Source organism: Camelus dromedarius, chromosome 12 (assembly GCF_036321535.1).
Source record: "Camelus dromedarius isolate mCamDro1 chromosome 12, mCamDro1.pat, whole genome shotgun sequence".
Classification (NCBI taxonomy): domain Eukaryota; kingdom Metazoa; phylum Chordata; class Mammalia; order Artiodactyla; family Camelidae; genus Camelus; species Camelus dromedarius.
The window spans coordinates 69,436,238-69,508,155 of record NC_087447.1 but is presented as its reverse complement, the minus strand read 5'-3'; the positions used below and the strand labels follow the sequence as shown (position 1 = coordinate 69,508,155).

General features: G+C 43.6%; 2 protein-coding genes, 1 non-coding gene and 1 pseudogene across 3 annotated transcripts; all 4 read left to right on the top strand.

Annotated features, from left to right (window-relative positions):
* The first annotated feature begins 17,545 nt into the window (after positions 1–17,545).
* On the top strand, positions 17,546–28,912 carry MMP8 (matrix metallopeptidase 8). Its single transcript, XM_010977789.3, has 10 exons — positions 17,546–17,710; positions 19,464–19,708; positions 20,380–20,528; positions 20,616–20,741; positions 23,534–23,695; positions 25,028–25,145; positions 25,905–26,038; positions 26,602–26,755; positions 27,659–27,762; positions 27,960–28,912. Exons 1-10 carry the CDS (start codon positions 17,600–17,602, stop codon positions 28,067–28,069), a joined length of 1,413 nt encoding a protein of 470 aa, XP_010976091.1. The 5' UTR covers positions 17,546–17,599; the 3' UTR covers positions 28,070–28,912.
* A 5,081-nt stretch (positions 28,913–33,993) lies between these two features.
* MMP27 (matrix metallopeptidase 27) lies at positions 33,994–46,138 on the top strand. The gene is made up of 10 exons (XM_064492850.1): positions 33,994–34,107; positions 35,074–35,312; positions 36,569–36,717; positions 36,812–36,940; positions 41,176–41,337; positions 41,522–41,639; positions 42,916–43,046; positions 43,844–44,003; positions 44,547–44,650; positions 45,602–46,138. The coding sequence occupies exons 1-10, from the start codon at positions 34,009–34,011 to the stop codon at positions 45,829–45,831; spliced, it is 1,521 nt and encodes a 506-aa protein (XP_064348920.1). The 5' UTR covers positions 33,994–34,008; the 3' UTR covers positions 45,832–46,138.
* Positions 35,687–35,761, top strand: TRNAA-GGC (transfer RNA alanine (anticodon GGC)). Its single transcript has one exon. It is a non-coding gene; the product is annotated as a tRNA-Ala (tRNA).
* Positions 46,139–50,922: 4,784 nt separating the features above from the next.
* LOC116155266 (guanine nucleotide-binding protein subunit alpha-12-like) lies at positions 50,923–52,030 on the top strand (annotated as a pseudogene).
* Positions 52,031–71,918: the final 19,888 nt, after the last annotated feature.

Here is a 71,918-nt window from a genome sequence, read left to right as displayed (position 1 = left end):
TATTGCTACAAAACAACAACAAAAAGCCAAAACGTAGTGGCTTAAAGAGGCAGTCCATCATGGTTCTGTGGGCTGACGATTTACAGCTGTGCAGTTCCTGCTCAGGCTCTTATGTGGCTGTGGTCAGCTGGTTACAGGGCTGGAGTCACTGAAGGCTTCTTCACTCATACATCTGGCGCCTCGCTGGAACGATGGAAACGACTTCCCACCGCGCAGCCTCTCCATCTGGCTGACTTGGTCTTCCCAACAGCATGCAGCCTCAGCAAAGATCAATTTTCTACATGGCTCCCAAAGCAAGCATTTTTGGACAGAAAATGAAGGCTGCCCATCTCTTAAGGCACGATGCCATTTCAGCTTTATTCTAATGATCAAAGCAGTTAGAGAATTCACCCAGATTCAAGAGGAAAGGACACAGACCTGAACTTTCAAAGGCTGAGGAGTAGAATGCCAAAAATTTGAGGCCATTTTTAAAATCTGCTACAGAGGATTTGCACAAACCTGACCCCTGCAAGATCAGTTGGAAACACGGCTCTTTGAGAACAGTCATCCCTGGAGCTTGAACATGGCAGTGAGAGAGCAGCTGATCCCCACAAGTTGAACAGAAGTGGTTATATCAGTAGAGCTTTCCCAACAAGATTAATGCGGTGATATTGCATTGTCATTAGTGAAACCAAAAGTCTGGTTATGCAAGATACTCGACCTTCTGGCGCAATTTCTCCCTCTTGGAAACATGCCATTTTAGCAACTATTCTTAGAATCACGCATAATTCATGGTGGTGATGTTAGTGCAGGAACAACTGCTCACGTGGCTGTCTCTTGGGCAAGACTCATAAATTTATGGAGATGATGAAAGGTGTAGTTTATAATGTGAATTCAGCTGAAAATACTTTTTTTCTTTTTCTCTCATTGCAGAGAAACAATTTCCTCAAGAGTCAGATTTCCTTTAAGAAGTTGAAATCCACCTTGAACCCTCTCATCCTGTCCCTTGAACCATTTCCCAACAGTTTTGTCTCTAGGAAATAAAACAACTTAGCATTTCCCAATCGTCTTATCTCTCATGTGAGAAGATTTAATTAGATGATTTTGTAAAAGATCTCCTTTGACTCTAAGAAGGATCAGCACTCATTGAACAATGTGCTTCCACGTGACAAGCCTTGAACTACAAACACATCACACACGTTGTTTCATTCAACTCTCCTGAAAACCATTTTTGGAAGATATTATTATTATTATTCCCATTCTCCAGTCAAGAAGACCAATCTTCACAGAGAGATTAACCAACCAAGTTCTACGTGCCTACTCAGGAAGAGAGTTAGGATTCAAAATTCTATCTTCCTCTCAGCAAAACCTTAATCCTTTTACTTCAAAGTGCTCCCTTCCACTCAACAACCCATGAGCCTATGATTACGAAATTATTCAGCACTTGCAAGAAGTGGGGGTCAGTCATCAGGGGTTCTATCATACATGTTCTCTGTTTTTAGCACTTTCATTTCTTTTTATGCCAGAAAGATACCCTATGAACAACACATCCCCTTTATATGCTTGATCATAGGGAAAATCTACTAGGGAAATGATAATAATTATAGTTTTTATTAATACAACACACAAAGGATTCTTCAATACAATTATGCTTTAAATAACCTAGTGGATGAAACATTATAATTTTCTTTTCATAACTGAGCATCAGATAGATTAAGGAATTTCTTCATGCTTGCAAAGTTTATAAATGGTGGAGCTGGACCTCAAATCCAGACCCACTGACTCTAACCCTGTGATTTTTCAAACATGCTACTTGGAAAGTATAAAATGATCGCCTCTATCCTGACACATGCACAAGTCTCCTCAGACCCAAAGTCAATAATCTAGGGAACAAAGCCCCCAAACCAGAAGGAATGTTGACTTTGAAATCAGTTCATCCTGGGCTTAAAGCTCAGCTGTGCCACTTCTGTCCCACCTGGGGAAGATAATCAAAGTCCCAATTTTTTCTCACCTACCAAAGAGACCAAATGGTACCTCTCCTCTCGGTATCTCATGAGGAGCAGGCTGCCCTCAGCACGCCGCAGATGTCCTCCACAGATGAGCTTGGCTTCCCACGCATGGTTGCCGCTGAACTGGAAAGCGTAGCAGGATTCTCCAGACTGGAGGGGTGCCCCCTCCTCTGATGCTCCCTCCACAGCTTCTCCTCAACCCTTCCGCTGCGGGACGTGGAGGATCAGATCCTCAGGGGGTCTTGAGATTTCCAGGGAGCAGAGATGTGACACCTTGAAGGAAATTTACTTTCCACCCTGGAAGCCACTCTGAGTCTAAAGCTGACAAAGCACCTGGCTTCCTTCTTGACACATATAGGGAAAATTAGAAGGCAAAGGAATACAAATTAATATCTCAATAAATCATCCTGCTGTTATGCTTTTAAATTCATATATCTCCAGAAAACAAACAAACAAATAGACGCATGAATGTGTACATGTACACACACAGAGAGTTCCCACCTATACATTCATATACGTGTATAGGGAAATATAGAGATAGATGTGCAGACCCACAAATACGTAGCCATTAATACACACATATGCAGAAGCTGATCTCAGATGGGGCTTACAAAGCCAGGGAGAGCAGAAACCCGGTGATCAGGTTCATGGGGAGAGCCACCTAGGGGAGCTCAGCTGTGGCCTTGGAAGGGTTTTCTCTGAAAATGATTACGCCCTGTTCATTCTTCCTCTACATCTTCTGCTCCACAACGGAGTGCTCTCCCTTTTGAGGAGAGTTTAGTCTGGGACCTGCTCTTTGCCTGAGGTGAGAGCACTAATCTTTCTAGGGGTCCAATTTTACCCATAATGGTCTCTGATATTTTCAGATATAATTGTAGGTTTTAAGGCTATGTAAATTCTCTGTTCTCTGTTCTTTAGTTTACTAGGTGATTACCTGATAAATTAAAACTAATAATAATTTAAAAAATTAAGTCAAATAAAAGCAGATAAATAAAAAAATAATTTTAAAATATGAGCATGTATTATGTGACAAGCACCATCTTCAATTCCTTGCATGTAAATAATACTTATAGAAAATAATAATGTTACAAAACCAGTAATGAGAAACTGGTAAACATTCAGAGTTAGCTCCCTTTTCAGCTTAACTTGGAGACACAAATCACTCCATCGGGAACACAAAAGCCATATTTAACCCACTCCCTAAGAGAGCATGAATCTCTAAAAATTTCACACAGCGTGGGCTGTAGAACTAAAACTGCCTCTTGATGTTCCTTACCTTCTAGCTCTAATCCCAAACCATATTTATATTTAGTCAAGTTTCAGTGTTTGAATAAGTTCGAAGATTATTCAATGTTATTATTCCTCCCAGATCCCACAGAAGAATTAGTCAGACAGATTACAAGAACTACTAGGCAGCAAGTGGTATTTTCCAAAATCTAAAAATCTGGGTAAACATGCAACTCCTTTAGGTTTTTCTTTAGTTAAATCTACAAAGAGCGCCCCATGGAAAACTCATGTCCATTTTGCCAATGTCTGTTACTAGTAATAAGAAGCTAACTAGACGAGATAAAGTCCCCTAGAATGCGACGTGCTCAGGTGAGTAGAGATAATGGATTTACGGAAATTAGTACTATAACGTACTCCTGAGAAAATTTTCTGGGAAACACATTTGTTATGTCAGTCAGGGTCCAAACAGGAGACCAGAACTGCATAGTAATTTGAGCAGGGAAAGCTTAATACAGAGGCTTATAAACTGAAGTCATGAAAGATCGGCCAGTAAGAAATAAAGAGAACTGTACAGATTACAGGAATAACAAATGTAACCCATGCTGAGCTAGCGCTCCAAGTGACTTCTCCCGCTCAAAGACGTCCATCCAGACCCACTGGAGAGGGCATGGCTGCAGCTCACTGGATGGCAGAGAAATTGCTGAGATTATGTACCAGCGACTTTCTGGAACCTTCCAAGGACTGTCTAGAAAGCTGCCCAGGGGGTGCCATGGGGTGCTGTTTACAGGAAGGACACTTGGGAGGCATTCCCCTGCAAACCACCTGAAGGAATGTCCTGGGAAACGACTGGCCACTGGGTGCTGTTGGCTGTCATATCAGCAAGAGTCAGACTGTGGAGAATGCACACACTGCAGGAGCTGGGCCCTGGAAGGGACACACACACACACTGCAGAACCTGGAGGCAAAAGCACACCAGAACCAAGAAAAGAAACCTCTTCCACTTCCGGTGTCCCTGCAGAGCCCACTCCTGGCACGACTTACTACAATGCTAGCCAGCAGAAGAGAACGATTTACTGGGTCCATCTCCGTTATTGCACAACAAGCATGGATGGGTAGCACGTATCCAAGAAGCACTGGCTTGATAAACGGCTCATCCACGTCACTGGCTACACAGGTGCCGTATACACACACTCTTCTACACACGGTTGAACTCTCATGACAATGGAGCAACTTTTTAATTCCCACCTAATAAGGTGGACTTATCCTTCTTACAAGTGGAGAAGTACTCGCCCTCTTCCCCCAAATGAGGAACCACACAACCCCAACAGTAATCGTGTCCATTGCTGGCTGCACGTGTCACTCCTGGCACAGAAGAGTCTCTTACGTCAATAGTAAAGTTGACTTTCAACAATTTGTATTTAAAATAAAAATGGGAAGGAGGGGTAAGAAAAAACTCGTTCACGTATATAAATAAACACATGCAGACAAAAAGCGAAGAGAAAAAAAGGTGAAGCTGCTACAACCATCTATCTGCCCTTAACAACTCATTCAAAAGCCAAGACGTCCGCCTTGTTTCCCACTGTGCGCTCAGAGACTGGTTACTCGTTTTGTGCGCCAAAGACTTGAGTTCCATACCTTCCTCCACTATCTGCTAGCTGTGCAATCTCAGGCAAGTCTCTTAATTACCGTGAGGAGCTACAGTTCCTTCATCTATCAGATAGGACTGGTAATATCTGCCCACTGCCCTCTCGGGCTGTCACAGAGACAGGGCTTAAGATCATGTCTGTAAAAGGTATAAAGTCCCGCAGACTCTGAATATTGCTCCTTCCGTCTAGTGCACCAAGAGTTGGGTCATTGAAGAAAAACAATAGATCAAACCAGTTGGCATTATAATTTGATAGAACTGAGGAATGAAGAGCCTAGAAAAATAAAAATAGAATGCGTAAAAATCTTGTAGGTTTTTGTATTGTGTGGAAATTCCTCTTTGTCAAAAAAAAAAGAAAAAAAAAAAACAGAAGCAAATTTAGCAAAACAGAACTTAATCTGATTCATAATTTGAACCTGAGTCACAGAAAACAGATCAGAAAGCAGGAGATAAACATGTGTCAGAGACTCACAGACCAGCAAGGCATAGTCTGGTCGTTACATCAGGACTAAAGACCTCAGAGGCGGCCTAAGCATCCTGCTTACCTGCGGTGGGTGGGGCAACACAACTTGCTCCAGACAGTGAATTGTGAGCGGCAGTGACATGTGGCTTTTCTGGGCTGGAACATCTAATTGCCTGTGCAAAACCCTTCAGACATCGTTTTCCACCCAACACAACAACTGACAAAATTCAAGGTCATGGGTTCTCTGGAGCCCAGGAATCCAGCTCACGACCACGAGCAGAACCCCTCTGTCCAACCGTCATGGACGCACAGCATGAGCAAGACATAAACTTTGTTGCTTTAAGAAACATTAAAGGAGTCAGGGTTTATAATCACAGAATAATTTAGCCTAAACTCTCTGGGTAGGAACCACATACAAAACGATACGTTGAATAGATTTCAGATCTCTGTGTTAAAACTATAAAAGCAAGTGGGAAAAAAAAAAACTTTTAAGTTGGGGAGGAATATCTCACACAACACCAAGAAAGCATAAACCATAAGAGATAAACTGGTATATTTGACCATGTCAAAATCTTTAAATTATATTAAGTGAGGGATGTCGAAAACAAAGGCAAAGGAAAACTGAAATGTAGAGAAGATATTCGCAACATTTGAAACTCAAGAAGGACTAGTATGTGGCCCACACAAGGAATTTCTCCAATTCAACATGAAAAAAGATAAATAATTCAACAGAAACATAAGCCAAGGAAATAAGTTGGCAATTAACAGGAGGAGAGACTTGGGTAGCCAAGAACAGATGAAGAGATATTCAGTCTTAGTTTTCAATCACGGAGATACGAATGTAAACAAGATACAAAATTATACCCATCAAAATGGCAGAAATTATAAATTCCGATAATATTAAGTGCTGGTAAAAACCCGGAGAAAATAAACCTTTATTCACAGCTGGTAGGAGCGTTAATTGGTACCACGATTGCAAAGCAAAATTCAGTTGTATCGTAACCCCAGCAGTTCCACTCCTGGGTATCAGTTCTGACCGTGGTCCACAGGAGACTTGCAGAAGGATAATGATTAAGGATGCGTTTGAGGGCAAGGAGGTAGCAGCAGTTTAAGAACTGACAATTAGGTTATGAGCTGTCTGTATATCTGTATTTGTGTATATCAGAATACTATGCAGCAGTAAGAAACGGTACTCAAGAGTAACTTGAGAGCAGCATGGACTGACATGAAGGATGAAGTGTTAATCGAAAAAGTAAGAAACTCAATGAAATGTAAATTACAGTGCCACTTACAAAAAAAATTAAAGTCCACATACAAAACAACGCTATATATTTCTCGAGAATATATGCAGTTAATGAACATTTGGAAGGAAAACTAAAAGAATATGTATTAAATAGATATTTTCAGGCAGGGGAGGGTATTTGAGCTGTGGTTTGGGGTAAAGTGGAAAGCAGTGAGAAGAATAATAAAAGGGGTCTGTCCAGACTAATGAGGGTAACGTGTCCTGCACTGAGGGCTGTGTAACAAAATGGATGTGTGAGCTAAAAAAAATAAGAAAAAGATGGAAAATGGAAAAGGGAGGGGAAGGGAGAGAAAGGAAAGAGGAGAAAGGAAAATGAAAGAAGACTTGAAAAACACTAAACATTCCAAAAATAGAACACAAATCATCTGTTTTCTTACCACTCAAAGCTAATATTTGGGGCCATAATGAAAAAGAATGAAATCATGTCATTTGCAGCAATACGGATGGACCTAGAGATTATCACATTGAGTGAAGTAAGTCAGACAGAGAAAGACAAATATCATATGATATCACTTATACGTGGAATCTAAAAAAATGATACGAACTTTATTTATAAACCAAAAATAAACCCACGGACATAGAAAACAAACTATGGTTACCAGAGGGGAAAGGGCAGGGGAGGGATAGATTACAAGTTTGGGATTAACAGACACACACTGCTATGAATAAAATAAACAACAAGGACCTACTGCAGAGCACAGGGAACTCTATTCAATTTCTTGTAATAACAAATAGTGGAAAATTATCTGAAAAGGAAAACTATGTATGTGGTTATATGTAAAACCGAATCACATTGCTGTACACCTGAAACTAACATTGTAAATCAACCACACGTCAATAAAAAATAAAATTTTTAAAAATATTTGGGGCCAGAAACTTCTAACATTTTTAATGCTTATGTTTTTCTTTATAAATATGAAAATATAATGTATATACTTTTTTACAGCCTGGATTTCTTCACATAGTAAATTTTAAGATAATTACGTAGTCCTATGTATGTGTTAATGAAAACATACTTACTGATCTCCTACTATGTGGATGCTCTGCCTTAGGCATTTTGGATACATCAGTTCACAATGAGAGCTGTCTTCGTGGGGTTCAGGGAAGACAGATAATACATAGGAAATACAATTTTTTTTTAAGTCTATAGGAAGATGGCACATGTCATGGGGAAAAAAGAAAAAGTACACAGGAGGAGGGGAATGAAATGTTGAGGAAAGGGAGTCAACAGAGTGCTAATTAATAAGAACAGTCTGGCAGGTTGTCCCTTCAGAGAAGACCTCAAGGAAGAGCAGGCACTGGCCACATGAACACCCAAGGGAGTGTTCACGAAGAGGGAACAGCCAAGGCAAAGATATGATGGACACAATGGTTTCAGGAAAAGCAAGTGGTCAATGCAGCTCCAGCAGAGCGAGGGAAGCCAAGAGTAGGAATTGAGGTAAGAAATGGGCCAGATCAGAAAGGTCCCTGTAGTCCACCGTACGGACTTTCACTTACACTCTGAGTAAAATCAAAATCGGGGACCCCTTGCCGTGTTTTGAGCAAAGCAGCGTATGCTCACTGCATTGAGCGTACATTGCAGAGTAGCCAGAATAGAAACGAGAAGGCCTATTGTCCCGGCAAGAAATGGCGGTGGTTCAAACCAAGGTGGTAGCACAGGAGAGCCACAAGAGATCATTTCTGTTTCCTTCCATTCTCTGCATAAATTTCAATTTTCTTGCAGTTTCATCTGTACCTCATTCCTGTTGTTAGTAGGAAGTCATCAAGTCTTCAACTGTTATCTGGCAGACTTAAAAATTTTCCTTTTACCAAGCTCTAAAAGCAAATTGTGACATGTCTGGACTTTGGGGAGCACCCTTCTTTGCAATGAGATCCATCTCCACTCCATCATCTGCTGAATTTGCTGGCAAGTTGTTTGTAACTGAGAGAGCTTCACATGCTGTGTGCCATCTATCTTGCAACCTCACGGCCAGTCTCCAGCAGCTGTAGGACAAGTCGTGTCTGAACCATGCTCAAATAAGCTGTATGACAGTCACTGTGTGACCACAGATGACCCTGGCAGTGACCTTCTAAAGCTGCTACCACAACAGGACATTAAGGACATGTTCTGTGGATGGAGGGAGAACAAAACTGTGTTCTTAGGGACTTCATGGCCACGCTGTGGAGTTTCTCATTCTGTTTTCTCACCTACAGCAAACTATGCATTTTAATGAGCCTTGGCTGAGTCTCGAATGCTCAGTTCTCCAACTCACCTGCCTGTTTGAACCCTCACTATCACCCTCACTAAATGAGATCACGGCCATCAAGTTCCCATTTCTACTTCAGACTATTGACCTGATCCAGCAGCTCACTGCCGAAACGACTCTGGGCGCCGTCTAGCGGTGATATACGGACATGCCCACCACTAGCCTGGCTAAGAGTGACAGGTGTCTCTCCCACGACTTGATCTAGGTCTTGTTTACTTCTGTGCGCCAGCCCAGCCTCGGAGAATCTGACATCTTACACTTAGGACCCACTATAGTCCTGGAAATGTCTTCTACATCTTATAACAATCTGTAATTTTGGAATTAAGACGTAGAAAAAAGTCTGGATGGAGACATATCAAAATGTTAACAGCGGTCACCTCTAGAAGAGGGAAGTGAGGGGAGGTGGGGGGCTGCGGAACTTCACATTTATTTTTCTTCCACATTTATTTTCCATACTTCTGAGTGTTTGAAACTGTTTTCTTTTTTTCAACAAATGGGCACAGATTCCTGTGTTAGTAGAATATTTTTAAAGAAATGATTTCTAAGATAAAATAGATCTTTTGACTAGCCCTTTATAGTTTATAAACTGCTTTTCATCCATTCCCTCCTCAGAACCCCTGGCCATCCTGCGAGATACTTTCCTGCCCAGTTGTCAGAGAACCGCAGCTCTTATGCATTATTTTCACTCTGTGCTGGGTGTGTGCCAAACACTTTCCATGCACGTCTGTATTTCATCTTCACGGCATTCCTCCCACGTAGGTGCTATTACTACCATTTTACACATGAGGAAACTGAGGCTTAGGGATATGAAGTGAGTTGTTCAGGGTCCCACAGCTCTAAGTGGCCAATCAGGGATGTGAAATTGAGGCACAGAGATGAAGGAACCTGTCCAAGGTCAAGTAAATGGTAGAAAGGGGTCAACCCAGGTCTCCAGATTTCCACTCCATGTGCAGAAAATAAACTGGCTGCCTGTGAGGACCCTCGGGCTCCTCTGAAGTTCTGTCCTCATGTCCTAGGCAACCACACCAGCAGAATTTGGAGGAAGAAAGGGTCAGAATACTCCTATGGTGACCTTAGTGTAACATTTAAACTAAAGAAGCTATAAAGGTGAAAGGTGACTCCAGTCTATGACTTTACTGAGCTTTAACGGAAAGAGTTTGGAGTCAAGTAATGAAACCAAAACTGAATTCCCAAATCCACTTACATTACACACCTGCTAGCTGTGTGACCTTGGGTAATTCACTTAACCTCTCTGATCCTCAGTTTCTGTATTGCTTTTAAAATCCATACTTAAGAGATTTACATGAGTTGAAAACAGCAAGGAAACGGATTCTCTCTGGGAGCCTCCAGAAGGAAACGGAGCCCTGCTGTCACCCTGATTTTAGCCCAGTGAGACCCCTCTCAGCCTGCAGACTCCAGAACTATACGATATTACATTTGTCTTGTGTTAAGCCACTCAGCTTGTGGAATCTGTTACCTCACCCACAGGAAACTAGTATCCGCCGATTAGTCAGTCAAAGGGCAGGTGTGGGGTCTTTCTGATTATTTGAGATTTTAAAAGTTCAGTTGAGACCCACTGATCAAGACAGGCAAGAACAGCCTTTAGTGGGGACCCTAAAGACTTGAGACGGAGTTTATTCAGATGAGTTCTTGCCTCCAAGGATGTCAGGCAGGGTGGAGCTGGGCCAGGAGGGGACAAGGAGGAGGCGGGGTGAGGAAATGGCTCGCTGGACTCCAAGAAGTCTGCGTGTGAGGGGAAGGCAGTGAGGGCAGCAACTCAAGTGGTTGGAAGGGTGGGCGGAGGGAAGGCAAAGGGTGTGTTTTGTTTTGTTGTAATGGAGGAGCCTGATGGCATTTGTAGACAGAGGGGAAGGTGTCTGGGAGGGATAAAATGAATAGGTCCTGGGGCAGAAATACCGAGAGAGGTCCGCGGACATGACAGGGGGAAGCTATCAGGGATCTGGGATAGGGAAAGAAGACTTTCTGTGACAGAAATGAGGCAATTTGCCTAAAGGAGATGGCATCTCTTTGTAGAGCTGGGCATGAGGCTAGGCAATCAACAGTGGCGATTTGGAAAACACACCTCAAGAGGAATGAAAAAACGAGACACCCAGCCACAGAGCTGGACTGAACTTACTACCACAGCTTCTGTAGGTCACCTCCGACTGCTTCAAGTTCAAGCCCTGCCCCGGCTGCCACCTGCCTCCTCAAGATGACAACTCTTCTGTTATCCAGACAATGGATGCCATCCAGCGCAGGTTCCCCAGGGTACACCTGTCATGTGGATGGCTGTCCCAGAGATGTGGGGTGTGACGGTCCAGGGTCCCTCCTGTCTTCCTCGACCTCACTTCTTCACCATCCGTCCGCCCACAAAGAGAGATGTCTCTCCTCTTCAGGAAGGAAAATCTGTGGCCACCCCCAGGGCCAGGTCCTTTCACCACAACTCGTACCTTACCTTTTAATTGTTCTCTTTACTTACACCTTCTCCCCTCCGTAGTCTGTCCTAGACCCTGTGACCAGATCTGCTTCCTTAACACAGCTCAAACCATCACTCGGCTCAGAGACCAACAAAGACTGCTTGTTATTGTTTCTTTTATTTTTTATTGAAGTGCAGTCAGTTTACAATGTTGTGTCAATATCTGGTGTACAGCATATTTCAGTCTTATAGGTAGGGACACACATATATTCCTTTTCATATGCTTTTTCACTGTACGTTACTATAAGATATTGAATACAGTTCCCTGTACTGCATAGAAGAAACTTATTGTGTATCTATTTTATATATAGTTGTTAGTATCTGCAAATTGCAAACTCCCAGTTTACCCCTCCCACCCCCTCACCCGCCTGGTAACCATAAGTTTGTTGTCTATGTCTGTGATTCTGTTTTTGCTTTGTAAATAAGTTCATTTATGTCTTTTTCTTAGATTCCACATGAGTGATATCATAAGGTATTTGTCTTTCTCTTTCTGGCTTACTTCACTTAGAATGGTGATCTCCAGGTCCATCCATGGCATTATTTTATTCTTTTTTATGGCTGAGTAGTATTCCATTGTATAAATATACCACAACTCCTTTATCCAAGACTGCTTGTTATTGACCTTTGATGTTCAGTTCCTGCCCTTCCACCATCGGGTTCCAGCCTACCAGACCAACATGCTTCTCTTTATAAATTCTATTCCTTGTAACCCCCAGAACCTTGTTAATCCCCACACATAACCCAAGGTTTCTGTGATTTCTGAGAAATATGTAGTTGGTCATTCAGAGCCACATTTCCTGGCTCACAGCCCCTCAAACCCTTGGGATTTCCTAAGTGTTGAGAGTGATAAAGGTGTCTCTGTGAATGAGGTGACTTTTGTAAAGAGCTAAGATGAGGGTTGGTCACACAGGGCCCCAGCCATGGGGTTACCTGGTTAGCCATGAGTGTTGGAACTTTCAATCCTACCCCCGACCTCTGGGGAGGAGAGAGGGGCTGGCAGGTTGGAGGTGGAATCAGTTGCCAATGGCCAATGATCTAATCAATCAGGGCTGTGTGGTGGAGCCTCCATAAAAACCCAAAAGCACAGGGTTTGGAGAGCTCCCAGGCTGGTGATCACGAGGAGATGGGGGCCCCTTCCCACATACCTCATCCCATGTATCTCTTCCATCGGGCTCTCGCTGAGTTAGATCCTTTTATAATAAACTGGTGATCTAGTAAGTGAAATGTTTCTCTGAGTCCTGTGAGCTGTTCTAGCAAATTAATCAGACTCAAGGAGAAGGTGGTGAGAACCCCTGATTCACAGCCAGTCGGCCAGAAGGCAGTCACCTGGGCTTGTGACTGGTGTCTGGAGTCGGGGGTGGGGAAGGAGCAGCCTTGTAGAATGGAGCCCCTCACCTGTGGAATGGGATGCTGTCTCCAGGCAGTGTCAGAGCCGAGTTGAATTCCCCTGCTGGTGTCCAAGAATCGCTTGATGTGTGTGTGGGGTACCCTCCCAACGCACACATTGCAAGTGAGTCTCATGACACTAAAGGAGCTTCTCAGGTCTCTGCCTTTACTGTTTGTTTCTCCAAATTCCACCCTCATTCACCCCAGTCTCAATGCCAAATTGTTCAAAATTCATCTTGAGACCACCCCCTGCTGATCTGTCCTGTGGGTGTGAGTGTTCCTTCTCGTAAGTCCCTGAAGTGTGGATGGTCATGCTCTTGTATGTTCACTTGTCTCTCCCACAAAGGGGCTCTGAGCCCATTCTCAGAGTCACCTGGGGTGCTCCCTAAGATCGTACATGCCTGGGCCCCACCCCAGAGATCCTGGCTCAGGGGCAGGAGCCCACTGATCTGTATTTTTAATGCAGTTTCTGATGTAGAGTTGAGCCTGAGAATTAATGTCTTATTTTGAAACTTCCTCTCACTGAGAGAACAAAGGGGGGATTACCAGGAAGGACCAACGGAAAGGAACGTTTGGATCAGCTCTCTGAATCTCAGCTTCCTTGTCCTTAAAATGAGCATGATGACCCCTTCTTCCTTGGGTCATTGTGAACTTTAAGGGTGAAAATATGCAGCAAACATCAGGGAGCCTTACAGACTGCAGACACTCAACACACACGTGCCCCTCGCCTGGGAGTAAAGGCTGCCAGGTCGGCGCAGTGCTCCACACATGATGTCTGTGTGACTCCAGCTTTTCCACTTACCCTCCGTGTGAAGGGTGTGTAAGTCACACACATGTATGTCCCCTGGCTGCCCTGAGCCCTGGACCCTGAAGGAAGCTGTGTGGAAGTTACTTCATCACGCAGTGGCTTAACTTTGAAGCACTTCTCTTTCTGGAAACGAGGACCTTTTCAACACTGCTAACTCGGTTCACAGAATGGACACAAGGACTCTCACGGCCGTAACTTCATCCCATTCACACGACAAAGAGCTCAGCCCACAGGAGGGTTGACACAGAGCTGTCACACATACCGTCCCCTCTAATCCTCCTGAGGCCACACGAGGGGGCTGTTAATGTTCTGGTTTTATAGACCTGGAAGCTGGGGCTCAGAAGGCCTGGAGATGATTTGCTAAAAGTTACGTAAGTAAGCAGTGGCAGAACTACGACTCGGACCCAGTTAGCATCATTTCAAGTCCGATGCTCTTTACCTTCACCACAACTGACCCCAACGGTTATCCCGTTAACTTGACCCGGGTGTGTGGGCACCGTCCTGATCATCACAGTTCAAGATCGCACAACGCAGAGGGCCTTTATGAATCAAACATCCGTCCGCTTCGCTGGGTAGGCACCTGGGACTTAGCGCGTGCGCTTCCCCTGCTGGCTCACCCTCCCCACTGGCAAACTCCTCGCCACCTTTCAGGGCTCAGGCACGTGCATGAGCACCTCCAGGCAAGCTTTCCCCGCTACCCTCGCCCACCCCAGCCGGCTGGGCGCATTCTTCCTCTTTCTTTGTTTTAAACTAAAGAGGAGACAGCATCTATGCAATCAGTTCAATCTCTTCGGGCCTAAAAAGCAGGCCTGAGCTGTGAAAACACAACTTGCTGGGTCGGCTGTGGAAAAGCGCATCAGAGGGTCGGATGAGCTCGCTGTCCCCAGAGGGCGGCGTGAGGGAGACAGGACGGGCCTCGTTGCCTTTCATTGTCTCTGTCCGAAACGAAGTTTCCACCACCTTCTTTACGTGCTTGAAAACCTGCATTATAGGGAACAAAGGCTTCATTTACAAAAACTGGATACATTAAGAGTTTGGGATTAACAGATACACACTGCTATATACAAAATAGATAAACAACAAGGACCTGCTGTATGGCTCAGGGAACTGTATTCAATTTCTCTTTTTTATTGAGGTCAAGTCAGTTTACAATGTTGTGTCAATGTCTGGTGTATAGCATAATTTTTCAGTCATACATATACATGCATATATTCATTTTCATTGTAGGTTACTATAAGATATTGAATACAGTGCTCTACAGTGGAAACTTGTTTATCTGGTTTTGTGAGAATTCTCCTTGTATTTCCAACGTAAGAGATAGTTTGCTAAAGCTCAGTAGGTATTTTGTGCAAATTGTTCTGTATGGAGGCGTAGTTTTTGTCGTATATGTGTATTCCCCTATATTCAATTTCTTATAATAATATATAATGGAAAAGAATTTGAAAAAATATATATGCATGTATATATATAGCTGAATTGCTTTGCTGTACACCTGAAACTAACATTGTAAATCAACTACACTTCAATAAAAAATGAAATTAAAAAAAAATTTGTAAGCTTGTTTGTTTTTTTCCAGGAAGAAATTGGCTTAAAAGGCAAATTGCACCTAAGTTCACACTAGGGTGTAAATGACTTACAGCTTGTCTTTTCCCAGAAGCAGGTTTTCTGAGGGGAGAGGGCCTGAGAGAACTATGGGTTCCAGGCACCAGGACAAAGGAGGTGCAGACATCGTGTAGGTGACGGGTGGTCAGGCCTATGTAGAGAAAGGATTCAGAAAGCAGAAGCTGGAGGCCCTGAAAACAAACGTACCGCTGTACTGGGGCTGGACCTGACTTCAGGGATCCACACCCAGCAATTCTGGTTTTTAACACAACATTTACACAAACACTAGAGAACTGAGTTCACCAAAGTTGTAGATTCTCGTCTAAATCACTTTCCATTACGTTCAGAAGAAAGTACATTTATAAGCCCTGTAAATAAGTTGGTGCATCAAAATAATTCAACTTAGGGTAGGTCAACGTTAAAGCCATCTCACTTAGGACAAAAAGGTGTTTTTTTCACTAAAAATCGCATGTGGAGGAAGCCACATCATGACCAAGTTGTGTGCTCAGGGAGGGTGAAGCTGATCATACCTCAGAACAGCTTGAACAACTTGGGCAAAGCTAGCACATGAGGACAAGGAATGGGTCCCCACATCTCTGCACGTCCACGTTCTACTTTTCCTTCCAGAACTATTTCAAATTCTGCCTCCCTCAAGAAGCCTTCCTTGATTCTACCCACCCCACCATTGCACTTTCCTCCAGACTCCCACAGGATTTCATCTGAGCCACTATTAACTGTCTCCAATCATCTAATACCTGTCACAGCACCCAGCGTGTGGTAGGTGTCAGGGAGTGTTTGTTGAGTGAATGTAAGAATCTATATCATAAACATTCACCCGCTATCCAGATATGTTATCACCCAAGACATATTTCTTCTGACTGTTTAAAAAGCTCCAGAGAGACTTCAAGAGGGGCTGGAGCCATCTACCAGAGCATCTCAGATAAAGACATTGGTAACATATTAACACATGTAATGCACCACACATGTTGACATATTTACACACAAGAATGCCTGCCCTTGCAGAGTGCAGTTGACCCTTGAACAACATAGGTTTAAACTGCACGGGTCTGCTTATACTCAGATTTTTTTCAGTAGTTACTACTACGGTACTACACGGTATGCACTGGTTGAATTCGCCAATATGGAACCGCAGATACAAAGGAACTAAGTATGCAGAGGACTGACTATAAATTACATGCAGAATTTTAATTGTGCACGGAGGCAGCGCCCCTAGCCCTGCCCCTTGCTGGAGTCAACTGTACATATAAATATATGGAAGTGAATATATACAGACAGTATACGGGAACAATCCACACGCTCGTGGAGTCAGAATAAGTGGGACCAGGTGACGTGACTTGAAAAGCACGTCCGAGGACCTCTGACTAACACTACACAGCCATGTTGTCTGAAAATCCTCAGTCCTTCCCCGTGGGAGCGTAAGCCTCCTCATGTTCAGCCTCCCTCGTCTTCTCCATGAACACAAGCCAAGGTCCCCCCGCTGTTGCAGGCCTGGAGCTACTGCTCCATCGTGGGCCAGCCGGGCACTGGGGTGGGTGATGAGGGAACAGGGATTGATGTCGTGGCTGCCAGCTCAGGCTCTAAGCTTCTCCCCTGGGTTGGATTCTGGCTTCTCCACAAGTGCCTTGTACAAGCCATCTCACGTCTCTGGGTATGATTCCATCTGCAAAATGCAGGTAAGACTAGCACCTACCTCCCAGGGCCTGGTGAGGTTGGAGGGAGGTGATGTGCACGCAGCATGGACGTCTGGGACGTAACACATACCCAGCCAGTGACCATTACTATCATCATCACCAGCGTTTCCTTCGTCGTCTTCGCCCTGGGAAGTCCAGCTTGCAGACTGGGGGTTTTCTAATGCACTGATGCCAAAACCGCTTCCTCCAGGAACTGCTCTAGGACCCGCATACAAATCCAGCTTTGTCACACACGCACGCACGCACGCACGCTCTCCTCACCTCCAACCAGGGTGGGTAAGTGACAGGTTCTCGGCTTGGGCTCCTCGGCCCCGCGCTACCGCCCACTGACCCAGCGACATCCTGCTGCATCAATGCCGCAGCCTCGGCCCCTGACCGCCCAGAAAACGCCAGCCCGGAGGCGACTGCTGTTCGCTAACCGCAAGATTCGCCTCCTCTCCCTCTTCCTTGACCAATTTTGCAAAAGGGAATATCCAAAAACCCCAAAGGCAGAGTAGCAAGTTGGCCTTTTTTCCCTGTTGAAAGACTCCTCCGTTGGTGGGGCACGGGATCGCATTATAGCGTTACGAAACTGCGCGGGTGTAATTAACCTGGGTTGCGTCACGTTCCTGATGGGGCAATCGTTGAAGACACGCTTTATAAGGGACCAAAAGAAAGCAGTGAGTGACACAGGATGCTATGAACTTTGGGCTCCCGCGGGGGCAGCCGGAAGGTCAGGAGAGGTAGTTTTTGAAGAAAAGACCATGTTCAGTCTGAAGATGCTTCCGGTTCTGCTCGCTCTGCACGAGCAGCTTTCTGGGGCCTTTCCAGTACCTTCTGAATCTCCAGAAGAGAAAAATATAAAAATTGTTCAGGTAAATTCGTTCTCCTTTAGGTGGGTGGTTGATTTGCTGGTCATTAGGAAACTGTGTGGGTTGTTTTCTTTAGTTAGAAGACCCTGAAAGAATTATGTGAATGATTTATTTAAGGCTGGACGTCAAATGTTTTCATGACTCGGAGGGTTCCAGCTGGGCCCTCTGAAAACTGGAAATGCAAACAAAGTGGGCTCTTCAACCCTTGGAAACCACTGCTTTCAAGCTGCTCCAGCTGGGGAAAACTTTTAGAAGGAGTGGTTTTAATTACAAAACTAAATGACATTCTTTCTCACTCATCTAAGATCTTCCCTTCCAGCATATCTGCAATCCAGTTACTACATGACTGGTGCTTTCTAAATGGACTTGTCTTTGCAGCCAAAAATCTCAGGTGTACAAGAAAGCGTGAGGATTGGGAAACTGGAAGGAACTAGAAATCAGCTCCTAATGTAATCGGATTTCCAAAAACCAGATTATGGGGCTGTTTATAAACGCTCGGGCACACTATGAAAGCAAAACCAATAGCTTTTTTTCCCGTTGTTTCACGGTATGAAAGTCAGGCCAGAATTTTAAGAAACATGAGGCAGTGCTGTCAGAAATTTGTCAGGCACAATTTTCTTAGCATTACAGTTTTAGAAAGTCATTTTTCTTACTGATTTTTTGCTTCTCTTTCACTTAAATATATATATGTGTGTGTGTGTATATATATATGTATATATATATATATGTATGTATATGTATATATATATATGTTTCTTACAACAGTAAGAGTCACCATGGGCTAATAGCTAGAATTAATTAAGTACTTACTCTGAACAAGGCACTCTGTTCAGCATTTCACAAACATTGTCTCATTTCATCCTGTGAAGGTGTATTGGTGTATTGTTATTTCCACTTGAGAGACAGAAGTGAATCTTAAGTCATCTAAGTGACGTGTCCAAGAACACACAGTCTGCGGCAGAGCTAAGATCTGAACGTAAGCCCACCTGATCCTAAAGCCTGGGCGCACACAAAAGGGCTCTGTCCTGTGTCCCTTGCAAAGTGCCACTGGAGGCTGCTTAGGGCGACAGAAAGAAGCCTCCTGATTGGCTTGTGAACACCCCTCGGAACCTTTCCCTAATGAGCGCTGGCCCCTCCCAGGGAGTCACCGTGGTGGATAAAATGCTAATGACAGTCGTGCTGCTGTTGCCCCAAAACGTATTTGGAATTCTTCATTTGAAATTGTCAATTCTCATTTGAGAAAGAACGTGGTGAACTGGGGCCTGATTATCGTCTTGGCAAGTTCCTGATTTCTGTGCATCTTCTTTTTTTATTAATTCTTATTTTTTATTGAAGTGTAGTTGATTTACAATATTAGTTGCATGTGTATAGCAAAGTGGGTGTTTCTTTTGGGGGGGTAATTAGGTTTATTTGTTTGTTTGTTTATTCATTTAATTTTTGGTGGAGATGCTGGGGATTGAACTCAGGACCTCATGCATGCCAGGCGTGCACTCTACCACTCAGCTACACTCTTCCCTCGTGAAGTACCTATTTTTAGGAGTAAACATTAACTGTAGCCTGGAAAGGAGGGACCGTTCTTTCCGGTGGGCAGGGTTCTCTCGAAGTCAGCCGGCAGATTTGCGTTTTTCTGTCTTTGTGGCTATCGGGCTACTAGTTCCGGTGTGACTTCTGCAGTGACTTAGAAAGCGATGCAGAATACCCAGAGAACTGACAACAGTTTCACAGCCGATTGCCTCATATGTTTGTCTTTTTCCAGGATTACCTTGAAAAATTCTATCAATTACCAAAGTACAGACACCCGTCTGAAAGGAAGAAGAGCGCGAGTGTGATTGTTGAAAAGCTGAAAGAAATGCAGCGATTCTTTGGGCTGAACGTGACCGGGAAGCAAGATGAGGAGACCTTGAAGACGATGCAGAAGGCTCGCTGTGGAGTGCCCGATTCTGGCAACTTCATGCTAACCCCGGGCCACCCCAAGTGGAAGCATACTAACCTGACCTACAGGTGATATGTCTAGAGTTTCAGACGTCGTTCACTCAGCCAGTGTTCACTGAGCTCCGATGACATGCCAGGCGCCATTCTAGACTTGGGGTACAACAGAGACAGGCAAATGAACAAATGCACCTGCTCTCGTAGAGTTTAGAATCTAGTGCGTGAGTAGGAGAATGAAAGGGTAAAGGCCCCGTGGGTTCTTTTCACTCTGGAGCTCGCCATTGTTGTCTTCCTTCTCTGATGATCTCAAGAGGAACCTGGCAATGTTAGGCTGCCTCTCTAAGAACTCACTTTAGGATCCAAAAAGGGCTTAAGCATTGCTGGAGAGAATCTAGCCCCACCATTCAGGCATCTTGATGATAATAACAATAATAATGTTACCCAAAATTTGTTGAATATTACTCTTTGCCAAGCAGTGAACTAAATGCTTTCCATATATTAAATCCCGACAACAACCCGATGAGAAGGGCACTATTTTATGATCCTCATTTTATGAATAAGGAAACTGAGTTTGAAGATATGTAGTCACTTGTCCAGAACCCACGACTGTCTTCAACTCTGAGGTCTGCCCTCCCTCCTTAACCCAAAACATCCCAACTAACTCCAAACTAGAGCAATTCAATCTGCTGACAGACTGGTGTCTTAAACAATAATGAACTTTCATATGCCCTCTCATTTTGAAGGATTATTAACCAAACAACAAACTTGACAAACGATGTTGTGGAAAGATATATAGAGGAAGCCTTTCAGCTGTGGAAGAACGCATCATCCCTGAACATCACCAGGGTCTTGCAAGGAGAAGCAGACATTAAGATTGCTTTTTTCCAAAGAGGTAGGCTCAGAGCAGTCAAGCTCAATTTCGCTTTCCCTGGCTAAGCTGAGATTCGGCAAATAGCTAACACGAACTGTGTTATTTCAGATCATGGTGACAACTCTCCATTCGACGGACCCAATGGAATCCTGGCACATGCCTTTCAGCCAGGCCCGGGTATTGGAGGCGATGTTCATTTTGATGCAGAAGAAATGTGGACCAACACCTCTAAAGGTAAGTTGACCAAGGCTGTGTCCACATGCAGTTTCTGGATGAACTCTCCCCCATTAGAGTCCCCCCCACCAAAACACACGCACATCCAAGTTACTGTGACATTTTAAACTCACACAAACTGGCCGTTTAAAATTCTTACCACCTCAAGACAGTAAGTCCATTTAGGTTTAGAAAAAAATCCTGAAACTAAAACCTGACCTTGTTTTCGAGGCAGGAATCAGAAAACAACAGGCCATGGCTAAGTCCTTCCTGACCCCTAGTGTATAAATAAAGTTTTATTGGAACAGGATCACATACTGTCCTGTCTATGTGTCGTCTGTGGCCCCTTTCACACCACGATGGCAGAGCTGAGCAGGTATCACAGAGACCACGTGGCTCACAAAATCTAAAATATTGACTCTCTGGGACCCTTACAGGAAAAATTTCCTCACTGCTGCTTTAGGGTATATCTTCATTTTAATAGTGTGAAGTTTAATGATATTTGAACAAGATTCCCATTTTTGGAAATTCAGACATAATTGAGTTTATTTAGAAAACCGTCCTATTTAAGAAAGAGCATCCATCTCGTGATTTTTGTTCACCTAATTATTTCACCTTCCTTTTCAATGATACGTTCCCATGTAGCAACCCCCCCCCTTCCAGGAGAAGACTCAGAGCTGTTGGGGAGAACTGGGTGTGGGGAGGGGTGTGCCCAGACCACGTGGTGCCTCACGAGGCTCCGGACACAGGAGGTCACAGAACGCTTCTTAGAAAACAATAGGAGAGGAGCATTTTACCTTTGCTTGGGACCTGATCCTCCCACCCTTTTCTCAACACATATGTCGTGAGTGTTTGTTCTGGCTCTGCCTAAGCCCCTGTGCTAGGCGCTCTGTGTACCCCAGGTAATAAACCCTCCCCACTCCTCTGCATTCCTGATCCCTGCCGGATCAGGTGGTCATTACCTGCTTTTTTTTAACTGAAGTATAGTCAGTTACAACGTGTCAATTCCTGGTGCACAGCACAATGTCCCAGCCATGTATATATATACATATATTCGTTTTCACTACAAGATACTGAATATAGTTCCCTGTGCTGTACAGAAGAAATTTGAACTAAATGAGCCAGATTCCCACCTGGACTCATGATGGCCAGTCTCTGCTTCCTCTAATTTTTCCCAGCACTGCAGCAACTTTTGTCTTCAGAAAACCCATCTTTACACTGGGGAAGCTCAGGGTTTCCATTTTCCAGATCAAATAATGTCCAAATACCTTCACTTGCGATCACAGGTTCTCGGTGACTCTCTTACCTCATCTTTCATGCCTTGTCTCCGTATGTCACACACAGCAGCCACATTGCACGGTCACTGTCCTGGGTCACGCAGTGTGCTTTACAATTTCCCTACGTTTGCTCGCACTGTTTCTTCTTCCCGAAATGCCCTGCCCTGCACCCTAAGCCCCACCGTTCAAAACCTCCTTCTTTCCGCGCTATGCCGACTGCCACCTCCTTCACGCCTTTCCGCTGGAAATGAGACCTTCCTTTCAGAATGCCTTCACTTCTCCTTCTCTGTCTGCTCTTTTCATTACTCTGTGCATTCAGATTGTTTGCACACGTCTCCCCTTCTAGTCTTTGCATCATGACAAATCCCCCAGAGCCCCTTGCACCATACCCCAGGCACTCAAAGACGTTTTTTAAAGCATTCCTGACTGCAAAAATGGAAGGAAGGGATGATCAAGAAAGCAAGTCTTGGGGCACGGGTAGAATATTCCAGGCCTGTTATCAGCAGGAGGTTGCACACTGGTACATGCACAGATCTCACCCTCATACCTGGGCCCAACCCCAGCTCTACCGCTTATTAGCTGCAAGATCAATAGCAAGATATTCAAAATCTGTGGGCTTCGGTTCCCTTACTGTGAAAATATTTCTAACAATACTTCATTAAAATATTAAGATTAAATAATATTACAATTTCCAGCATATGAGAAAGTGCTCTACAACCATGATTATTATTTCTTTTGAGTAAGCAGGTAAGAACATTCACAATGTGCTTGTGAGATGGCACATAGACCAGCTGGAAGGGAGGAGTTACGTCAGAAACCCATCCCTCGAATGTCTGCCAAAGCCGCATGGAGCAGCCTTGAACCTGGCAAAGGATCTCAGGCCTTATTTGATATGAAATGCAAGCCTTGAATGGTTTTAGGTTCCCAGTTGCGAAGGGAAATATGTTCGTGGAAGTTAAAAGATAAGGGAAGGGAGCAGTAGGAGGTGGGGTTTGGCTCTCTCTGGTGGAGAATTCCTCCAGCTTCTTGGAGAACGTAGCATCAAGGAGGAGCTGGTGCGAGGCTATGGGCAATTAGGGAGCCACAGAGAGTCATCTCAGCATCTGAGGCTCCTTTTCTAAATCCCTCTTCACTGGGACTCTAACGGGGCTGTGGGTCTGGGAGGCTGGAGAGAGGTGGGTGTGGGTGCTCAAGGGGAGAGGGCTTCTGAGGGTCACGAGACCTGTGATGGCTCTGCCATCATTTCTCTAAGCCCAGGTCCATACCCGTGAAACCTGAGAAGTGGAATAAAGGCAGCTCTTCCTGGTGCTCGGGTTCGATGGGAGGCTCACAGCCACCTAATCTCAGCATATAACTCCTGCAGGATTCCCTCCACTCTTGATTTCTTCAGGGGCCTGGCGAGAAAAGGGATAAGGCAGGAGTGGGAAGGGCTGTTTCTCCAGGCAGTTCTGGCCTGGAAGCTGCATTCCTTGAGATCCTGTTTCCACTACCCTTCAGTCCACTTGGAGCCATTCACCACCCATGCTTGCGTTGCAGATTACAACTTGTATCTTGTTGCCGCCCATGAGTTTGGCCATTCCCTGGGGCTCTCTCACTCCACCGACCCTGGTGCCTTGATGTATCCCACCTACTCTTTCCACGAACCCAGCACCTACGTGCTCCCTCAAGATGACATCAACGGCATTCAGGCCATCTATGGTAAGGTCATCTGAAGAGCAGCAGTCCATGGTGGGACCTGGGCGTGGCAAGGATGCTCAGGGCGGTCTTGTCTGCGGTGACAGAGGTTGGAGGGCAGCTGGGAGTCTATCGGGTGGAGAACCTATGGGCAAAATTTGCTGGATGCGTGCCACAGAGTCCCGTGCTGCGCTGAACTGGAGGTCTGTAGGGCAGCAACGTCGGTAAGTCTTTAAAGTGTTGTGCTTCATGGAAAAGAAACAGAATGATAACATCTTCCACGGTGTATAAATTACACATGTAGACACAACAAGGCATTCTCAAGAAACATGCTAAGAACTATATACATATGTATATACATACATATATGTATAGCACATCTGGATTGTTGTCTGTAGGGGAAAGAGGGAGCATGGAGTATGGAGAGAAGGAAACATTTTTTAAAGACGTGAGTGATACTTTTCAGGGAGGGATAAAGAGACCTTTGACCCTGTTTAAGAAGTACTGTCTGGGTAAGACCGGCCCATCTCTCCTTCCCCTTGCCCTCCTGCCCCCTGGTGACTGTGAGTAAGAACAAGAAACTAGACATCTTTGCAGCTCTCTTGATTTTAAAAATAAAAAACAAACAAACAAAAAAACTGTTGAATGGAATGGAAGCGGGAGGGGTGGCGTGGAATTGGGTAAAGCATTCTCCCTCTGTGCTGGGACCACAGTACAGAACCAAACATGCAGACGGTCCCACAGCTACACATTTTTTCATGCAGTAGGATTTTTCAGGAATGATGAGACCCAGTCTAACTGCCTCTACTACCCAACCAACACCTCTTCCCCTGAAAACACCTCCTTGCCTCGCTCACCCATGTTTTAAATTCTCTGAACTGTTGGCCGCCCTTAATCTGCAATGAGAAAACACATTAAAATGCACAAATACTTACAGAAAAAATGTTGCTAAAATTAGATTTATGCTGTGGGGCAAAAGACTGAGCTCAGCTCCTTTCCTGAAGGTGGATTTTAGTGAGAAAGGAAGAAATGGATCCTGAGTGACTGAAAATGCAGAAAGAGGGACGAGGAAGGGAAGAAGCAAGTGTGGGGTTCTGACTTCAGGCTAAGGGAGGGGAGGGGGGAGAACTCAAATTTCTTCACAACTTAACCGGGAACTGTCCCTAAAACCACCATTCCTCTTTTTTTTTTTTTTTTTTAAATTAAAAAAACTGTTAATAGGCCCTAATGTACTCGTGGGATAGTCTGGTAGGATTTCTTTTCACGTGAAGACCCGTCGCCGACCTGAGAGGTATCTGAAGTACATTATAAAAGTCACACTGGACTTATGCTTATAAAAAGCCTTTGTATTTGCAGGACCTGCAGACAGACCCGTCCAACCCACTGGGCCAACCACACCCACAGCCTGTGACCCCAGACTGACGTTCGATGCTGTCACCACCCTCCGAGGGGAAATACTGTTCTTTAAAGACAAGTATGAGGATGAACTATTCCTTCCTTTGACTTCTTTTACTGGCATAACTTAAAACCAGATTCTAATTGTCACATACTATACATTATTATAGTGTTCCCTTTGACTTCTATGCCTTTGTATCGCATTAGAATTGAAGAACTTTCTAGGTCACTCAAAACATCCGGGAAAAGACAAAAACCTCAAACATCGATAAGCATTTCAATGTTTGTGGTGGTGTGACTAGACGTGGGCTCTGCTACTTGGGAACTGCACAGTGGGTTTCCCCAACACCACAGTCACATTCAGTTCCATCCAGACGCGGCCAAGTAAATGGAAGCTCTCACTTAATAAGCTGCGGGGAAAACCATCTGACTGATTGAGTTTTTCAGTTTTCCATCGGCTACCCTGTGACTGGGTAATCGCAGGCTGATGGTACTCCTATTGCTTTTGCTACAATGTCCTAAATATTCTCACTGTATTAGCAACAATGATAAAAGAGACTAACAAGATAAGACTTGTCAGGGTGAGAGGAAGGGACAGTGCAGAATGTAACCAAAGAAGGTCGCTCCTATCCCCTCCTCTAAAAACTGCAAAGTGCTCACCAGGTGGACAGGGTCGCCATAAAGCGCTGGCCACGCGCTGGTCCCCGTGCTGGAAGCACTGCGTTCATTTTATCATCAGACCCTCGCAGCAGTCTTACCGGGCCGCCGCCAGCCCAAGACTCCCCGAAGCTGCCTGCTCAGGTGGCGGTGCGTGGTTTTCTCCGTTGTGTCCCACCAGGTACTTCTGGAGGAAGCATCCTCAGGTACGAAGAGTTGAACTCAATTTTATTTCCCTCTTCTGGCCGACCCTGCCAGATGGCATCCAGGCTGCTTATGAGGATTTTTACAGGGACGTAGTTATCGTATTTAAAGGTAACCACCTAAGGTTTTCATCTTATTTTAGTTCTTCCCGAAGGGAGGGGCAGGACTTTTTTGGGGTCCCTTCTAGGCTGAAGGAGGTGGGTCAACGAGAGGGTGTAATGCGGGCTGGGCTTTTGTCAGGAGATGTGGGTTGGGGCCCATCTCCACCACCAACTGCTGTGTGAACTTGAGAAGGCTGGACCTTCTTAGGGCTTAGTTTTCTCATCTACAAAATGAGAAGACCTTCTTAGATCACCTTCTGCCCTCATCCCAGACATAATTTTCTAAGATTCCCCAAGGCTGTAATTTAATCTCTGTATAGAAGTCACGTGAGATAAGACGTCCAACTGTGGGGCCCTACATGTCAGGCCAAGAAGTTTGAAATATTTCACGGGAGCTGGGGGACCACTTGGGCTCTCAGAGTCCAATGAACTTAACTTTTCCACATGTATCTTTTAAAGACTTTTTTTTTTCCATTTTCATTTCTGTGATGATTTTATGCAAAGACTAAGAAGTGGTATATATTTTGTAGGAATGGAAAACCTTTATCTAACATGTAACCTGAATCTTGGCAGGCAAGCAGTACTGGGCTCTGAGTGGGTATGACATCCAGCAAGGTTATCCCAAGGACATACTAAACTATGGCTTCCCAAGCAGCGTCCACGCAATTGACGCAGCTGCTTCCTACAGGGGGAAAACATATTTCTTTGTAAACAACCAATTCTGGAGGTAAGGTAAATTATTTTTTTTTTCATTTAGAGATTGAAATCTATATTTCTTTACCCCATCTGCAAACCATCAATGATCAGTCATCTGAAGGTTTACAATATCTAAGTGCTCTTTGACAGACATTTTTTCTCGGAAGATGATTGACGTTGCTATGGCTTTTGAAAGTTCATTCTTACAAGGTTAAGATGCTTGCACAATGGTATGGAGGATTCTATATCATGAGACAGAGCAAACTCTAATAAAAAAGTGGGATATGAAGAAAGATTAGGCTGAATCTCATTTATTCTAATGAGAGTTAAATTCTAAGAGTTAAATTCTACCACACATAAGCAAATGTTGTCCAGACAGCCTACAGAACTTGCTGCCCACGTTGAACTTATTATCTATATTTATTCAGAGAAAGAGAGAGATGATGAACCAATTAAATAAAAGCCTTAGAATATACAGGCTCTTCTTTTTGAAAATAACACAGCACTAGCAATCTGTCTTAGAATTAGTGGTACCCATACATTTTATAAATAAGCATGCAACCTTAGGTAAAGGAGTTAATCATTCTTAGTCCCAGTAAAAAGGACATTGTGAAGAATGAGTGGGAAAATGTGAAGGCACTTTGTAAATTATGATGCAATTTTTTTAAAAAACCCATTATCTGAAACATTATCCTGTACACCAGAAATTGACACAACATTGTAAACTGACTACACTACAGTTAGAAAGAAAGGAAGGAAGGAAGGAAGGAAGAAAAAGAAAGAAAGAAAGAAAGAAAGAAAGAAAGAAAGAAAGAAAGAAAGAAAGAAAGAAAGAAAGAAAGAAAGAAAGAAAGAAAGAAAGAAAGAAAGAAAACTGTTATTATTATACACTGTATTGGCCTTAAAACACAGGATAATTTTTTTTTCTCATCAGATATGATGACCAAAGACAATCCATGGATCCAGGTTATCCCAAAAGCATAGCAAGTACCTTTCAAGGAATAGGAAGTCGAGTTGATGCAGTTTTCCAGCGGGATGGTAAGTGAAAAAGAAAACCAAACCAAAAAAAAACAAAAACAAAAACAAACAAAACTACTAATAAATTTGTTTCAATTTTCTAACTAGCTCATTTGCATTTAAAAGCTATATTGGGACCGTAGTGGGATCTTTTTAATTGAAAACATCCAAGATCTTCTACAAACTAATTCAATATATTATATCTTTTTTTTTAATAGATGTCTTCTTTTTCTTCAGTGGACCAATACATTATGCATTTGACTTTAGATATCAGAGGATTACTAAAGTTGAAAGAAACAATCGATGGCTTAACTGTAGATACGGTTGAAGGAAAAACAAATGTGTTTGTAACCATTTTCTGAATATGGGAGAGAAGTCTAATTTGCCTGTCCATTGCATTGTGTCCTGTTTATGTTTTTCTCAACAATAAATAATGTCGTTTGCTGTCACTGTATTCACTGGACCTGTCCTCAGTGAAAATACGCTTGGAGTATTCCACTGTCTGCTGAGGCTGCCTTTGTTCTCATATAGTCCGTCTCAGGTTAGTGAATCCATCACAAGGAGATTAAGCCTTCTTTGTCCTCCTAATATTCACCACTTCATTACTTACTTACCTGACTTCTAAAATGCCCATTTATTCTCCAGCCTTTTAAATATATCTTAAGTATACCTGCTGCATGTAATTTAGCACTGGATTTTGTCTAGAAGGATTATGAACAACATAAATAGTACCCCTTGCCTTTACACTCTTGGAAAGAAATATCATGGCTACGTGTTGTGGGTTGAATCGTGTCCTCCCCACCAAAAAAAAGATACGTTGAAGTCCTGACCACAGGTAGCTACGAATGTACCTTATTTGGAACTAGAGTCTTTGCAGATGTAATTAGTTAAGATGAGGTTGTATTGGATTAGGGTGGGCCTAAGAACTGATGATCCTGTAAGAAGAGGGGAGACACAGGCACACAGTGGAGAGGCCATGTGAAGACAGAGACACAGACGGGTACAAGGTATCTCCCTGCCAAGGATTGCCGGCAACTACCAGAAGCTGGGAAGAGGCAGGGAAGGATCCTTCCTAGAGCCTTGAGACAGAAGAACATCACCCTCCTGCACCTTGATTTTGAATTTGTAGCTTCCAGATTGTGATAAAATAAATTTCTGCTGTTTTAAACTACCAAGTTTGTGATAACGTCGTTACAACACCCCTGGGGAGCTGAGACAGTACATCTGCACCTAAGAAAATGAATCAATGCAGAATGACAGATTGAAACCCCGGTAAAGGTCACTGGCATCTTCCCAGGGATGCAGCAGAAAAGATGGGTTCTGCTTCCTCTCCTGCCTCCGCCGTGGCTTCTAGAATCCAAACAAATTGGCTAGTTAGAGCTGTTGTCCCTTACTTCTTTTTCCCCTGGGATCCTCAGTAGGACACCCTCTGCAGATAACCGGGGTTTGCTGCACAAACAGGACAGTGCTGAGCACAAAATTCAAAATCTCATTTAATTGAATTAAACTGAGCTTAGATGCATAAATTTGCTAATGACTCTTTTCTGTTAAGAACTTTAAGATAAATAAGTTTAGACTGTACACCACAGGGAAATATATTCAATATCTTGTGGTAGCTCACAGTGAAAAAGAATATGAAAATAAATATATGTATATTCGTGTCTGATTGAAGAATTGAGCTGCACACAAGAAATTGACACAACATTGTAAACTGACTATAACTCAATAAAAAAAGGACTTTATGACTTGTTGGAGCGTAATGGCTAGTCCAGACATCACAACCTTTGTAATGTCATATTTACAGTTGCTAGAATGTAGCGTACCTTATTACACATTAAACAGGTGAATCATAAAATATTTTTTTCACTGGCACATCTTATTTTCTTCTTCTGTTAAAGCTGTCAAACCCCACAGATAATTAACTTAGTATTAGTTGATACTTGATTCTGGTTCAAAAATTATCAAACGAGTTCAAAATAAACATTTTAAATGCCTGACTTGTGATCTACTATAATTTCTTAAGATACTACCATCAAATAGTTCATCCAAAATATAAAAAAGGATAACAAATTTTGATATATTTGCAGCCATTTTTCCCTTATCAGAAATACCATCACATTAATATTAAACTTTTAGATGTTGCTTCACAGGTTTAGGAAGTTTTGTAAATATTCAGTGTCCTCAAAAAGTCCCTCAAAAAGGTCAATAAATTACTCTCCACTTACTTTACAAGATAAGAAAACAGCGCCTAGTTATACTATAATTGCATTTATTCACTCATTTATCCAACAATTAATCCCCTACATGTCCCAGATGTTGTGTCCAGGAAAGTGAGAGACGTAGATGAGCAATTCTTTGTCTCAATGTCAAAGGGTGAAAGGACTTGCAAGAACTGGATATTTTCATATTTTCAGAGCCAATTCCCAGGCTATGGCATTTTCTAAAACTTCTTATGAAATCAGTTTTTACAGGCATGGAGATGGGAGGGTTCATCTCAGAACACCCGGTAGTCATGCCAGTTAGATCTGATAGATTCTTGGCCCCATCCATACATTTTTGAGATAAGAATTGAGTTTATGTTCTTTCTTCAACCACATTTCACAGTCACAGGAGGTGAACAGGCCCAATATGAAGTATGAAAAAGAATTTTTAACTTTGTTCTTTTCGTTAGGTCTTCTCCCTGACAATGTGCGGCATTTTCTGGATGGTAACATTGAAGTTTTATGTGAGTACAAGAGACATGAGAATCTAAGCATAAAACTTGAAGAATGAGATCACTTTTATCTTAGGTTGAGTTTCTACAAAACCAAAGACTAAGACAGGACCTTGGTGCAGTTACTTTATTCAGGACATGATCCCAGAAAGAAAGAATGAGGCAGCAAGCAGAGCGAAACAGAGGAGGGAAAGCCAACACAGGTATGTGTTGTCTAGGTTTCTGCTATGGGCAGCTGATGCTTAATTCCATCAGAACCCCCTGAGAAGCTTACAGAACACCTTCAGTTGTTCTGCTTACACTTTTTGTCAAGAAATCAAACACACATGGTCATGTCTAGCTGTAAGCGAGGCCACAAAATGTCTTTTAACTGCATGTATCACCACCTCAAATGAAATTGGGGTCTTAATGCAGCAAAGGAAGGGGAGAATTGTGTTAACCTAGGTAACTAGCAGCCTCTGTCACACTGAGATTCAGTTGTTCAAGTCTCCCGTGGATCGGGGGCTTGAGCATTTATCCTTCAGCTCCCTCTCTACTGGGCAGCTCTAAGGCACTGATTTGTCATTTCCACGACAGCTCAGTGACCTGGGCAGAATGCAGAAAGACACCGAGTCTGTGCTTTAGGTTAGACTTGGTCAGAGCCAGGTGCATTGCACAAACCTGTCCACCACCCTGCGACTAAACTCAGAGGTGTCCTGAGGGGATTGTGACACAGGGCATCAGAGCATCTCTCACATCTTGTTGCTGGGAGATTAAAATGATGGGAAATTGAAAGTGTCTTCTCTAGAGAAACTTACCCAGGAAAAAAGATTTACAGATGCCAACTCTATAGGAATCTCAGTGTGACAGAGGCTGCTAGTTACCTAGGTTAACACAATTCTCCCCTTCCTTTGCTGCAGTAAGACCCCCATTTCATTTGAGGTGGCGATACACACAGTTAAAAGACATTTTGTGGCCTCGCTTACAGCTAGATGTGACCATGTGTTTGATTTCTTGACAAAAAGTGTAAGCAGAATATTGTATGGGCTTCTGGAAAGAGACTGGGAATTGACTTTCTCTGCCTTCCTCCGTTCTGCTGCCTGTAATGCAGATACGATTGCAGGAGCTAGAGAAGCCGCCTGGACCATGACGAGTTGGCACTGAGAGTGGCGGTGCAAGATGTCTGTCTGTGGCCTGCATTGCTGATGGTGTGGGTTGTCATACAAACGCCTTGGGCTGCCAAATCTGGACTCCTTTTCTGTGAAGGAGAAATAAATGTTCATTAATCATCTGTGATTTGGGGTTTTTCTGTCTTGTTCGACCAAATCTCATCTCAACTAATAAATCACATGAAATGTCTGGGACCTGGCCCACCTCTGTGCAGTAAAGGTCACACACAGCTTCCTGTCAGCTGTCTTGTCTCTCATCCTGAAACAGATCGCAGAGCACGAAGTATCTAAACATTTTTTTTAAAAGTTTCTAATGACAAAAACAGACAGTAAAAAGGAAACTTTGAAGAGATAAGAGACAATCCTGGGAGCAAAAGAGAAAGTCAAAAAAATGAAAAAACACTTGACATTCTTTAAAAACAAGACATATCTTACATCCAAAAACACTAACAAAATACAAAAAAAGTTAAAAAAAAACATAAATAAAAGGATACTCAGAACTAGAAGGAGTTCTTGGAAATTAAAAATATAAGCGTAAAAAAAAGTGTAAAAAATAAAGAACATAAATACAAAGCAGAAACAGACTCATAGACATAGAATACAAAGTTGTGGTTGCCAAGGGGGCAGTCGGGTGGGAGGGACAGACTGGGAGTTCAAAATTTGTAGATACTGACAGGCACATGTAGAATAGATAAACAAGATTATACTGTACAGCACAGGGAAATATATACAAGATCTTGCAGTAGCTCACAGAGAAAAAAATGTGACAATGAATATATGTATGTTGATGTATAACTGAAAAATTGACACACTGGAATTTGACACAACATAGTAAAATGACTATAACTAAATAAAAAAAGTTTAAAAAAAAAAGGAAAAAATATACAAGTGAAATGAGAAACTCAATAGGTGAGCTGGAAAGTAAAGTTGATGGGAAATAGTAAAGGATATATTGGAAGCATAGGGATTCAACCCAAGAGTTCCAACAGGTATGTATGCCAGAGAGAAAGAGAGAACTGGGTGTAAAGACATTTTCAAACAAATAATATAGGAAAGTTTCCTTGAATTGACGTTTTCATGATGAAAGAACCCACTTTCGGCCCAGCAATGTTAATGTGAAAGGATTCACAGCAGGAGATATTTTTATAAAATTTCAGAATATTTCGGTAACGAGACTTCCACAATTTTTCTGAAGGAAAAAAATACCAAGAATCAGAATAAAAGAATTTTCCAACGACACTAAATTCTAGAAAGCAATGGAATGGTAGCTTCAAAATTTTAAGGAGGATGTGTTTCAGCCTGAAATTCTACATCCAGACACATTCAGTCAGATGTGAGGATGGAATAAAGGGCATTCTAGGCATGAAAAGACTCCAGAAACGCATTTCCCTGGCTCCCTTTCTTAGATCTTCCATCCCCACTTCCCATGGCCGTCTACACGTGTATCTCTCCCTCCCACCAGGCTAGGTGTCCTACCGTCCATCTCCACCATGGTACCTGCTTCCTGTGCCTCCTTCTACTCAGACGCCTTCTCTTTTCTGCTGTGAGATCAGAATCCTACCCATTCTTCAAGCCCCACCTGCTGGAACACTCTTGGTCACACCCATCAGCAGTGATCTCTCTACCTGCTGGTCCTTCTCAGTCTTTAGCATTTTCCACATGCATTTTGCTGCTTGCCTCTGTGTTATCTGGCATTAGTCCCTGTATATGCCTGAATTCTCCAACTACATTGGAACAACAGCTTTTTCATGCTTACATTTACAGTGACAGCCAATAGTAGGTGTCACTAAATGTCTGATGTTTACTTGGGGTAATTAGTTAATTAGGATCTGATTCCTGACTCAATTGCTTTTTTTTTTTTTAAGAAACAGACACAGCTTGTTTATTACAAGGAAGGAGGCGTTCCACAGAACACTGCTTCTCAGCATCTGCATCAAGGGCAGGACAGCAGATGAAACTGTATTCCTGAGAAACAGCAAAAAATTAGAACTTTGCAAACAAATATAACAGGTGACTTCAACAGAAGATACATTTTCTTACAAATAATATTATCTTTTTACACAGATATTTTGGGCTTCCTTTCAAAAGAAAATGTTTTCATAGACTGTCAAGAATTTATGGATAGGAAAACCTCCAATTTTGCAAGGACAAAAGTAATTTGGGGGCTGACCTCATGCTATTTTCAATTCAATAATGAAAAATGGCTGTGTTTAGCAGACAACTGCCGATCATGATTGTGAAATCAAGTCAGCCTAATAAAAGAAAGCATACCATGACACAGTTCATGGCAAACATCCTTTTCTGTTTTTAATTAAAGGATAATACAAGCCAATTCATGCCACGTCTCACTGTTATTTTCTCAATCCTATGCAAACAGAACAAGGCTTCAACGGAAGAGAAAGAGGAATGAAGAGACTTCTTCTATTTTTGGTCTTTATAACATTTTCTTCTGCATTTCCTACAGACCGAAAGATGGAAAATGAAGAAACCATGCAACTGGCTCAGGTACTGTCTCAATAAATGTTATTAATGACTGTCAATACTTCATTGATTGTCCTAGGACCTAAAATGACAGCAAGTTCTCACCAGAGAGTCCTGAACTTTCTTGTGAGGGGGAGTTGCTTTTCCTTCCCTTGGTTCCAAGGATGTCAAGGAACTGCGAGGGGGTGGAGAGTGGGGGTGGGGGGAAGGCAGGGTTTGCTACAACTTTAAGCGATGGTTACAAGCGAAGAGGAAAGGAGAAAGGGGACAGCCCTGCCCCCAGAAAGCTCTAGAAAAGCATTTGAAGACCAACCAGGGGACCCAACTTCAGTTTGGAGCCCTTCATCCCTATATGTGTGAAAAACATATGGCTTTTAGATTCCCTCTAAAAATCCACCCGGTTAATTGGCCGTATTTGGGGAGGTTATTTAAATTTGCAAAATGAATAATCACGTCTCTCTTAGAATTTTTTTCAAGGAAACATCAAAATGAAAGTAACAGCAAAAAATATGCAAGACTGGGGAGGGTAGAGCTCAGTGGTAGAGCTGGGTTCAATCCCCAGCACCTCCAGTAAAATCAACAAACCTAATTATCTAGCCCTTCACCCCCAAAAAGCTGGAATAAATCTACAACTTGATTTAAAAAAAATATGTAAGACACATGATCATTTCACATACAGAAGAAGCCTGCTTGTCCTCTGTGGAGGTTTGGAGCCTTAAGAGACTGGGTCATTCAGACAGTTCTGGTCACATGTTGCTCAGCCAGCTCTTGCAAATTGAAAAAACAGGGTGACTTTCCTTTCATCTTTGCTTCCTTTCTTCTCTCTTCCCTTGCTCCTTCCCTCCCCGTTATTTCCGTTTTCCCTACAACTGCCAAAAAATATTTCAGACAATTCCATTTTATCCTAGGATGGAGATTTGCTCCCGTGTAGTCTTTCTTTCTTTCTTTTTTTTTTTTTTTTTTTTTTTTTTTTTTTGTCTTTTCGGCCAGGCGTATCTCAACCAGTTCTACTCTCTTGAAATAGAAGGGAGTCAGCTTGTTCAAAGCAAGAACAGGAGTCTCATAGACGGCAAAATTCGTGAAATGCAAGCATTTTTTGGGTTGGCAGTGACTGGCAAACTGGACTCAAGCACTCTTGAGGTCATGAAGACACCCAGGTGCGGGGTGCCTGACGTGGGGCAGTACGGCTACACTCTCCCTGGATGGAAGAAACACAATCTCACATACAGGTAACACTTCTGCCCACTGACTTCCCCCTAATCTAAAATGAACATGAACATAACCTCCGAGGAACAAAAATAGTCATAGCTTATTTTACTGAGCCCTGCCTGTGTGCATGGCACCTGATAGATTTTCATTTCATCTTCCCTGCAAACTCATGACGTAGGCACCACTGTCACTACCACCTTACGCACAGAGAAACTGAAACAAAAGCTTATTTACCATAGTCTGGGTTACACAGAGCTTCCCAGCAGACTGGCTCTGGCCGGTGTGCTCGCATGTCTAGCCTCTGCCACCTCCGTAAAAGCTCAGGACCAGAAACACTGCCATCTAAATGCAGACACTTAAAGATATAAATGAAGTGTGCCCAAGAGCAAAGAGAGGAGAGGGTATAGCTCAGTGGTAAAGTGCGTGCTTGGCATGCACGAGGTCCTGGGTTCAATCCCCAGTGTCTCCATTAAAGAAAGAAATAAATAAAACTAATTACTACCCTCCTCCAAAATTCTTTAAAAATTACAAAAGAGAAAATGGGAAGACCCGAGAGCATAACCAGTTCATGTTAGAGATGTGGGTGAGTTAGACGGTCAGATCTCAGACGGACCTCAGACTGAAGTGTGGAGTTCGCCCCGAGACATTCCAAGGAAAGGGGGCTAGCTTAACTGGCAGAAAGAGGACGAAGTGTGCCGTGATCTGAGATAAAGACAGTGACCTTGAACACTGCTCTAGAGCTCTCCTGGCTGGCCCTAAAGAGTCCTTCTGACAGTCCTTCCTTTATCTTATTAAATCTTAGGGATTGAGCTAAAAATAAGGTCAGCAAGGTAGGGAAATATAAACCAAAGGAAGATCTTCTCCTAAGTAACAAACTCTTTGTGGCTCTCAGTGAGACTCTCAATATTTGACGCATAAGACTGACTTCCGCAAGCCATTTGAGAAAATAAACCTCAATGTCACAGCAGCCACAGATATGAGATGAACGCTCTCCCACGTAGGAGGTGATCTTAGAGAAGGCATTTAACCTCTTTGAGCCTTATTTGTTAAATGTGATAGTTCTACCTGAATAATAGGGCGGGTGAGAGATTGGATTATATAGCACGCGTAAAAGTGCTTTATTTAAATACTGAATTATTGTACAAAAGTAAGACTAGCATCAAACCAAAAGTTACTGCAGCATATGATTGATAAGATAGAATGACTTTCTTTTCGTAGTTTCTGTGTTTACACACATGCGCCAGCACCAACTTACAGAGTTCTGTTAATTTTTAAGAATCGTAAACTACACTCCAGACTTGGCTCGAGCTGACGTGGAGGAGGCTATCCGGAAAGGGTTAGACGTATGGAGCGAAGTGACTCCACTAACGTTCACCAAGATCCCCAAGGGGACCGCAGACATCATGATCGCCTTCAGGACCCGAGGTGAGGCTTTCAACAGAGAGACAAATACGGCTGTGTTCATCTCAGCAGCTCTGAAGAGACTGACCTTGCTCCCCTCTCCTGAATTGTATCTCAGTTCACGGTCGGTGTCCTCGCTATTTTGATGGCCCCTTGGGAGTCCTCGGTCATGCCTTTCCTCCTGGTCTGGGTCTGGGTGGAGACACTCACTTTGATGAGGATGAAAACTGGACCAAGGATGGACCAGGTGAGCCCAGTTTTCTTTATGAACAAAATTGTGTTACTCATACAAACCCCTAAAAGGAATAGCTCTGCAATTGGTTGCCTTTTTACTCCCCAGTTTCCCTACAGTTTTTCGTGCTCCAGATGACACTGATGAAAGTGTGTGATGTACAGGTCGGGGCCTTATCCACACAGCATTTTCATAAAGTTGCCAATCCTGTTAGGATCATACCATTCTTCCCTTACTCATCCACTCATTCATACACCTACAATGATGGGGGTATAGCTTAGTGGTAGAGCACATGCTTAGCATGCACGAGGTCTTGGAGTCAATCCTCAGTACCTCCACTAAAATAAATAAATAAATAAACAGAATAACTACCTCAAAATTAAAATAAAAACTAAATCATACCCCTACAGTGCCCAAAAGGCCACCATGTCTCTGGAACTACGCAGGGTGTGGTACAGACCACAGAGCTGTCCTAGAAAAGTTTCAGCCCTTCAGAGCCTTGTCTTGTGTGGCGTGTAAGGCTTCGATCCAGTTCCCACCACACAAGGTGTTGTACCAGTGACAGAAGTCATCTCTGGCCTGAAGACAGGAAGGGAACCCTAGGGAGGTGCAGTTCTGAGTTAGTGACTGGAGGATGCAGTGTGGGTTCATGGCCATAGGAGGTCTATTGAAACACATGAACTTCCTCTTCTAACGCTCACCAGTCTGCCAAGGAATTAGACCCTCATCTTTACATTTGACCTATTCCTTCAGACCAAGTGGGTTGATTTTATTTCTCTTAATGGGCCTCCTCCCTGGCACTAAAAGAAGAGATATTTTATTACTTTTCAAGCAAAACCCAAAACTCTACTACAATAAAAATACGTGCATCCCAGGAGGGAGCAGGTTCAGTAGACTCTTGGGTTCTCACCACTGTTTTTTTTTTTTTTTTTCTATCCTTGACAACAGTCATCTTGGGTCTGATATCTGGTTTCCAGGGTCCCAGGAAAGCAGAGGCTCTGACTGCTGGGAGGTGGTACACAAGCCCCCAGTTCAGTCCTGATCAAGTAGCTCCAGATGGCCTTTGGGTCAGCTTTATAACTTGTGCAAAACTGAAAGCCTGTAGCTTAAATGATCCATGACCTCTCCTTGCTAAGTCTGAGCGTGGGATGCAATTATTTCTGCGAGGGCTAGGGGACCCAGTGCTGGCAGCAGCGGAAGTCTGGGATTGGTTGCTTTCACTGCCACATGAGTTAACATCACAGACAAGAAAATGAAAAAGGGAGTGGACCCTGTCTGTATCTCCTGCTGAAACATGTCCCAGCATTTCTCTGGATTTGGCCCAGTGCAGTGTGGATGTGTTCAGTCAGGCAGTTGGGAACCGTCCTGGTGCTCACCAAAGTTGGAATCACTCTTCTTGTTCAGCTAGGTTTTACTTTAATATCTCAAGATAGAGATTAGTCTAAGATTTTACTGTCCTTTTAGCCCTACGAAATCCAATACTTGGTAATAATTACTATTACTCACACTGCAACAGGCCCCCTGCCAAAGGGGGTGTGTGGGGTGGATCATTAAAAAGTTCAAAGAGTTCCGGACCCCAAGTTGGCAAAACTTCCGTGAGCAAGGCAGAGGATAAACATAGCTCCCCACCGAGTTCTGGCAAGAGTACCAGACTGGATTGTCTTCTAACTGCTTTATTATGTTCCCTCAGGGTTGAAATTGTTGGTCCCAGGGAGCACCCAATCATATAACTCTTAGCTCACTGACATAAAAGGGAAAACGTCTTCCTTCTCTTTCATAAAATCATAAAACCTCAGGCAAACAATCTCCACTCAAACTGGGATTTTTTAAGTAGAAAATTTGTCAACAATACATAATATACGATTAACTTCTTTATGGATCGCCTCTGCCTGGGCACAAAAGTCTTAGTGTAACTTGCTTAAGAGCGATAGACAGCAGTCATCTGCTCTTCGTGCTGCTTCCTAAGGGGAGGACAGCCACTGCATGGCGATGTCAGAGGGGACTGAGCACACGGACAGATTTTCCTGAGACTCTCCCAATGCGAGGCCAGCGTCAAGCCTGAATGTAAGGTCAATGTTCTACACATGCATGCGCTGAACAGAAACAGGCCTCACAGATTGCTACAGACGCAGTGTGGGATGGGGAGGAGCAAGGGTCTGCGGCTTGGCAGGTGTTAGTTTCTTTCGGGGTTTCTCATTTACTGTCTGGAGGACCCTCGGCAAGCTAATTTAATTTTCTTACTCTCTGTTTCTTTGTAAAGTAAGGATGATAATGGCCCTCTTGTAGGAAGATGACACAAGTTACCTGCAATAAAGGCGAAAGTATCTTGCAAAGCACTTGCCCTTAGCAAGCAATCAGAGAGGGTTTGACATTGACGATTATGTTGGTGATTACTAATATTGGTGATGATGATGATTAGAGTGATTTCCAAGAACAGGAAAAAATATTCACAAAGGTACAGATGTCTAATGTACACATTTATTTAGTCACATCTTCAAGAAGGGAGTGATGTTATCTTTTCCCTGCAGTATCGTATGGCCTGTAATGTTGTCAGTACACGAGAGATGTTCTAAAAATATTTGGTAAATGAAGTCATTCAGTCATCATTTACTCAACATCTGCTCTGACCCAAGCTCTGTGATAGAAATGGAACATACAATAGTATAAAGACACGAACCCTGCCCTTCAGGGGTTTACAGTCTAGGGGGCACACACTATCAAATGGCAATTAAAATTAGTGTGATTGACACTGGGATAAAGGGAACCATGGCCATGTAATAGGAGCACGTAAAAGAAATTCCCAGCCAAATGGAGAGGTCGGATAGGAGGTGATGTCAAACCTGAGACCCGAAGGCTCTGCAGAAGCTCTGGTGGCACAGTGGAGCAGAGAGAATTCTGGACAGAATAACCCCACCAATTCAAAGATCAGAACCATGGTGGAAGAGAAGGCTAGAATGATGAATAGGATTCAGGTTATAGAGGGTCTTGAAAGCCAGGATAAAAATTTGGACTTCATTTAGATGACCTGAGTTTGAATTTTTTTAAAAGAGTCACTTGTCCCATCCCTGTCCAAAAGCACATCCAGTGATATTGTCAACCAGACAAGGGACAGCAGCAAAAGCCAGAGCAGAGAAGCATAAAAGTCCATGAAATAATTCTTTGCCATTCCATGTTTGTTTTGTGCAAACATTACTGGGCAGGGCTCCATCATGAAAGGCTCAGCCTCTTCCTTAGGGTCCATAGGCTTAGTTGCAGGTCCAAGGACAGTTTTTTATATACTTAGGACCTATGGGAGAGACAGGGAAGTAAAAAGGAAGTTCCAGCCATGCATGGCAAGACTTCTGACATGAGTAAGTTCAGGGTACCACGGTCTTATACAGGAGGCATATCTGATGATTCCTTCATCCGAATAAACCCCTGGATATCCAGCAGCCATTATTAAACATCCAGTATCGATGAACAGTTTGGCAGTCACCAGGAATAAAAATGACTAAGGTATGGTCCCTGCACTGAAAGGGTGCACAGCTCAGTGAAGGAGATCAACAGGGAAGTCCTTCCGTGGCAAGGCAGAGGTGAGCACTGAGTCTACAGAAGCCCAGAGAGATGCATCTGAGTCAGCCTTGATAGGAGCTGAGGAGGGAAGCCTCACGAAGGAGATGACTCTAGAGGGGATTCCTGAGGAGCAAGGAGGACGTCTATGCAGGAGCAGGGTGAGAGAGAGACGATACTCTGGGAAGAAGGGATGGAGACAGTAGGACACAGAAATAAGAAAGACCACAGCTAGATGAGAAATGCAAATGGTGTAATACGGCTGGCTCATGAAACACGAAAAGGAAATATGAGGCTGGATAAAACACAGAACTGGATGATGGAGGGCCACGTTAAGGCATTTGGACTTTATCCTACAGCCAGTGGGGAACCTCTGAAGAATATAAACAGGAGAAATATGATCACATACAACAGCCTAACAACAACCAAATACTGGTGGCTTCTATTTTTTGTTTTACTACTATTCATTTCTAAAACACCTGTTTACTGCCTTGTTCTGGGTTGTATTTCTCCGTGATGTGACTAACACCCATTGTGAGAGTGGAAATATTTCCCAGATAAATGATTGTGCATATGTTATAAGAATTATCTGCTGTTTGGCAAGCCTTTTCTTCTTTCCCCTTACTTACTTCCTAATCTCAGATGCAATCATTTGCCTTCTGATTGACTAATGTACTCATGTTTTCCCTGTTTTTGTTAAGGATTCAACTTATTTCTTGTGGCTGCTCATGAATTTGGTCATTCCCTGGGGCTCTCTCACTCCAATGATCAAACAGCTTTGATGTTCCCAAATTATGTCTCCCTGGATCCTAGCAAATACCCACTTTCTCAGGACGATATCAGTGGAATCCAGTCCATCTATGGTGAGCAACGTCATAAATCTGAATATACATGAACTGAAGAAAAAGCTTTCCAGGAAGGACGTTGAGAAAAATCACCTCTTGAAATATTATCATGAAGAAAATCTTGTCTTGGGTAAGATCCTTCTGAAGGTGTTTCCACATGCCTTCTTCATTCACTGTGGTATTTCTTTTCTCATCAAAGGAGGTCCACCTAAGGCCACTGCTAAGCCACAGGGACCCACCGTACCCCATGCCTGTGACCCAGATTTGACTTTTGATGCTGTCACCACTTTCCGCAGAGAAGTAATGTTCTTTAAAGGCAGGTAAACCCATTTCCTTAAAACCTCAACTTCCTGTGAAGATTTTTTCCTTTCAAGAGATTTGGGAATAAGAAAGTCGTGAGGATAGTGAGTCTGTGGCTTTATTTTTCGTTCTCTAACTGCCCATGCTGTTTGCATGTCTTACTCTGTGCGCATATCTCTTACTTGTTTGAGAAATTAATTTTTTAAATGTTTTTAAGCAAAATTTAAATTGCTATTGACGCAGAGTCTGCTTTCAGTGACTTCTTAGCTAAAATAAGACACCAGTCCTGGCGATCCTAGAGACACCATCTCTAGATCCGACTGTTAAATTTTCAAGAACTTTGTCTACCAGTCCATATCACTTTGGTAGCTTGAAACTGACCATGGCTGGAGTATTGACACCCTGGAAATCAGCGAATGATAAAATTAGATCTTTTTTCTACCTGGAGAACCAGCTGCTAAATTTGCATCAACAGACAGTTCCTTAATGTTGCATCCACTGAGTGTCAGCCGTGGAAGGAAACCTCTTCTCTCATTATGTACGATTTCCCTGACTTGACTTGCAGCGTGGTGTGTCGTTATGGGTACCATGACCATATTTTCAGGACAAAGTATCAGGACAGGCACCAGCTGACAAGGATGTAGGGGCAAAAGGAAAGAGTATTTGGAATCAGACTCCTTCCACTCACAACTACACTGCACTGTAATGACGTGCTGTCCCTACCATGCTCCCAACAGCGGAGGCCGAGAGGCCACTTGTCAGGGATGGGCTGTCAGCATGGGAAGGAAAATGGACTCATAAGGATGTTTCAAGTCCTGTTCATAGGCTGAGAACTTTACAGCCAGAAGGGAAAACGTGAGGAAACATTATGCCGTGCCAATAATAACATGTCTTCATTCTAGCAAACATTGGCACCAGGAGTTCCTCTTAGAATGCTTGGTGTTGGCTTAGAATGTTGGGTGTTGTTGCTTTGGCAAAAGTGAGGCCATTGAGCATGTTGAGAACTACTTTTGAGATTTCCATGGGTAGCTCGCTACTCTAAGTACCCAAAAGAGTGGGCACAAAGGCATGTCCTGTCCTTGAGAGGCCAAACGGTAGAACTGAACTCAAGATTGCCTACATTTGCTCAGGAAAATTGTGTTAATGCTCTAAATTGTTTGAGGAAAATACCAACCAAAAAGATGAGACAAGTTGAAGTTTGCGATGTTTTCATCAAAACAGACGTAGATAGGTCATATGTAAAGTATGGTGTTTTTTTTTTGTTTGTTTGTTTTGTTTTGTTTTTGTCTAAAACAGGCACGTATGGAGGATCTATTATGATATCACTGACATTGAATTTGAATTAATCTCTTCATTCTGGCCATCGCTGCCAGCTGACATTCAAGCCGCATATGAAAACCCCAAAGACAAGATTCTGGTTTTTAAAGGTAACTTTGCCCTTCATGATTCTCTGGACACCTGAACTGGTCAGTGGGTATTTTCATGCAGGGAATATAATCTTCATGTATGAGCCAAACAGACAGGGCTTCTGACTTGACCTTAGGCTCCTATCATAAAGAATAACTGTGTGGTTGTGAAGATAAACGCCATCCCAGTTGCACAGGAGCTAACAGAAACCTATACAACAAAGACTAAAAAGTCTCTTTTCTGCCAAATAAAGGTAAAACCCATTGCTCCTCTATATTCCCTTTTTACTAGGGTTGCTAGATTTGGCAAATATACAAGATGCTTTGAATTTCAGATGAACAACCAATAATTTTTAGTCTAAGTATGTCCATTGTATTATTTTAGATATACTTGTACCAAAAATTAGTCATTGTTTATTTGAAATTCAGACTTAATTGATGTCTTATAGTCAACCTAGCAACTCTACTTTCTGTATGGATTTCATCAGCTTGCTTGCCTTTGAGAATACTTGGGTGCTGAAATTTAGAACATGTCCAGATATACTTGACTGTTTTGTCACTTACAAAAACAGTCAATACAATGAACCCCGTGGACATGGGTATGCACACTATTGACTATAGATGTATGTCATTTGTGTAGTATTAATGATACAAGCAGCTAAAGAAAGTTTAAGAATAAATGGAGACATAATATTACTAAATATTTAAGCGCTGAACCTAAGAGGAACCAGGTATCTAATTATTTTCAAGCTTCTTGAAGGCATCCATTTTTCCCTCCAGAAAATAGACCAGAAGATAGTCACTTTCTCTCTTCCTAGATGACAACTTCTGGATGATCAGAGGGTATGCTGTCTTGCCAGATTATCCCAAATCCATCCATACACTTGGCTTTCCAAGACATGTGAAGAAGATTGATGCAGCTGTCTGCGACCACAGCACAAAAAAAACCTACTTCTTTGTGGACATTTGGTGCTGGAGGTAAGTTTACAGACAATTGACCCTTTGTTTTATTCTGGAGAAAAATATCCACATAGCATCACTTTAATACAGGCAAAAAAATAACTAGTCTTCTTAAGTGAATTATGTTGAAGGCAATCTTAAGTGGATATCATTCACCAAACAAAAGACTTTTCAGTCAGTTCAAAGATCTTTTTCCAACTTCAAAAAAAGAGATAAAATAATAAAGCTGGTGTTGCCTACCAGACTGCTGATGCAAAACATAACCAGTTGAAATCTTTGAAACCCATGCTGAGCCCTTACTCTGATTTAACAGTTCTTCAGAATAGCATCAATCTGACAAATGAAGACTTTTTCCCAGCTCATATTTCTTGTTTTCAAGACACTAAGAATGATTTCACCAAACCAGTCTTTGCCATATTTTTTTATTATTGATCCAACTAGTTTTCTTCCAGTAAGACTACTTTTTTTTCTATATCCCTGCTCGATTCCAAGTTGTGTAGTAGAAAAATTAAGTTCCCCAAAACAAAGATCTCCTGAAAACTTTCAAATCCATGTCTCCAGGTATGATGAAGTGAGCCAAACCATGGACAGAGGGTACCCACAGAGGTTGGTAACATACTTCCCAAGAATTGGTCTCCGAGTCGACGCTGCTTTCCAGCATAAAGGTAAGCCTCAATGCCTGACTGTTAGGGTCCTTGGAAGCTTTACTGACTGTGAAAGAAGGCAGTACAAAAACTGAGATGTCTCCATTTTAATGCCATGTGACTAGTCTTGAGTGCCTTTAATCATAAACTTTGATCTGCGGGCATTGTCACAAACTGAATAGTAAGTCCTGAATTATATTCTTTGTTAATACTATTTCAAATTTATGTAAAAAGTACCCAAATTGGTTATCACTGATTAAAGATACCCACTAAAAGATACCCCCCGAAAGAGTTTGGAGTGTGAAAAAAATCACTAAGTACATGAACCGAACAGTGATTTCAAACTATAATGTACATAGTTTAATATGCACAGCTTGGGGTGTGTGTGGGAAACTGTGAATTCTTTAGAGCTTCTGAGGCAGCAGGATGGTGGGTAAGACCCAGGGTCTACAGTTTCAAAGGAACCTCGGGCAATTTAACGTATCAGTCCAGCTACCATATCTTCAAAGACAATAAATCAGACCATGGAGTAAGCAGGAGTCTAAAAATGTTTTTGAGTGACACAGTCTTTTATTCTATTGAAATCTAACGTGGAACCGCAAAACCTGAAACAGATAAAACAGAGTAACTCTAGGAAAATGAGGCTACAGGGCTCAAGGCTATACTCACAGGGTCCCCCTTCTCCCCATCACTGAGACATTTTTTGAACCCTAGTTTGAGAACCTCTGGCATAAACCACAGTCTGACCAGGAAGGTGGTAAGCCCCTTGAAATTCATATTTCATACCTTGGCTTTTTCCTTAGGGAAATGAAAATAATATTTCTCATGTGATGGGTAAAATAAAATGTATCTTTATAATTATGCATTTCTCTCCATATAATGTTCAATTATTTTAGTCTGCATTTATAAAATTCAAGTGTGGAAGCATCATAGAGTTGTGCAAGATAACTAATCATGATTCTCTTTCTCTAGGATTCTTCTATTTCTTCCGTAGAGCAAAACAATTTGAATACGACCCTAAGGCGAAGACCATTACCCGAATGATGAAAACCAACACTTGGTTTCGATGTGGAGAACCATTTAATTCATCATCTGATTTTAGTACCAGTGAGGGAAAAGTACATTCAGGAGGGGTGGAGCTGGTTTATTACAGGAATTTAAACTTGCTTATTTTCAGTATTGTTTATGTGCTGAAAAAATAGACAGTGATCAATAAATTCATAGGCCTGAAATAAACCTCCAGAGGTCTTTTAATCTAAACTCTGTTTCAAAGTGGAATAAAACTGTCCTTTAACTTTAAGTTGCCAGTCCTAGTTCTAAATATCTACTAGACAAAGAGTTAACAGCTGTTCTGAGCTGCCTGATTCTTTTCACAGGAAGTTATGTGTAAACAAAATGCTCACTGTACTTTACATATATTTTATGCTTTGTAGACTTGAAGAAGTAAACCATGTGTATTACAATAACTAAATACTGAAGACATTTATTAAACCAATCTTTTGAATTCTATTTTGTCTGGACCTTTGGAGCTGGAGAGACCCAATAAACTGCATCCTTCATCCCCATCGATGTTCTGAACCCACTGAGAAATAACATACAGTTGGAAAAGCAAAATTCCACCCTCGTTACTGATAAAGCTTATATTGGAGAACATATCTGTGGGCAAGATTCCTAATATCAAATTCTAGAGTGAGATATTCTTACTCACAAGTCATGGGGAGAACTGGAAACACCAGACCTCTCCGTAAATGTGAGCTTCCTAAACACAATATGGAGCCCAAAGAGAAAGAAACGAGGATGGAGCTACATGTGCCCAGTTTCTGTTCCCAGATTCACTGATCGATAAGTTATTCTTCCTCCCAAAGAGACAAGTGGGAAGTGTTACGCTAAAGGTCATCCCCCAACAATTAAGAAACTAGCAGGAGTGGTAAAGTAGTGTTCCCTCCAACTCCCCAAGCATAGACCAATGCATTGAACCATTCCTTAGAGAGTTTAAGATGAAGTTTTGTGCACACTGATCTCATATACAAGAAATGTGGAGATTTCCTCCCTCTGTTTGAGGATATGGGTCACCTGAGCCTAAATTTTTAGGTAGAAAGTTCCTGTCCTCTTTGTTATACTACATTATCTGTTGAGTTTCTAAATTCTTATTGTTTGGTTTTGCCTTTCACCCTAAAGCCAAATGCTGAGCAAAGAGCTACATAAATTTTCTGACCCAGAAGTTGGCAGATTGTCAGCTGAATCTGGTGAGATGATAGATTGGGTAGGTGTCAATTGATAGAAAGTAAGCATAGAAAATCTCAGGAATTCTACAGCTAGTCCGCCAACTAACACATCTTCCCTTAAGTTTGGTATTATCAGATTCCTAAAGGAAAGGTATAGAGAAGAGTAATTGCATGTTTGAAACTGAAAGTAAAATTTAAGAACTGCAGCTTAATACCTAGCATGTAGTAGATAGTAGGTTAGTCTGCAAAAATTAGTGCTGGAATAATCAAATATCCACACCATAATAATAATAATAATAATAATAACCTCAACTCTTACCTCACATTTATCACAAAAATTGACTCAAAATGGGCCATAGATCTCTAAATAAAAGAACTAGAAGTATAAAACTTCTAGAAGAAAAAACTTTTTAAAATTTTGTGGCCTTGGATTAAGCAAAGATTTTTAGACAGGACATAAAAAGAATGAATCGTAAAAGGAAAACTTGACAAATTAAATTCCATCAACATTTAAAACCTTTGCTTTTCAAAGAAACAATATTAAAAGGATGAAAAGTCAAGCCTCACATTGGGAGAAAATATTTTCAAAACACATGTCTGATGACGGACTTGTATCAGATACATGCTTTGAAAATATTAATATAAATTATAACATAAATACAGAATATATAAAGAATTCTGAAATAAGAACTCAAAAATAAGATAAACAGCTCAAATTTTTAAATGGCCATATTTGCTGTATGAGTGGTACATAAACACATGAAAAGATATTCAACAGCTTAATCATTAAGGAAATGCTAATTAAAACCACAATGAGATACCACTACATACCCACCAAAGTGGTTAAAATTTAAAAGACTGAAAACACCAAATGTTGACAAAATGCAGATTAACTGGAACTCCCTCAGAGTGTTGGTGAGAATGAAAAATGATACAGCCATTTTGGAAAACACTTTGGCTGTTTTTTGTAATGTTAAACATACACTTACCATGTGACCCAATGACCCCACTCCTAAATGTTCATCCAAGAAAAATGAAAACATGCTCCCATAATTGATTGTGCATAAATGCTCTTGATTATTTAGATAGCTAAAACCTGGAAACAACCCAAATGTCGATCATTGGTGAATGGATAAACAGATGGTGGAAAACTACTCAGCAATAAAAAGAACAAATGAACAATATGGATGAATCTTAAAAGCATTAAGGTAAATGAAAGAAGACAGACACAAAAGACCACATATCTTATGATTCCAAATATATGAAGAATTAGAAAAGGCCAAACTATTGCACATCAACTACACTTCAATTAAGTATATATATATATAATGTATTATATATATTATATAATATACATATTTATTGAGTGCCTACTATGTGCCAGGCACTGTTTTAGGAGCCAGGGATTTAGTAGTGAACAAAGCAGCAAAGCCCCTGCCTTCATGGACCCTATATTCCAGTCAAGGCAGAGCAACAAGAAATAAAAAACCGTAAATATGTCAAGGAGAAGAAATGCTCTGAGGAAGACCTGTTTGCCTTGGGACTGGGTCCTCTGCGCAGAACAGGGTGGGGGGTGCCGCCCCCTGCAGGCCAGCACAGGTTTCAGTGTCAGCCCAGGTCTGGGTGAGGTCCTCCGACGGCTGGCGCTGGGGAAGACAGTGTCTCTAGTGGTGGCTGTGTCCCCTGTGCTCCAGCTGGGCCACAACCGCTGTGGCACCTGCTCCAGCCACGTGGTGGAAGTGGCTTTCTCCCACCTTCCTGGGGGCAGGGGGATGAGCAATTCCCCCGCTATTTCTAACTCCCGGGTTCCTCCAACGTCCCCGCCGGCTTCTCAGCTGCCACTCACAGAACTAATACCCTGCATAAACTGTCTTCTGTTTCAAATGTTCAGAATGATTTCTGTTGTCTGGTTGACACTGAATACTTTGAGTAAGGGGATAGAGAGAGTGTGACAGATAAAGTGTGTTCGGGGGTGAATTACACCGAGCTCTTAGTGAGAACCTGAGACCTCCATCTGAAGGAAGTGAGCAAACAAACCAATCTGGGTCAGAGCACCCCCGAGGAATGGTCTGGGACAATGGTCTTGAGGCTTAGCTGCAGAGCAGTGAGAGGCTCCTGTGACCTGGGGAGAACTGGGTGGGGGGGGGGGGGGTGCAGGCGGGGAGGGGGCAGGGGAGGAGACCAAGTGAGAAGTGGCAGGGAGGCAGATCGTGTAAGGCCTTTCAGAGCTTTATATAGACTTTAGATTCTAGAGAGATTTAAGAAGAGAAACAGCATAATTATTTGACTTGTATTTTAAAAGAATCACTGGCTGTTCCAAGGACAATACACCAGAGGAGCAGAAGAGGAGAAACAGGCGACACCTATGCGCAGCAGCAGATGGTGGTGGTAGCAGCGAGAAATAGCCTGAGGGTGGAGTTTTCTTTGGTACTTTTAAAAATTTTTATTTTTTAACACGTTATTATGGTATGATTCCTGTACAGAAAGCTACACATATTTCAGATGAATGATTTGGTGAGTTTTGATAGATGCATATACCCCAATGAAACCACCACCACAATCAAGACGGCTAACACCCATCCTTCTCCAAGAGGTCCAAATCTCAAATCACCCCCAGTTTATCCCTTCTTACCCCCATTCTCCCCTTGGTAACCATAAGTTTGTTCTCTATGTCTGAGTCTGTTTCTGTTTTGAGGATAAGTTCATTTGTGGCCTTTTTTTAAGATTCTACATTTAAGTAATACCATATGGTATTATTCTCCCTCTTTACTTACTTCACTTAGTATGACAATCTGCAGGTCCATCCATGTTGCTGCAAATGGCATTATCTTATTCTTTTTTATGGCTAAGTAGTATTCCATTGTATAAATATAACACAACTTCTTATCCAGCCATCTGTCAATGGACATTTGGGTTGTTTCCATGTCTTGGCTATTGTAAATAGTGCTGCTGTGAACATTGGGGTGCAGGTGTCTTTTCGAATTATATTTTTCTCCAGATATATGCCCAGGAGTGGGATTGCTGGATCATATGGTAAGTCTACTTTTAGCTTTCTGAGGAATCTCCATACTGTCCTCCATAATGGTGGCACCAATTCACATTCCCAGCAGCAGTGTAGGAAGGCTCCTTTTTCTTCACATCTTGAGGGTATATTTTGAGGACAGAACTTGCTAATTGATTGAATGAGTGGTGTAATAGGAAAAGAGAAGTCAAGTATAACCCACCTTTGTTTCCTGAACACCTAGGAGAATGGAGTGTCCATTCACTGAGGTGCTCAAGTCTGGAGAAGGAACAACTCTGAAGACGTCCAGTCGGCAGTGGGATACCTAGGTCTGAATTTGGGAGGATCCTGAGCATGGGGATCACCACTGGGTTCCTGTGTAGAGACACGGGATTGGATCAGGTCACCCAGGCAGCGACACAGAGAAAGACAAGAAGAAACTGAGAACTGATCCCTAGTCATTGACAGATCAAAGATGAACTGCATTGTGTGTTGTGATCACACAGCAGCTGTTTATGTACATGGGTACGTTCTTCCTGCTGGGTGTTCATTCATGATGAGGCCAACGAGGTATGGCATGGCTTTACTTAGTATACAGAGATAAAGATCACGCATTTTTCATCAATGTGGAAAAATTTACAAAATGAAAAAGCTTCCTTCACGCTGTCTTGAGCAGAGATCTATCACCTGTGATGGAGGAAAACTCTGCCTCACTCCTTGCTAATGGGTCTCTGTAAGCTGAGTTTCTGGCCTCATGGGTTACAGAGGTTTTATTTTAATAAACATTTTAAACGTTGACACTTTTTTTCTTTTTCTGTAAGACCTGAACCTGTTTGAATAAACTACAAAAAGGCACAACATTGTAAAATGACTATAACTCAATTAAAAAAACAAAAAGTTTAAAGAAAAAAGGAAACTACAAAAAGGATTGATTCACGAATTTAAAATTAGAGCGGCCGGGCCGAGCGGCGGGCGAGAGCGGGCCTCGGAGCGGCGGCGGCGGACGCGGCCTGAGGGAGCGGCCGGCTGCCGCCCCGCCCGCCGCGGGGTCCATGGCCTGAGCGGCCATGTCCCGCGTGGTGCGCACGCTCAGCCGCTGCCTGCTACCGGCCGAGGCCGGCGGGGCCCGCGACGCGGAGCGCGAGGCAGGGCGGCGCAGCCGGGACATCGACGCGGGGCTGGCCCGCCAGCGGCGCCTCGTCAAGATCCTGCTGCTGGGCGCGGGCGAGAGCGGCAAGTCCACCTTCCTCAAGCAGATGCGCATCATCCACGGCCGCGAGTTCGACCAGAAGGCGCTGCTGAGTTCCGCGACACCATCTTCGACGACATCCTCAAGGGCTCGAGGGTCCTTGTCGACACCCGAGACAAGATGGGCATCGCTTGGCAGCATTCGGAGAACGAGAAGCATGGAATGTTCCTCATGGCCTTCGAGAACAAAGCCGGGCTGCCTGTGGAGCCGGCCACCTTTCAGCTGTACGTCCCTGCCCTGAGCGCGCTCTGGAGGGACTCTGGCATCAGGGAAGCCTTCAGCCGGAGGAGCGAGTTCCAGCTGGGTGAATCAGTGAAGTACCTCCTGGACAACCTGGACCGGATCGGCCAGCTGGACTACTGCCCTAGCAAGCAGGACATCCTGCTGGCGAGGAAGGCCACCAAGGGCATCGTGGGGCATGACTTTGTCATTAAAAAAAATCCCTTTCAAGATGGTGGATGTGGGTGGCCAGCGGTCTCAGCGTCAGAAGTGGTTCCAGTGCTTTGACGGGATCACATCGATCCTGTTCATGGTCTCCTCCAGTGAGTACGACCGGCGCACCAACCGGCTGGTGGAGTCGATGAACATCTTTGAGACCATCGTCAACAACAAGCTGTTCTTCAACGTCTCCATCATCTTGTTCCTCAACAAGATGGACCTGCTGGTGGAGAAGGTGAAGACCGTCAGCATCAAGAAGCACTTCCCGGACTTCAAGGGCGACCCCCACAGGCTGGAGGACGTGCAGCGCTACTTGGTCCAGTGTTTCGACCGGAAGCGGCGGAACCGCAGCAAGCCCCTCTTCCACCACTTCACCACCGCCATAGACACCGAGAACATCCGCTTCGTGTTTCACGCTGTGAAGGACACTATCCTGCAGGAGAACCTGAAGGACATCATGCTGCAGTGAGGGGGCCCCTCACCGCCGTGGCCGGACGTGCCCGCTGCCCTCCGCCCGCCGGCCAGGGGCCGTGCCGCTGCGACATTAGCTACTGAAGCCTGGCGGCTGGTGCAACCACTGAAAACCCAAGCGGCCACTCTGGTGTTAATGCGGAATGCCTGGTAACACAGCTCGCTTTCCTCTTACAGAAACTGTTTCTTTTCTGACACAGTTCAGCCGAGGACCACGTGTGTGTGCGCGCACGCACACTCATTAATGACAAACACAAAACCCATGGCTTCGCAGATGGCTTTTCTCCAACTCATTAGTCCTCAGTAAGGAGCGTTGCCTGGTGACGGTTGTAGGCAGTGAAGTTCATGCCGAGCTCAGAGCCCCCGCACCCACAGCCCCCCAGCCGCGGGGCCTCAGCGCCACCCCCAAGGGGGCGAGCTGCCTTTTCAGCCTCCTGTGCCAGTTTCCCGAGAGGCCCCGACCCCGGCTGTACAGGAAGCCAGTGAGCACTCGCAGGTGTGGGCTTGCCTTAATGCCCCCACCGTGTGTCACATTGCCCTGCGATACACACGATGCTGACGGTGAATGTCCCCTCCCCTCTGCCCACCCGCCCCAACCCCGGCAGACTTAAACCAACTGGCCTTGCAGATGACTCTTCTTCTCTGGAGTCGTCTCCCGACACCTGCAGTAGGCTGCAGGGAGCTTTTCCCTCTCCGGACGTCGCAGGTTGCCTCTTGTCCTCTCAGGGGCTCCTGGGAGCCGGCCGGATTGCCAGCAGAGCCCTCGTTAACGTCCCAGCCACCTGGTGACTTGCTACACACCTGACCTCTTGGCAGGCCCGTGGACCCCGGGGAAACCCGAGTCCTCCGCACTGCCCCTCCTCCAGTGCCTTCTGACAGCCGGGCCGCTCGCGGCCGGCCCCGAGTCCAGATTCGGATCCAGGTCTCTTGCTTCTGTTACCGCACACATACGACAGGCCAGCGCCGCCGGACGTGGCTCTCCTCTGGTGGAACAGCCGAAGGCTGGGAATGTGCACGTGAGCTGGTCAGCCTTACGCTCAGCCAACTGTCCAGGTGTCTGTGTCTAAAACTACATTGCATTCCGACCTGGTCCCCGCTGTGTGGGACTCTGCTGAAAGGTCTGTCCTGTCTGGCACGTTTAGGGCTTTTCCCAGCATGTGAAAGAGAAAAGGCGCCCTCTGTCAGTGGTACCCGGATGTCGCGGTGGTCTAAAAACATCCCTAGGCCCCGTCCTCGGGCCACACTGTTCCCGGTCCTCGCTTGCGCCCCGCCAGCCCCACAGTGACCTTGGCAGACGTGACCCAGAGGAGAGGGAGGAGGAAGGCCTGCTCCGGAGTCACCCTTGTTATCAGCGTTTCAATGAGGAGACGACGTGAAGCCCTCTTTCCCTTCAGTGCTCAAGGCTTCCTGTTGACGGTGGCTGGGGCTTCTGCTGGCCCCTTGGCTGGAGGAGACTTGCTGTTTTGGTCTTGCTTCCTGTGGCCCTTGATAACCTGGAGGAGGGCACGGCCCGGGACCAGGGCCGACGACCACGGTTGAAGGGGAAAGGACGCTCCCGCGGCTCTGCCAGGCAGGTCCGAGGCCCCGTCGCCGTCCTGCGGACGGCGGTGTGGGCGGCCCGTGTCGCCGCGGGGGCTCTGGGTGGCTCACGTGCTGCTCACCGGCTTGGAAACGCCCTCCGGGGCCCTGGTGGCGGGGGGCGGCCCTGCGGGCGGCGTGGCCGGTGGAGGCGTTTGAGCGGCTTCCCGGCGGGTTGGAGCAGCACGGCGGTGCGCGCTGTTTGTCCCTCATGTGGTCGCACACGTTTGCTGGTTCGCGTTCAGACCTGGACGCGGGCATGTCATGAGAGGCCATGACGATCGAGCGGGGCGGACCCCGGGCCCGGGTCCCCGCCCGGCTCAGAGCTGACCCGCTCTCCTCCTGTCCGGGCTGAGCGGGTGACTCAGAAGGCCCGGAAGGCGCCCGCTCCCCTCGCCCTGACTCCTCGTCACTGGAGGAGGAGAGCGCGGTCTGAAGGCTCGGCTCGGCCCGTCCGCCGCGGTCCTGCGCGCAGAGCGCAGCCACCTGCCCCCCAGGCCTGGGGCTCCTGTGTTCTAACTCCTCTGTTGTCCTTGCCTGTTGTCTTTCTCACTGAGATGCTGGAGAAGCGGGACACAGTCGCGCCTCATCTGTTACTGCAAAAGAGCAACAATAAACTCCCTCAGACTAGGCATCTCCTCGCTGTCGCGCTGCTTACATGCGAGGTGCGTGCACGCTTCTTAGCTGAGGTGTTTTTCTAAAAAAAAAAAAAAATAAAAATAAATATAAATAAATAAATAAATAAAATTAGAGCTAACATTTCTTAAAAAAAAAAAAAAGTCACTGGATCATTTTCCACCTGTCATGGCCTTCAAATTAGGACAACATCCTGCTTTCAGACCTAACTCCTGGCGGCAAGAACAGCACGTGCTCAGAATGGAGCACCTCCTCTATTTGAAACAGATCCTTAAGGGGAAGATGAGGTCAATATTTTTCAGCCCTTATCTACACTGTTAAAAGAGAGTTTATCTGCAAGCTCATTCTATAAGGACTCTTTAATCCTTGTAATAGTGACTCTTTATTAAACACAACAATGCTGGTTACTTTATGGTATATCGTTTTTCCTCATGACAATCCTATAAAGGTGGGTATTGTTGCATTTTATAAGTGAAGAAATGGGGTTTAGAAAGATTATTTTTCTTGCCCAAGGTCACATGATAAATGTTAGAATCTACATCTTGTCTTATGTATTCATATTTTCAATGTTCTCGTGAAATATGAGTGTTCTAACACTCTATTATGTCCCATACTCACCACCACTCAGAACAAAGCAAGACTCCCTTGCACACATTTTCTGTTTACCTGTAAGAGCTGGATTCTCCTGCTCACCACCAAGCCTGCAGCGGCACCCAGCAGGCTCCATTGCAACGTGTTTCCTGGTTCTTCTGCAATATGTTTCACCAAAGTTCTAATTTCACGATTGCTGTGGTTTATTTTCTCAACGTGTGTAAAGGAAAAGGAAGGAACACAGTACATTCTCCATTGAGCAATCCTACAACACACTAAGTGATCAAAGCCAGTAACCCGGGTTCTTCTGGACCCAGTGGCACCTGCCTCCTTCAACAAAGACATTCCTGCTGGATGCAGTTGTCAAGGGGCTCTGAGGAACCCAGCTGGGTCTCAACTCTCCAGCCTCTCAGCCCAGGACTCCATTATTTTGCAGTTATTAAAAAATAACTAAAAATATTGCCTTGCATATTATTTGTACAGAACTGCATAAGGGAGAGGTGCTAAGATGGCAGAGTAGAGAGACTCACAGCTCACCCTCTCCCACAAATACACCAAGAATTACATCTACAGACCCAGTGAATCACACAGAACACCTACTGGACTCTGGCAGAGAGTCTCTGACTTCAAAATACAGGAGGATTCTCACAAAATCCAGTATGAGAAAAAAACAGAAAGAGAAAAAAAATATAGGTGCAGGACTGGTCATGCAGGGAGGAAGCAGCATAGGAAGAAAGGCACCATCATACTGGGACGCCCCCTCTCTCACCGGGACATCAGCGGGGACAGAAGTGGAGCTTCCAAGGCTCGGAGGAGAGAGTGGCAGCCACTTGTCAGACAGAGCTATGATGAACTGATGTGGAGGATCCCTGCAGTCCCCAGCCCTAGACACGAGCAGACAGGGACAAGCCGGGACTGGAGGTCGGTGGTGAGGCTGGGGGACTGGAGGGTGGTGTGAGTTCTGGCTGGGGGGGTGTGTGGAACAAAAAACCCTGGGACTCCCATAAAAAAGCACCACTGCTGGTGTGCATAGTGGGGAGGGGTGCAATCCAGCCAAGCCATAGCCACTGTCTCCACTTGCCTCCACTGTTGGTGTGTTCTCACAAGACGAGAGGTGGGGCTTGGTCATAGCCATCACTGCTGCAGGGAGATGGGGCTGAGAACTGAATCCATGCCCAGCAGCCCTGCAGCTTCACAGGCAGGACTGAGATTTGTTTACAGACCCAGGAAGAGAGGGTGGATTTGCTCTCCCTGGACCCTCTGTGGACCTGCACCTCTGGGACAAACAGGCAGTGAGCAGAGTTCTGGTGCGTGGTGGGGGCGAGTACGGATATTTACAACAGGCCTGGGTACCATACACAGAGGCAGGGCTGGGGTCTGCGCTGACCCTGTGGTGCACCATGGATTCAGGTGTGTGACTTCTAACTATGGTGGGTTCTAGCACTTGACATTGGCGCATCTGCCCTAGTGGTTCCTGGGGCCCAGAACCTGAGAGACAGCAGAGCAGGTGGCTGACATTCCCATAGCTAAGGTGAGGACAAAGGCAACATCAGCAAAGAGCACTTTGTAAGCCCGCATGACAAGTGACAGACAACACCACAGAGGGCAGCTCCCAGTGCACATCTGCCTGCTCTTCTTCCCAGCTGAAGCACTCCAACCCTGCCTACCACACACCGCAGCTCAGAAGCAGGGCTAAAAGTCTCTATTCCAGCAACAGGGGAGCAGACCAAGACCCTGTCAGGGCTGTGACAACCACAGAACAAAAAAGGAGTCCTGCGCAACAACAACAATCAGGGCAGGCTCTGATCACCACAACACCAACCACACCCAGGTCAAAGGGACAACAGCCAACACTCGTGGAAGAAAGATGCGGCAACCATCCACACTAAGAACAGCCCTCACAACAAAACTAATAGCTGCACACCGTCTGCACAGGAACGTTCCCACTTTAAATAAAAACAAACAAAAACAGCCCTTCAAGACCACAGTAGATGACTGATACTCCTAAATCCACAGAGCCAGGGAGATGTAAGTAAAATGAAGAAGCAGAGGAACCACCCCCAATTGAAAGAACAAGAGAAGTCCCCTGAGAGAATGAGCAATGATACAGACCTCAACAATCTACTAGATCATGACCTCAAAAAGGGGGGAGCTAAAAGCACTGAAGGAAGTAGGAGAGACTATGAATAGGGACAGAGAATACTGTAAAAAGGAAATTGAAACTATACAGAGGAGCCAATTAAAAACAGAAAACTCAAAAAAAAAAAAAAAAAAACCAGAAAACTCAATGACTGAGATAAAAGCCAAGCTAAAGGCAGTCAAAAGCAGACCAGATAATGCAGAGGAATGAATAATTGACTTGGAAGACAGGGTAACAGAAGTCACCAAATCTACGAGGTATTTTTCCTCATTTTGCCACTAGATGGCAGTTGCTTCCCAGAGCATTTGAGCCAAGGCTGTGAAATCTCCAAGGCTTCAGCAAGGCTGACTTCCATGTTACAAATCAGGCCTAGAGCCACACCAAGTAACAGGCTGTGGGGGGGAAAAAAGAAGAAGAATTTTTTAATTTAGTAACTAAGAAATTCAGAGCCCTTTCCTGAAATTCAAGCAGGGAAGGGGTGATGGCTGAGAATAGCAATTTATTTCTTTTTCCATAAAGGCATTCACTCAGCTAACCTGGGTTTGCCCCTGCCACAGGGCCTTTGCACTTGCTGCCCTACCTTCCTGGATCCTCTTCCCCAAGGCATTTGTATAGCCTACTCCTAAATACTTCATATATTTACTTACTAGCTCCTAGACCTTGTAATGTAAGTCCCAGGAGAGCTGGGGCTGTGTATTTTTCCCTACCCCACCCCCAACCTCGGGAGGAGAGTATAGCTCAGTGTTACAGTGCATGCTTAGCATGTACAAGGTCCTGGGTTTAATCCCCAGTACCTCCGTTAAAAACAAACAAACAAACAAACATAAAACATAATTACCTCCCCCCACAAAAAAAAATAAATAAATAAAAAATAAAACAAGCATCCCTGACCCCAGGAACTCGGCCTACTACTTAGCAATACACATTTGCTCAGTAAGTACTTGCCAAATGAAAGTTTAAAAATACCTCACAAGTAAATAAATACTCCACAAAAGTTGCTCATCCACTCCCTAAAACAACACCCTCTCTAGTCCTCAAGAAAGCAAATCTAGATGTAAATGAACAACGGAGAATCTGTCCAAGCAGCCCAGAGCTGGATGTGCAATGGTCCCCACTCCTCACCTGCGGAAATCACACCTAATCTCTCTCATTCCTTGAGCCTTCGTGACAATGGCAAGGCTAATAGACTAACCTGAGATCATGGGGGAAAAACATGAATGGCCCCCTTTCTTTCCTTATCAGTAGCATGGCTTTTAATAGAGTCATTCTGGAGAGAAAGCTGCTGCCAAAACCCGGTATCTCCTTCATTTAGTCTCTTGTCTAAACTCTATGTCTTACAGGTGCCTCAAACTCAAATAAATTCATTCTCTTCTTCCATGAACTGTCCCTGATTATGGCACCCCAGTCACGAGACTTCAGGTCATTGCTCTCCCTGGACCTCACATGTGACTGCCACCCCCTGATAATCCACCTCAAACCTGCCTCTCCTCTCCTCTCCCTCGTTCTTGCTACCATCACCCAGGGTCAGGCACTCATTTCCCTGGGCTGTCGCAAGAGGCTATGTGCTAAAAGGCACAGCTCTGACTGTGACCTGCTCAAAACCTTCTACGGACCCTTTAAGATCAGCTTTCTCCATCTCCTTTGTGAAGCCTTCTCTCTCCCTGCCTCTGTGAGCAGAATTGACCCTCTATTCCATGTGTTTCATGTAGATTTCATGTAGATTGTTTCATGTTGATTTCATGCAAATTTGTTTCATGTAGATTTCTCCCAGAGCATCTATTCCTCTTTGCTGCACTGGATTTTTACCAGCTGTTTCTCACTAGAGTAAAATGAGGGCTGGACCACTCATTATTCGTTCATTTGGGGTTTTTTATGCCCTCACCTAAAAATGGATCTGGAGCATTTTGAAGCCCATAAAGGGTCCCCATTATCTACCAAATGAACTCCAACCTCTTATCTTATTCAAGAGCACTAGCATGTCCCATAATTACTTTAATACATGCCCCATCCATCCCCAGGCATGCTGAACAACCTGGGTGTCCCTGCAGCACATATCAGGGACCACCCGGTGCCCCTGGAGAAAGGCCTCTGAATGAGAAACTTTAGTACATGATGGTAGATTGTACCGCCATCTGGTTGGATCTACAGCCAGACTGCCTGAGTTCAAGCTCCCTACCACAATCTTCTGGTTGCGTGACTTGGGAAAGTATTACCTTAACCTCTCTGGGTCTCACTTTCCTCATTGTTTCTTTCCTATAACTAACTTTCTTTCTTTCTTTCTTTCTTTCTTTCTTTCTTTCTTTCTTTCTTTCTTTCTTTCTTTCTTTCTTTCTTTCTTTCTTTCTTTCTCCTTCTTTCTTTCTTTCCTTCTTTTTCTTTCTTTCTCTTTCTTTTGTTCTTTTTTTTTTTAGCATTGGATTAATATATGTAAAGCTCAGAACAACCTTGACATATAAGAATTCAATCAATACTAATTAAGTGTCTGCGATATGTCAACCATGGTGCCAGAAACTTGATACATATTACATCCAGTCCTTACAACAACCCTGGAAAGAGGCAATATTTTTCTCCTTCAGCTGGTGAGAGGGCTGAGGTCACGTGACCTCTTTCTCAAATTCACATGGTCAGAAGTGCTGGAGCAAGAATTTGAACCCAAAGATGCTAACACTTTCCAAACTTCAGTCAGCTTCACGCCGCTTATGAGACTTTCGTCATATGTGTGCTGTTGTTTACTAAGCGTCCTTTAATTTGGCTCTTTCTCCTTTAAATAAATAGAGTATGAATGCAAACTTCATTTCACGCTCGCAAGGGAGACCGATGTGTTGGCCAGCTATCCTAATTCACATTAAAATAAACATATGCTTCTTAAGTGTTGGTCCATTTCTCACCTAAAAGTGCCAAATGTCCCACAGTACTTGGTAAACACAGCCCTGTGCCACACTTCTTAGTCTGTTTTAATTTAATGAGTTTTATAAGAATAACGTGGTTGATCTGCTGTTGAACAGTGGGCATATCGTTGACAATACGGTAGTGTTACTTGAAGGGTTTTGGAAGGCAGGTTTCATGTTATGCATTTTTTACCACAATTAAGAGAGAGAGACTGAAAAAGTAAAAAAAAAAAAAAAATTGCAAAAGAATAAAAATGAGAGAGAGAGAGAGCCAGAAATGTGCAGTTAAAAGAATATGTGACATCAATTCCAGAGTTGGGTCTACCGTTTAAATAGCTTTGGCGCATTTGGCAATTACTCAACAGTTACTTTCTCTTCTCTATTATATATGAATAATGTACATGCTTCAGCTCTTTAAGGTACTGTAGGAAAAATAAAATTAGGAACTGATGGGATAATATCGTAAGAAATATAGAGTACCCCAGACATCAATATTTTAATTATTACTTGTGTAAATTAATAAAAACTTGTATCACACCAGAACTGAGTTATAATAATACAGAACCATTATGATAAGCTCTTGTCAATATTCCAGTAGAAAGTGTTATTAGATTCTAACCTAATCAACACTCTCAAGGGAAACCATGCTTCCTCATAACAAGGGAATTTTCTTGACTGAATTATTCGCCAGGGAGGCAAAGTTTTCTCTTTACTATGGGCATAAATACAATGTGTTCCCAAGTCTCATGAGGGTCCTGCAATTCTGAGACACAAATTAACCTAGATTTCACACATGATCAATTCACATTCTATACAAAAAAAGAAACAATCCAATACTGATGGTTGTCTTCCCATAAATTCAAGTATGTATTCATGTCCGCAGAGTTCCTTTGTTCAAGAAAGATCTGGTGCCGTTTTTATTTCACTGCATTTTGCTTTTCACTTTGCTTAACAAAAATAATTTGGGGAGGTTCAGAATACAATTAAAACATAAGCACTGTTGGTTTTACCATTTCTGTCTGCCTAGGTGAAAATCAAGCACATCAAATTTGGGGGTATTTTTTTAATTCTGATTTTTTTATTGAAGTGTAGTTTATTTACAATGTTTGTTTCAGGTGTACAGCAAAGCGATTCAGTTACACACACACACACATATATATATACACTTTTTTTTCAGTTTCTTTTCTATTATGGCTCATTACAAGAAATTGAATATAGTTCCCTGAAACACATTAAAATTTGATTTTGTTTAAAAAGTTACTTATTTTATAAATAAAAAGGACCTTAAAAGCTATTTATTCCTAGATGAAGTAGCCTTCAATTTATATGGTAACTTTGAGGAACTAGCAGTGCTGCCTGGACAAGAAGGAAAATTGCCTTAAGGCTCTCCAACCACTAACAGCCCAGGTGGAGGGGGTTAGGGGGACTGGTCACCTATTTGCCAATCCATTCATCTTTCCAGAGGTTATTCCCCACCAAATTCTCTTTGTCACACCACCGTTCCCTGACTGGATAACCAGTAGGGCCAGGTTTTCCCAAGAGACCCTGCTAAGTAATGGAGGAAGGAAACACAGCAACTCTCTGGATCCCGGAGTGATGGTGCCTTAGGAGATACGCCAGGGACCCAGAGCCAGGGAAAGAACTGAAGGGACTGAGCGACCATGTGCCTGAGGGGCCTCCAGGTGAGGCGGGAGAAGGAGCTGCACCAGCCAGACACAAGAGGATCCTGGCAGGTAAACACTGTTTAATGTGATGACTGTGTATTCAACCTGCAATCAGCATTTAGCCCTGTCAGTCAGCCAGCAGGATGCCTCTAAGTGCTTACTGTGGTTCTCGCACGTGTATATTTTCCTGCTCCAACACATACTTAAGGCAGACGCTGGGCTGTGGTGAGAGATCTCGTTTATGGTTATTTACCTGAGCCAACCTGTGATGCTCTTGTGGACAAGTCTCTACTTATTTAGTCCCATTTGAAGGATTAAAAAAAAATCCCCAACTGATTCTCCCCCTGTGATTCCTCCTGGTGTTTTTCTGGCTTAGAGAAGAAGACAAGTTTGTAGAGTGGTTATGCTCACTCCAAAAACTACAAAAAAAGAAAAAAACAAAAAAAAATGGAGCTCCTTCCTTTGCTGGAAGGACCAGAACTCTTTTTCAGAAACTATTAAAGGACCACTGTGCAGAAAAGAACGGACAGTGTAGGCCAGACCTGCTATCCTTAGGAAGCTGTGCTTGCAAGGTTGGCCTTTGGCTGACTTCTAGAATCTTAGATTTTTGGAAGGGTTCCCACCATTAATAGATAAGAGTGGCTCATGGTGCCTGAACTGCTTGTACAAACAATATGGTTTATGCAGAACACCTGCTTTCCTTCTGGGAGCCTGGAATCTGGGTACATGCCTGGCAGAGGCAGGTGGAGGGATCATGAAAATCCTGGGCACTAAGCCTTGAATGAGCCTCTCTGGTTGACCACACCTCACACATGTTGTCACAACTTGCCAGGAGATTTAAGCATGTTCTGTGTGACTTACTGGGAAAGGACCCTTACTTGTAAATGTACATCTGGCCCCCCCTAGACTTGGCCCCTTCCATCTTCCCCCTTTGCTGGTTTTTCCCTGTATCGTTTCACCACAGTATATCATAACCATGAGCACCACTACACGCTGCATCCTGCTCATTCTCCTAGCAAACTGTGGAACCTAGGGGTGGGCATGGGGGATCCACCAACATGACCCCACTCTGGTTTACTGTGCCTTGGAGATATTAAGGAGATGGGTCACAGCCAGAAAGCCAAATAAATTTGAGCTAAGAATCTGAAACTTAAATGTAAGTTGTGAGCTCCATAAACATGAACGAGAGAGTCAATCTGTGTCTTGGACATGCGGGGAAACATGATGAACATTCTGTAGCAATTGGAGAAGGGGTATTTTGCCCTTGAAAAGCATCATTTAGTTTATGACCTGGTCTTGTATGGAAGAAAAGAAAGTTGCTCTCTAAGTAAATGCTAGTTAACACAAGTGATCTTCCTTGAAGTAGACCTCAAAACTATAAACCTAAGATGCCTCCTTACTTTGATGGGCCCTGCCTGCCATTTTAAAGGTATTTAGAAAATCTTAAATTTGGGGACCTCAGAGGTCATCATCCCTTCTTCTATCAGGATAGAAATCCTCTGCGGAACATTCCTAGCAGACATTGCTGGAACCCTTCCCTGCACTTGGGGCTTCTCAAACTTCTCCTTCAACGTGCTCTAAGGAAATAATTTTTATTGGCAAAGAAGTAGTTGTAGATATAGTGCAAATCAGATTTTCAAATATGAATGTCTTCAAATATACTCGTTCTCACTTAAAAAATTCATCTGAATTTTGCTTTCTGTTTCATCTGTATGTCTGTGTTTACTTAAAATGTTACAGATTCAGGCATAATCTAGCACATGTATGTTTCTATGGAGATTTTATCACCATTTTTAAAAGCAATTTTTCCCTAATTACAGAATACATAAAAGCACAAAGGAAAAGGGACCACAGTCATATATAGCCTCTCTCTGCCCCCAGGATAACTGCTTCTAATATTTACGTGCATGTCTTAGAAAGAAATTTTTTTCAAGGAAAAAATCCCAACAGCCATACTGTATTGTGATAGATTCTACTTTTACTTGCATAAAATAATAAGAAAGAAAGGAAAAGGGAATCGGGTATCACAATTTCAATAGAAGGAAGTGCCTGCAAATCTAACTTTGACTGGAAGACCTAGAAGTTAAGAGAGACAGAAAATTAGATGTAATAACCATGTTTCCATTTTAAAACACACCTTTCCAGTAAAGATCCAAATGCTTTAGATACAATATGGCAAAGACAAGAGTCCAGAAAAGTGAAGAAAGGCTGTCTGCGCGTTTACTCGCCTGGATTCTTTGTTAATATAAGGTTAGGCACCTGAGTACCCTTTAGTTATACTCGCTCAGCCGCTGTCAGCAGAATCATTGCACAGGTTAAGGGTGGCGTTGGCAATTTACTTTCCAGTTATATATATACAGGTCTTTCCAAGAGGTGGAGAACTGGGTCTCATAGGGAAAATAATTGTGTTTGCAAGACTATAAAATTCTCTGTTTGGCCAAATAGGAGACCTAGTAGGTTTTCAAGGGCCTAAAGTAAGTGGATGTCGCTTATGCGAGCTTGTGTGACACACATGCACACGCGCGCGCGCGCACACACACACACACACACACACACACACACACATACACACACAGGGAAAATGGGGGTGGGAGTGTGAGAAGGGACAAAACTAGTAAACAACAGCAAGATTCCATCAGGCGTCCGGCTAAAAGGCTGGATTTACTCCAATGTTTGGAAACTTGAAGTGGCGGCAGTGTTTGAAAGAAACAGAATGTGCCCTGCAAGACATCCAGGCTCTACTTCTGGTTCTGCTATTTACCAACTGGTGGGCTTCTGCAAGCCGTTTGACTTCTCTGAGCTTGTGTTCCCATCAGTGAAATGGGAATCACAATATCCACTTAGAGAGATTAAAGTTCGTAGAGTTTCGACTGCCTGGCATGTAATAAATGCTTAATACACGGGAGCTCAGAGGATTGATAAGACAGTTGACGTGAAAGCACTTTGTAATCTCTATATATAGTTATCTGAGTGGGAGGGGGCCAAACCTTACTGGAATGCTAATATTTAGAACTAAAGATTATGTTTATTAACAATCTCATTGACTAAGGAAGGCAAGTAGATTTCGCCTGGAGGCACATCCGATGAGCAGCTGCTGAAAAGAGCGCTGCTCTGTGAAGGAGAAAAAGAAGTCCTAAAGCCATGTCCAGGCTCAGAAAGCGTTCTGTGAGAAATCAGTTACGTCTTCCACGAGTGCAGAAGGAAGAGGAACCCCAGCGCGCATGCCTGGCGCTGCAGTCTCAGGCCCTAGAGGGACTCCAGCCCACCTCCAGCACGTGCGATGGAAAGGCACCTGCCTGCACCCCGGCTCCTGACCTACAGCTGCTCCACTTAAGGCTGTGGGAAAGGATTTCATGAACAGAAAATGGCAATCATAAACATCAGACTGGTGTGATATGTCCATGGATGAGAGCCACAGTATCCCAGCCTTTCCAAGTTCTCCAAATGCATAATCTCAGATCAGAGGGTGTCAGCCAGAAAGAGCAGGAATTCTTCCCACCCACAACCCAAGGACAAAATTGGACATCAGTTTCCAATGTGATGGTAGGTACATTATTACTTTTAGGGTTTTATGAGGAATAAGTGAGATGAATAGATTACATGCCTAGAATAGGACCTGGCACATGGCAAACCTTCAATAATATTTAACTCTTATTACCAGGAAGAGGATTCATTATCTTGTGTTTCAAAATTACTTTTGAGTCAAAATTACTTTTGAATAATCCTTAATTGTCAAACCTAAAAGCTTGGAAGCTCAAAGGCAAAGAATAAACGATTTTTACTTCTCCTTGTTTTCTAGGTGAGAGCTCCTTTTACCAAGGGCAAAGAGAGGTCCTGTTTAAAGTGATGGGGGGTGTGGGGGAAGGCGGAACAGAAGAAGAGCTGAAGCTGCGGTACATTTAAGTTAACGGTGTATGTGGTGCAAATCCATTTATAATTTTCCTTAAGAATCAAATCATATAGTATTAAAAGACAAAATAAAGCTATCCTCTGCTATGCCCTAGTCTGACAACTCAGAGGCGACCATGGCTTCACATTTAATTGTATCTTCTAGTATTCAACTTTATTTCTCTAAATAATATACTTATGCATTTATTTCTTGATTTCCCTGTTTTATACATTATCTACTGGCCTCTATTGAGATCGGATTTGGCTCTATCATAATCCCAGCCCTCTGTGCCTTTTCCTCTCCTACGCGCCCTCTTTACTCATATCACAATTTTTAATTAAATCAATAGTTGACATTTTGGGTTATATAAATATTACTTAATTCTAAGGCAGTATAGTTTACTACAATTAATTTCCATTTACACAAACTTTCTGTTCTTCCTAAAAAGGTTATTTTTTTCTAATAGTTATTGCTTTATTTTTCATTGCTTAGTTTTCTGTATGCACACATTCCAAGTTTTTTCAATTGCTCCAGCTGATTTGATGAGTGCCTGTCAATAATTAGCCAACTCAAACACTATCCAACCACATAATTTAGTCCTATTTTTTCTCCCTGAGGATGAAGCTGTCGATCCTGAACAGTAGGTCTCTGACTCCTGGATTCCGTGTCTTTTTCTCTCTTGTTTTACCCTATCAACTTGCTGAACCATATTCTCCAGTGACTTGTAAGAAAAGATACATGGAAAACTTTTTTTTTTTTTGGCTTTTGATTTATATGGATGATAGATTGGTTAGCTATAAAAACCTAAGTAAAAGTCAATTTTGAAGACATTTCCCTACCGTCTTCTAGAGTCCAGTATCCTGGCATCTAATTTTCACACTTTGAAAGTGATCTGTTGCCAAGGGGGGTGGGGTGGGAAGGGACAGACTGGGAGTTCAAAATCTGTAGATACTGATAGGCATGTGTAGAATAGATAAACAAGATTATAGTGTATAGCACAGGGAAATATATACAAGATCTTGTGGTAGCTCACAGTGAAAAAAAAATGTGACAATGAAAATATGTTATGTTCATGTATAACTGAAAAATTGTGGTCTACACTGGAATTTGACACAACATTGTAAAGTGACTATAACTAAATTAAAAAATGTTTAAAAAAAAGAAAGTGATCTGTATTTTCTATTTGTATCTGTTTTTCTCTGAATTTCAAGGTTCTATGCCTTGATGTGAGCCTTTTTGCGTTTGTTGATCTGGATAATTGATGGATCCTCTCAGTCTAGAAACTCTCAGCCTTCAAATGAGGGAAACTTTCCTATATTATTTCTTTGATAATTTCTTCCTCTTTTTTTACTCAGTTCTGTCTTTCTGAAATGCTTCTTGGATGGATGGTGGTTCTCCTGGTTTGATCTCCAATTTTATCTTTTTCTCCAATTTTTTACCTGTTCTTATTTTTATTCCATTTTCTGGACAATATGCTTCACTTTATCTATTGTTTTTATTTTTAATAAGATTAACCAATTTATTTGTATCAGTTAGGGTACTTAGTTGAAAGCATGAGAAGCAAACTCTGGCTAATTAAACAAAAAGAGAATGTATTTAAAACATTTGGAGTAGTTTATAGAATATTTTGAGGCTAAGGAACAGACTTGGAGGATACAATAGCCAAGAAACTCAAATATCCAAATAACTTACAGAACTTTGTCCATCAAGAAACTACTTCACCATCACTGGATGTAGTCACCACAGCTTACACTGCCGATGCTGGATGCTGTCTCTAGAATCTCTTCCAGTCCACCCCTGGAAGCCAAAAGCAGCTGCAGCCACAACTGCCAGACTCAGCAGGATGAATCCATGTTGCACCTGAGTCTTCCGGTCACTAGATGCTAATTCAAAGTTTGGAGAGGCGGGCCATGACCTTATTGGAAAAAAAAAAAATGCTTGGTATTTTCAGTTTCCATATTGAAGGCTGATTTGGCCTCATAAGTAGGAAATTTTCTAAACATAGGATGAGAGCTCAGATACAGGCAATCATAAAGGACGAAAATGTCTATGAAGTCCACCCCTTTATCTGTCCTACACCGATATTCACCATTCTTATGTTCTTGCACTTCTCAAACAAATGCTCCTACATACCATAAGCTGACCAACTAGCCCTTGTTCCAGTGAAAACCTGCTCATTTTTTGTCCTTGTGTTAAGAGTATTCAACCAAAGCCTTATTATTCCTTGTTGCTTCCATTCCAAGGCCAGGGTCTCTGAGTGATGTCCATTCCCCTCTGGTCATGTCACGATTCCATCTTCCATTCAATATCCCATAACCTATGGATTAATTTGTAAAGACAGCCATAACAAATATAAAGTAGTGAAAGTGGGAAAAAGGGAAAGAAAAAAAAAGGCAATTAGTGCAACTGTCAAGGATACATAATAAAAGAGAATATTAGTGGATACCCATCTTATGTCTGCAAATGTCCATGAAGCTTGTAGTAGGCTGAAAAATCACTCCCCAAAGTTATGTCTACATACTAGTCCCTGAAACCCATCAGTGCTACCTTATTTAGAAAAAGAATCTTTGTAGATGCAATTAAATTAAGGATTTCAAGATGAGGGCAGTATCCTATGATTATCAATGTGAGCACTAAATCCAATCCCAATTGTCCTTAAAAGAGAGAGGCTGAGGAAAATTTGACACAGACAGAAGAGGGAAAGTCAATGTGACCACGAAGGCCGATTGGAATGAGGCTGCCACAAGCCAAGGCCTGTCAGCATCCACCAGAAGCTGCAAGAGGCAAGGAATAGGTTCACCCTTGGAGCCTCCAGAGGGAGCACGGCCCTGCTCACATCTTGATTTCAGCCCAGGGAGACTGGGTTCAGGCTTCTGGGCCCCAGAACTCTAAGAGAATAAACTTCAGTTGTTTTCATCAACCAAGTTTGTAAACGGTTTACAGCAGCCACAGGAAACCAGCACAAAACTGTAGCAGCATTTAGGATTTCCAGTCTCTGCTATCAGGCCCAGGGGTCTGGATTTCTCAAACATTTCTCAGGAGATTCTGGATGTTAGCCAGGCTTCCAAACTACTTCTCTGGAAGCAGCAGCATCTGAAAAAAGGCTCATTTCTCCTCCATCCCCGATATTTCCTTCTTCAGGAAGGAGCCCCAGTAGTTCCAACACTCCCGGCCCATCTACTTTCTCACTTACTGATGAATTTAGGTGGTGAAACTGGCCATGCATAGGCCAGTCCCTTCCTTTTCCATCTCTTTTGGGAGCAACTGCCTGCATGGAGGTCTTTCCAGCTAAGGAGTTGGCTTTTAATCGCTCCCACCTGCACAGGAGGCTTTTAAGTTTTCACTTTCATGGTGATTACAGGTTAGGAAGTCTGATTCCACAGGCAGAACTTGATCCACGGCTGGTTTCAGAGAAATGGTAACTGGAGGCCACTCGGGCCTCGGAAAGGACACTGAAGCCCGCAGGTCTCAGCACCAACAGGATGTCTGGTGGGGGTGAGGGGGCCTCAGTTGGAGGCAGTTGACACGGGGGCTGGCAAACACACTCTGACTTCTCTGTCCTCAGCAAAGTGATCGGCCTTTAGTAGGTGCGGGTGGCCTCAGGGTGTTGGCAAAGGAATCAACCTTCAACTGCACATCATGTACCTGTGTGGGTAGCAGCAGCCTCTGCGGATGCCTTAGGAGGCCTGAGCCAGCAGGAACCTTTGAGGCAAGGGTTCAGTCACAGGCAAATGCAAGTCTTTGTTCCCAGAGGCCTTTTAAACATTGCTGACAGAGTAACATTTGCTTCTTTTAAACTGAAAGATAATAAGCCCACGTGCGTTGCAGAGCACTAGGGAGGGTCTGGCTTTATGTTTTCAGGGTCTGGGCCACCTAAGCTGTGCTGAAGTGGCTGTCCCAACTTCCATTCTCCATTCCCAAGAGGGGAGCAGCAACCAGGTCTAACTGGGAATTTATGAGCCTTGCACATGGATTCACGGGTCATCCCCCATTCCGTGGTGCCCCATTTGGGGAATCTCATACAAATAAGAAATCTCCCCCGGAAGGCCGTTTTCTTTGACCTACACAACCTCATAGCCAGAGGAAGTGGAATCAGCTACTCGGCAGAGGACTGAGATCGCTTTCTCATAAGGCAGAGTCGATGCATGAACGCGAGATAGAGCCCACACGCATATGAACCCTGGGGTGCCAAACGCAATGCGGCAGTGAGATGTAGGAGGATGTGAACATCGCAGATGAGAAATAAAGGCTTCAAGTGTGTCCCAGAGATTGGGACAGACCCCATTGCAACTTTCTCAACTTTTGAAGGAGGCAGAATCATTTCAAAGGCTACTCTGCAGGAGAGAAGACTGTACGTACAGGCGAATATTCCTCCAAGATGCGGTGGACACACAAGGTCACAGCACTTGTTCTGGGAGACTTCTCCCTGCTCGTCCTTGAGGGGTGGCCAAGGGGCTTCTGGAAGTTCAGGCACTGACCTTCTGATATCTTAGGGAAGCTAAAACCAGGAAACAAGGACGGCTTTCTCCTTCCACTCTCCACTTGGGAAACTTCGGAGTCTTTATGATATACTGGATTCTTGGGAAATAAGTGTCCCTTGGTTACCCGTTCTAGGGCCCAGGGATTGACTGATTGTTTAATTTGGCGGATGTAGTCAGTGCTGTAAAACATATGCGTCTTGTTAAGTTGTTCACCCAGGGCACTTTTGGGGTCCCTGCAGGACCTCCAGTCCTGCCAGTGAGAGGGACCCTGGGCTGCAGCTGCGGGAGGAGCCTAACCCCACCCTCTCCCTTAGATGCAGCAGCAAAAGCAGCTGAAGAGGGCACCTGGATTTCTACAGATTTTTAACTTACAAGAGTAGGAGAATTTAAGTTATTGAGGGGGACTCAGTCACCTAAGACTCAGACGTCTTTCAACTTTAGCTTGTGAGGGGACCTGACCTCTGGGCCTAAGTTTCTCTGTGGGAATTTTGATGATGGTACTAGGTTTACGTTCACATGTAGGGTGTCTCTAGGGTGCAGGCATCTTGTTACTGGAGGGTCACCATGCACTTTATTTCGGGGCATTTTATGCTGTTGTTTGACCTCATTGTAGACCATCTGGGAACAGTAACTCACTAAAAGAAGAGCGCCCCATGGGGAAAGTGTTTTTAATCATCGACATTGTTTAGAATTGTTGGCACTTGATGACAATAAGACGTCAGACCACTGCCTGCACGAAGGGAGGACCATCCGACCGCAGCTCTCCACCCTTGGTAAACCGTTCTCTGATAAGCCACATTTTGGAACATAGTGAGGATAATTTGGGATGGGAAGAAGAATAATACATTTGCTTTCTTGACCTATTCCTTATGTGATGGGTTTTGAGTGCCTCTTACCTTCCGGTTCCTCTCTGTAGAAGTTTCAGTTATGACCACTTTAAAATGCAGACTTTGGAGCTGCTCACAGTGGTGCAGGGGTGTTCTGATCGGTGCTGAGGTCAATGAACCATCTGGGCCGGCACTTCACCTCCTGCATCCAGCCCCAAAATACACCCAAGACTGGAATCTCGTGCCCTGTGAGGCTGGTCACTCTGCTTCCAGACAGTGCTTGTTTAGAAGCAAACTGTCAGAGAAACCAAGGTGTACCTCCTCAGTATGCTTCCAGCAAGAGCTTAATACAGCCCTGATTTCACTGATTAGGGTTAAGTCTTGTATAATTTTAGTGGCAAAAATGATAGGAGTGGCAGAGTATTCCATCTCATTTGTCCATTTTATCTTATTTATAATTCTCAGATTCATCTAATCATTTCCCTCCTGAGTCCCAGCCTCCATCATCTCTCTGTTGGGCTGTTGCTACAACCAGCTGCCGGAATCCCACTGCCTCCAGTTTTATCAGCCCTTTGAAATACAATTCATGTCATTCCTGTTCTTACGAACTCTGAGTGGGTGTCCATCAGTCTTAGCCTTTTTAACATGACTTACGAGGCCTGACATGACAAAATTCTCCACCCTGCTTTATCTTCATCCTTTACCCACCCGGCCACGTGTCTAATGTTTAAGCCATGCTGAATTGTCACGAGTTGGCCTGACTGTGGCCATGTTCTCCTGCACCTTTGCACTCGCTGTTTTATTTTCCTGGAACTCTCTGCCCCTACTAGCCTGTCCTATTCACCTGGTCTTCTCCTTCGCAGGCTTTAGCACACCAGGTAGAGTCTTGTAGGATTCTTTTGGGAGTCCTTCCAGTGGCTCCCAACACCTAAAGTTTCCCCTTCCACGCTATTTCCTTAGCATACTGCATGGCACTTCAATCACCACATTTATCAGAAGTCTTTCTCAAGACAGCAGGCCAGGAAGTTCACAACCAAGTGATCAGAGTTGGTACAATCTATATGCCTTGAACTGACCCAAGGAAATTAGTTGGACAACCAGCATATACACATTTTAACCCTTAGAATGCTTTGGCCTTGAAGAGCAGAGGGAAAGGAATAGCCTTCCTCTATTAAGTCTAGGAATAGAACAAAATGAGCAGGGTTGAAACC

Coding starts and splice junctions, on each gene's coding strand:
- MMP8 (XM_010977789.3), top strand. CDS start 17,600: ATGTTCAGTCTGAAGATGCTTCCGGTTCTGCTCGCTCTGCACGAGCAG. Junction 20,529..20,615: donor GATTGCTTTTTTCCAAAGAG/GTAGGCTCAGAG, acceptor GTGTTATTTCAG/ATCATGGTGACAACTCTCCA. Junction 25,146..25,904: donor ATACTGTTCTTTAAAGACAA/GTATGAGGATGA, acceptor GTGTCCCACCAG/GTACTTCTGGAGGAAGCATC.
- MMP27 (XM_064492850.1), top strand. CDS start 34,009: ATGAAGAGACTTCTTCTATTTTTGGTCTTTATAACATTTTCTTCTGCA. Junction 36,718..36,811: donor GATCGCCTTCAGGACCCGAG/GTGAGGCTTTCA, acceptor ATTGTATCTCAG/TTCACGGTCGGTGTCCTCGC. Junction 44,651..45,601: donor CGCTGCTTTCCAGCATAAAG/GTAAGCCTCAAT, acceptor CTCTTTCTCTAG/GATTCTTCTATTTCTTCCGT.